The sequence below is a fragment of the Rutidosis leptorrhynchoides genome, chromosome 4 (genome assembly GCF_046630445.1).
Source record: "Rutidosis leptorrhynchoides isolate AG116_Rl617_1_P2 chromosome 4, CSIRO_AGI_Rlap_v1, whole genome shotgun sequence".
Classification (NCBI taxonomy): domain Eukaryota; kingdom Viridiplantae; phylum Streptophyta; class Magnoliopsida; order Asterales; family Asteraceae; genus Rutidosis; species Rutidosis leptorrhynchoides.
In genome coordinates, this window is record NC_092336.1 from 75,290,366 (window position 1) to 75,362,454 (window position 72,089).

The 72,089-nt window shown below is 34.0% G+C and overlaps 1 protein-coding gene across 3 annotated transcripts; it reads left to right on the forward strand.

Annotated features, from left to right (window-relative positions):
• The first annotated feature begins 24,403 nt into the window (after nucleotides 1-24,403).
• LOC139839770 (eIF-2-alpha kinase GCN2) lies at nucleotides 24,404-37,992 on the forward strand. 3 transcript variants are annotated; one of them, XM_071829920.1, is made up of 29 exons: nucleotides 24,404-24,646; nucleotides 25,302-25,370; nucleotides 25,458-25,517; nucleotides 25,614-25,719; nucleotides 25,925-26,023; nucleotides 26,822-27,166; nucleotides 27,925-28,059; nucleotides 28,140-28,226; nucleotides 28,638-28,724; nucleotides 29,471-29,585; nucleotides 29,754-29,871; nucleotides 30,169-30,223; nucleotides 31,007-31,173; nucleotides 31,333-31,517; nucleotides 32,030-32,175; nucleotides 32,519-32,768; nucleotides 33,468-33,750; nucleotides 33,942-34,035; nucleotides 34,132-34,212; nucleotides 34,308-34,364; nucleotides 34,488-34,619; nucleotides 34,711-34,794; nucleotides 35,303-35,411; nucleotides 35,510-35,646; nucleotides 36,218-36,325; nucleotides 36,484-36,572; nucleotides 36,653-36,755; nucleotides 37,080-37,202; nucleotides 37,416-37,992. In XM_071829920.1, exons 1-29 carry the CDS (start codon nucleotides 24,525-24,527, stop codon nucleotides 37,524-37,526), a joined length of 3,657 nt encoding a protein of 1,218 aa, XP_071686021.1. In that variant the 5' UTR covers nucleotides 24,404-24,524; the 3' UTR covers nucleotides 37,527-37,992. The 3 variants fall into 3 exon arrangements, with proteins under 3 accessions (XP_071686021.1, XP_071686023.1, XP_071686022.1); XM_071829921.1 differs by having other exon boundaries at nucleotides 24,411-24,646; nucleotides 25,235-25,370; XM_071829922.1 differs by lacking the exon at nucleotides 37,416-37,992 and having other exon boundaries at nucleotides 35,505-35,646; nucleotides 37,080-37,197.
• Nucleotides 37,993-72,089: the final 34,097 nt, after the last annotated feature.

A 72,089-nucleotide genomic window follows, 5' to 3' on the forward strand; every position in this document is an offset into this window, starting at 1 on the left:
TCATAAAAATCAAGAATACTTCCAAGTTTGCAAGTCTACTTCCAAGCTTTCTAATCCATTCCAAGTAATCATCTAAGATCAAGGAACCTTTGTTATTTATAGTAGGTTATCTTTCTAATTCCAGGTAATATTCATATTCAAACTTTGATTTAATTTCTACAACTATAACAATCGTATTTCGAGTAAAAATCTTACTTGAACTGTTTTCGTGTCATGATTCTGTTTCAAGAACTTTCAAGCCATCCAAGGATCCTTTGAAGCTAGATCCATATTTCTCATTTCCAATAGTTTTATCCAGAAAACTTGAGGTAGTAATGATGTTCATAACATCATTCGATTCATACATATAAAGCTATCTTATTCGAAGATTTAAACTTGTAATCACTAGAACATAGTTTAGTTAATTCTAAACTTGTTCGCAAACAAAAGTTAATCCTTCTAACTTGACTTTTAAAATCAACTAAACACATGTTCTATATCTATATGATATGATAACTTAATGATTTAAAACCTGGAAACACGATGAACACCATAAAATCGGATATACGCCGTCATAGTGAAACCGGGGGCTGTTTTGGTTTGGATAATTAAAATCTATGATAAACTTTGATTTAAAAGTTGTTCTTCTGGAAAAATTATTTTTCATATGAACATGAAACTATATCCAAAAATCAAGGTTAAACTCAAAGTGGAAGTATGTTTTCTAAAATGGTCATCTAGACGTCGTTCTTTCGACTGAAATGACTACCTTTACAAAAACGACTTGTAACTTATATTTTCGACTATAAACCTATAATTTTTATGTTTAGATTCATAAAATAGAGTTCAATATGAAACCATAGCAATTTGATTCACTCAAAACGGATTTAAAATGAAGAAGTTATGGGTAAAACAAGATTGGATATTTTTGATCTTTTTAGCTACGGGAAATGTTTAACAAATCTATACAAATCATATCCTAGCTAACTTATATTGTATTATACATGTATTCTAATATATTATGTAATATTGGGATACCATAGACACGTATGCAAATATTTTGACATATCATATCGACCCATGTATATATATTATTTGGAACAACCATAGACACTCTATATGCAGTAATGTTGGAGTTAGCTATACAGGGTTGAGGTTGATTCCAAAAATATATATAATTTGAGTTGTGATCTAGCCTGAGACGTGTATACACTGGGTCGTGGATTTATTCAAGATAATATATATCGATTTATTTCTGTACATCTAACTGTGGACAACTAGTTGTAGGTTACTAACGAGGACAGCTGACTTAATACACTCAAATCTTTAAAACATAATAAAAATGGTTGTAATTATATTTTGATCATACTTTGATATATATGTACATATTTGTATAGGTTCATGAATCGATCCGTAGCCAAGTCTTATTTCCAAGGAAGGAAATATCTGTGAAAGTGAGTTATAGTCCCACTTTTAAAATCTAATATTTCTGGGATGAGAATACATGCAGGTTTTATAAATGATTTAAAAAATAGACACAAGTACGTGAAACTACATTCTATGGTTGAATTATCGAAATCGAATATGCCCCTTTTATAAAGTCTGGTAATCTAAGAATTAGGGAACAGACACCCTAATTGACGCGAATCCTAAAGATAGATCTATTGGGCCTAACAAACCCCATCCAAAGTACATGATGCTTTAATACTTCGAAATTTATATCATATCCGAAGGGTGTCCCGGAATGATGGGGATATTCTTATATATGCATCTTGTTAATGTCGGTTACCAGGTGTTCACCGTATGAATGTTTTTTATCTCTATGTATGGGATGTGTATTGAAATATGAAATCTTGTGGTCTATTGTTACGATTTGATATATATAGGTTAAACCTATAACTCACCAACATTTTTGTTGACGTTTAAAGCATGTTTATTCTCAGGTGAATACTAAGAGCTTCCGCTGTTGCATACTAAAATAAGGATAAGATTTGGAGTCCATGTTTGTATGATATTGTGTAAAAACTGCATTCAAGAAACATATGTCGATGTAATATATTTCTATTGTAAACCATTATGTAATGGTCGTGTGTAAACAGTATATTTTAGATTATCATTATTTGATAATCTACGTAATGTTTTTAAAACCTTTATTGATAAAATAAAGGTTATCGTTGTTTTAAAAATGAATGCAGTCTTTGAAAAACGTCTCATATAGAGGTCACCCTAATTGACGCGAATCCTAAAGATAGATCTATTGGGCCTAATGTGACAACCCGGAAATTTTTGACCAAATTTAAAATTTATCTTTAAATGATTTAACGTTTTCGACACGATAAGCAAAGTCTGTAAAACTAAATCTCAAAATTTTTGAACTACTTTCATATATTAAAATACCTTTCGATTATTCTTGACGATTCGCGAACAATTATATGTATATATATACATATATATATATATATATACTATAACTTGAAAACATAACAATGTATTAATTGTTTGATACCGTACATTAAACTTATTGGTTTAAATATTTATTTGAATATATATGATAAGTTGGAATATTAATTATCTGAATAACTTGCGACGTATATTTAAAACGTGTTTATGAATGTTGAAAATATATATTAACTTGGTCATAAAACGATTTGTTATTATATATATATTAACAAATAGCGAGACAATGATTTATAGAAGTAAATGACCAAAACACTCGAAAGTTTAAGATACACTTTGAATGATATAGTTTATTGATAATTTAAAACTATATTTTGACAAAGGTACGAGTCACAAAATGTAAATTGCGAGTTTTCTAAGCGTACGAAAATGCGTTCGAGAAACCGGAACCGGGACATAAGTCGAGTGACAACGTACGAGTCATTGGAACGAAAATTACAAGTCAACTATGCACGAGAATATAATATAATATATAATTAATTAATATAAATTATATATTATATATTAATAAATAAATATGTCGACAAACAAGAAAACAAAAGTTTGTGAGCTGGATCAGAGGGCCATGCGATAGCATGGCCTTGAAGCATAAATCCCATGCGATCGCATGGGGTACTTTTTCAGAAAAGGTTCTATAAATTCAAACGATTTCATTTCAATCACACACATATATTTATCTATACTCCGTTTATTATTATTATTATTATTATTATTATTATTATTATTATTATTATTATTATTATTATTATTATTATTATTATTATTATTATTATTATAATTATAATTATTAAGATTAATATTATTATTATTAATTTTATTATTTTTATTAGTAGTATTATACATAAAATACTACGACGAAGTCATGAGCGTGTCACTTTCAATATGGGTTTTCAAGCGGGATAGAGCTAAGGAAAATATGGGTATTGTTTGAGGGTTTTGCTCGTGAGTCAAACTAGTGTTTATCATCTCCGTTACGTCTACGTACTTTTCTGAAATATTGAATCACAATATTGATACGTAAGCATTTATATTTTATCTTTTATATACTAATAGTGTATCCATGTCTAGTGCTCGAGTATATATATTTATACAAGCTTGTATGCTAAATTTCATCGTTAAACAGTTTATGATGAATCACGAATTAAATACATATATTACTGGTAAAAGGTATATGATATACATGTTTTTGGAAAGCTGGCGAAAAATCAATAACTTTTCATTTAGACACCGAATAGTTTCGATGAACGGATTAAAAGATATGATCAACTGAATTATGATTGACGTTAATTGAAATTGCTTTTGAATCTGCAATTAAGATTTAAACAACTTGTTTACGAGATTGATAAAATGGATTTTTTGAATATTACCAACCGAGTAAATGAATCCTTATATAAGGTACATCTCGTTTTGTTGAACTTTTGTCAAAATTGACTTTTTGAAATGACTTTTGATAACTTTTGTATGTCGATCTCGAGCATTAGGATTATGATACACTATGACCAGACCTAGCTTGATAAACATTTATTGACCAGCATATGTTCTCTAGGTTAAGATCTATGATTAATTGGTAATCCGAGTTTCGGTCACATTTTGGTGAACAACTTTATATGCTGCTAAGGTGAGTTTCATTGCTCCCTTTTTAATTGCTTTTGCAATATAAATTTTTGGGCTAAGAATACATGCAATTTATTTTAAACGCAATGGATACAAGTACATACTTAATTCTACACTGAGTTTGAACCGAAAATCCCTTAGCTTTAGTAACTAGTAGCTGCCAGTACATAGGATATGGACTGGTGGGTGCGAATAACAGTATATGGATCCATAGGGCTTGACTTCCCCGTCCGAACTAGAGCGCTAGCCTTTTAACGGACGTGTGTTATTTGAGTTTAGGACACGTTGGTTTGCGTGTATTAAAACGAATGGGGTATTTATCATTATAACGTTAAAGCTTAGTTACCAGGGTACTCTGTTACGTAGAATCTATTGACAAACTTTTGATAAACGTTTCTGGATGAAACAACTGAAATCTTGTGATCCACCTTTATATACAGATTATGCGAAACACTAAAACTATGAACTCACCAACCTTTGTGTTGACACTTGTTAGCATGTTTATTCTCAGGTTCCCTAGAAGTCTTCCGCTGTTTGCTTATATGTTAGACAAGCTATGTGCATGGAGTCTTACATGGCATATTTATCAAGGAAACGTTGCATTCACCAAATCATCACCAAGTATCTTATTTTGACTGCATTGTCAACGGAATTACTATTATAAACTATTATTTACGTTGATTGTCTATATGTAGAAATTATCAGATGTCGAAAACCTTTGATTTAAATATTCATTTATGGTGTGCCTTTTCAAAAGAATGCAATGTTTACAAAACATATCATATAGAGGTCAAATACCTCGCAATGAAATCGATGAATGACATGTTCGTCCATATGGATTTGGAGCGATCGTCACAGTTAGTATCAGAGCATTAGTTCTAGCGAACCAGGTCTTGCATTAGTGTGTCTAACTGATAGTTGTTAGGATGCATTAGTAAGTCTGGACTTCGACTGTGTCTGCATGTCAAAAGTTTTGCTTATCATTTCTTGTCAGAAATTACCTGTCTATCATCTTAAGTCTAAAAGCGTCTTATTGTATTGATTGCATAGATAGTGTATAGACAAAATTCATATCTTGGCATATCTATTACAGTAAACTTTGACTGCCATCTTCCGAAAATTTATCCGTAATTTACGGGATTTTGGTATTATATATACATATGTAAATTATGTATTGAAGAGTACCAATCTAAATTCTATAATCTATTTCATATCAAAAATCATCTCTCTAATTATACAAGATGGATCCCGTATCTAGTTCAAATTCCTTAAATTCCGACAGCTATTCCGATATGGATATTCACCTGAACTCTGAAGAAAGTGTAACCGGAATGGATCAACCAATCAGCCATCACCTATTCTGGATGAATTGGGGATGAGTTCGTAGCCTACTTAATCATTGGAGACATGAAGAAGGTTATCCCTTCCATCCACCACATTCACCTCTTGGCGAAGAACCTGAAGCACTTACCGGCGAACCTATTCGTAATACTATTTTCTCTCTCATTTCCAGAGTATCTCATCATGATTATATACTATCCCATATTATAAATCTTATTTATCCGATCGTCCGAACCACCGATCATCCCGGTATAATAGAAGAAGTCAACGAGCTTCGTGCTCGGGTAGTGGCTTTGGAGAATATGGTGCAAGGGTTACGAACACCAGCAGCAGCACCCGCAGCATAACCGGTACCACCATCATCCACACCAACAGGATCATTACCGCCACCAACAACCACATCTGCATCACACGCCTCAACATCACAATCTGTACCTCGAATATCAACATCATACGCACCATAGGTACCAAGAAGTACCAGCAACGACAAACGATGAAGTATGGATTCATAACTTCAATGGAGAAACATTCTACGGCGATTATGTAATTTCTAAAGTTTAGAGATTATCTATTCTAGCCTTAACCCTAAATCAGATAGAGTAGAAACCCTTATCCGAATGGTGTAAGATACAAGCTAGACTTGTTTTACCAACAACATCAACAGTACCCTTAGCCTCACCAGCACAGTCAGTGCTGTCAACATCGTCAGAATCAGCAGCACCTCTAACATCACAAGCTCCGTCAGTTCAAGAAAGCACCGTGGACATCATTACGAGTCAACAACGAGTATATTGTATCAATGAGTTATGAAGTAATAACTCTATTCATCTAAAGAATTTATATGTATATCTTATATATATAAATTTTAAAACCATCATGAATCTTTTCATACTAAGCTATTACGTATGAATTTTAAGGGGTAGATACTACTCGGTTAATTCATATTACTAATATGCTATGATGTACATCCTTCGTTAACAACTTAACCATCGTTAACTACAAATATCCGTTTCAACTCAATGAATTCCATTTCATAATGAACTTAGTGTATTAATCAATTACATGTTTGATTTTACACTTTTATCTTCGATGTACTCGAAACTTTCTAGAAAACATCATTTATATCTTATGAAGTTCATAAGAATTCCACGAGCATCAACATCCTTCACCGAGGAATAAGAATAAATAATGAAGTATTGATTTCATTAGTGAAATACTCCGCGAAGATTATGTAATCCTTAATGTTTTAGAGATTATTCATTCAATTCAAAAATCAAATGAGCTTAATATGATATTAACTCATCAAATCTGTATTACATCTGAAGAAAATATACATACATATATTTTCATAAAGACGGTAATAAAAAAAAAAATTCTTTTGTACAACGTATTAATTGTGAAATCTTTAACGGGTAGGTAATACTCGAGAAATATATAAGTTCACAATAAATATGTTATACTGTACATTCTTCAATTTTGATTCAAAAATCATTAACTATACTCACTATCTTCACAATGATACACAATCATTTCATACAAATTTAATCACATATTCTGATATCGACGTATCAGAATCCAAGCCATAACTCTGAACCGGTGACATCATTCTTAGATCTCTACATCTTTCAAAGCTATACTTTAACTTTAAAACTGTGAAAGATCCTTTAGCATTGTTATTACTGAAAATAATCTTGCAATCCCTGTTCAAAGTATCCAGTTTTACCACACTTCTAACCAGTAAACTTCGACTTTTCAGATTAGCCTTATTATAACCTTGATATATACGTTTTTGTTACTGGGGAACCTTTCATGTTCCACCACATTAGCAGTAAATTTACAAACAACTTCATTGATCTTTGACCTTCCGAAAAATCCTTATACTCATTGAAACCGTATCATGTATTCATCCACATCTTGTAACGGCAATTGACATTCCAACTATCGGGAATTAGCAATCAGTATTTTGAAATCTTGTAGCACGTCTATGCCAACAGTTATATGTGTACATATAACGTCTACCTCCTGGACTTACATACTTCGAATGTGAAGTTTCCGAAAAACACCCCAAACTACGAAACTAGTTCTCCGAATTTTGGAAAAATGTTGATGAAGCAGCAAAAACTGTAAACGACCTTAACAGTCAAAAGTTTGATGATAAAGAATAGTATGGTGGTAAAGCTGAGAAAAAGAGAAGGTTTGGAACTGGAAAACGGATTGAGCAGACCATGAAGGAGGCTGTAGACAAATCACAAAGACGAAATCTACCTTCAAAGAATTCAAATGATTCAGTGTCTGCTGAAACTATTAGTAAGAACCTTACTTCTTATTCTAAACCTTCACAGACAGATTTTCCTCATCATCCTCTGATATTAGAAATTCTAAGATATCATCGTATCTTCCATTATAAATATCCTCCATATTTCTGAAGATATTTTCATAACTATTCTTATCTGAAATCATTTATCTCTTCATGCTATCTTTGTTACATCATAAAAGAAACTATTTTAGTTTCTAAAATCTGAAAAATTCGAAAAATGGATGTTTTGAAGTAATGTTGGAAACTGAAGCATGAATTTGTATAATATAATGACACTTGATCAATGTGATTATATTACAGTAAGTCATGCAGAGTTTCTAATGGAACGTGATAAAGGTTCACAGATCATACCCTCATCATGAACCATGTTACATAACTCTTTCATTCTATTTAACCTCTAAACATATCAAGAAAATATTTTTCTTGATGATTCGATCTTTTTCGGATATTCTGGTAATTTGACAAGTCAGATTGTGCCATTACCGTTTCTTTCTTAGAACATTAACTATGTTCATTTCAAAATCCATACCTACGAATTTTGGACTATTATTCGCTTGACTTAAAGTCGGGAAGAGAAAACGAAATCATGAAGCTCCGAAATATAATGGAAAATATAAAGCCCAAAAACAATCCCGAAATTACAAATCGTGTATATCGATGCGTATAGCAATATAAAGACACGGGAGAATGAAAAACACTATAACCCCAAGGTAATAGTAGAAGAAAATAACCTCCTCTGGTGGTAGATGAAAAAGAAGAATGAAGGATACGATAGCCAAGAAAATATCAAGAATCAGAACTGGATTAAGCATTTTCACAATCTATTAAGAAGTATGAAATAAGAAAGAAGATTATAGGAGTGGTGAAAATAAATGAAACGGAAGAGGTCAATTTATAGCAAAATATCAGACATAGCAATCGAGGCAGATTACGCATTTAATCAAAGGAAATTCCTAATTTCCTTAAATTCCGAAGAATCAAATCTTATTTAAATTATGAAGATTTGCTATTCCTTAAATTCTGGAAATCAATCGTTACTACGTCAACAATTAAGGCGAATCTCTATTCCTTCAATTCACTATTTTACGATAACTTCTCTCATACGCTTCGAATAATCGAATTGTTTTATCCATATTATTCAACGGTGATAAAATTCTATTTACCAACTCATATTCGTCATGAAAACATTTTTATTGTTAGCCATGACGACCTCACTCAAATTTCGGGACGAAATTTCTTTAACGGGTAGGTACTGTGACAACCCGAAATTTTTTGACCAAATTTAAACTTTATCTTTAAATGATTTAACATTTCCGACACGATAAGCAAAGTCTGTAAAACTAAATCTCAAAATTTTTGAACTACTTTCATATATTAAAATACCTTTCGATTGTTCTTGACGATTCGCGAACAGTTATATATATATAGATACATATATATATACTATAACTTGAAAACATAACAATGTATTAATTGTTTGATACCGTACATTAAACTTATTGGTTTAAATATTTATTTGAATATATATGATAAGTTGGAATATTAATTATATGAATAACTTGTGACGTATATTTAAAACGTGTTTATGAATGTTGAAAATATATATTAACTTGGTCATAAAACGATTTGTTATTATATATATATATATATTAACAAATAGCGAGACAATGATTTATAGAAGTAAATGACCAAAACACTCGAAAGTTTAAGATACACTTTGAATGATATAGTTTATTGATAATTTAAAACTATATTTTGACAAAGGTACGAGTCACAAAACGTAAATTGCGAGTTTTCTAAGCGTACAAAAATGCGTTCGAGAAACCGGAACCGGGACATAAGTCAAGTGACAACGTACGAGTCATTGGAACGAAAATTACAAGTCAACTATGCACGAGAATATAATATAATATATAATTAATTAATATAAATTATATATTAATAAATAAATATGTCGACAAACAAGAAAACAAAAGTTTGTCGACAAACAAGAAAACAAAAGTTTGTGAGCTGGATCAGAGGGCCATGCGATCGCATGGCCTTGAAGCACAAATCCCATGCGATCGCATGGGGTACTTTTTCAGAAAAGGTTCTATAAATTCAAACGATTTCATTTCAATCACACACATATATTTATCTACACTCCATTTATTATTATTATTATTATTATTATTATTATTATTATTATTATTATTATTATTATTATTATTATTATTATTATTATTATTATTATAATTATTATTATTATTATTATTATTATTATTATTATTATTATTAATTTTATTATTTTTATTAGTAGTATTATACATAAAATACTACGACGAAGTCATGAGCGTGTCACTTTAAAAATGAGTTTTCAAGCGGGATAGAGCTAAGGAAAATATGGGTATTGTTTGAGGGTTTTGCTCGTGAGTCAAACTAGTGTTTATCATCTCCGTTACGTCTACGTACTTTTCTGAAATATTGAATCACAATATTGATACGTAAGCATTTATATTTTATCCTTTATATACTAATAGTGTATCCATATCTAGTGCTCGAGTATATATATTTATACAAGCTTGTATGCTAAATTTCGTCGTTAAATAGTTTATGATGAATCACAAATTAAATACATATATTAATGGTAAAAGGTATATGATATACATGTTTTTGGAAAGCTGGCGAAAAATCAATAACTTTTCATTTAGACACCGAATAGTTTCGATGAACGGATTAAAAGATATGATCAACTGAATTATGATTGACGTTAATTGAAATTGCTTTTGAATCTGCAATTAAGATTTAAACAACTTGTTTACGAGATTGATAAAATGGATTTTTTGAATATTACCAACCGAGTAAATGAATCCTTATTTAAGGTACATCTCGTTTTGTTGAACTTTTGTCAAAATTGACTTTTTGAAATGACTTTTGATAACTTTTGTATGTCGATCTCGAGCATTAGGATTATGATACACTATGACCAGACCTATCTTGATAAACATTTATTGACCAACATATGTTCTCTAGGTTGAGATCTAAGATTAATTGGTAATCCGAGTTTCGGTCACATTTTGGTGAACAACTTTATATGCTGCTAAGGTGTGTTTCATTGCTCCCTTTTTAATTGCTTTTGCAATATAAATTTTTGGGCTGAGAATACATGCAATTTATTTTAAACGCAATGGATACAAGTACATACTTAATTCTACACTGAGTTTGAACCGAAAATCCCTTAGCTTTGGTAACTAGTAGCTGCCAGTACATAGGATATGGACTGGTGGGCGCGAATAACAGTATATGGATCCATAGGGCTTGACATCCCAGTCCGAGCTAGAGCGCTAGCCTTTTAACGGACGTGTGTTATTTGAGTTTAGGACACGTTGGTTTGCGTGTATTAAAATGAATGGGGTATTTATCATTATAACGTTAAAGCTTAGTTACCAGGGTGCTCTGTTACGTAGAATCTATTGACAAACTTTTGATAAACGTTTCTGGATGAAACAACTGAAATCTTGTTATCCACCTTTATATATACAGATTATGCGAAACACTAAAACTATGAACTCACCAACCTTTGTGTTGATACTTGTTAGCATGTTTATTCTCAGGTTCCCTAGAAGTCTTCCGCTGTTTGCTTATATGTTAGACAAGCTATGTGTATGGAGTCTTACATGGCATATTTATTAAGGAAACGTTGCATTCACCAAATCATCACCAAGTATCTTATTTTGACAGCATTGTCAACGGAATTACTATTGTAAACTATTATTTACGGTGATTGTCTATACGTAGAAATTATCAGATGTCGAAAACCTTTGATTTAAATATTCATTTATGGTGTGCCTTTTCAAAAGAATGCAATGTTTACAAAACGTATCATATAGAGGTCAAATACCTCGCAATGAAATCGATGAATGACGTGTTCGTCCATATGGATTTGGAGCGATCGTCACACCTAACAAACCCCATCCAAAGTACCGGATGCTTTAGTACTTCAAAATTTATATCATATCCGAAGGGTGTCCCGGAATGATGGGGATATTCTTATATATGCATCTTGTTAATGTCGGTTACCAGGTGTTCACCATATTAATGATTTTTATCTCTATGTATGGGATGTGTATTGAAATATGAAATCTTGTGGTCTATTGTTACGATTTGATATATATTGTAACATCCCGCCTTTTTCCATTTACTTTTACGTTATACTAATTTAAACTCCGTTATATGTTTATAACATCTCCCGTTGATACGCGTTTTAAATTATCTCGTTTAGGTAATTTACGCACCCGAACGAAAGTTGAGGGACTAAACTTGACAAGGGATCAAACCCTTGACTAGGTCAAAGGGTCAAACCCCTTTCACTCATTCATTATCACCTCCATCTCTCTCTCTTTCTCTCTAGCAAGAACACACACACCATTTCCAAATTCATTCAATCATCATCTAAATCCGATCTAGGAGGCTTACAACAAAATAAATTACATATTCGTAATCCTCTCTTCATCCTCTTCATTTTGGTACCAACTTCATCTCGTTTGGGTAACATTTCTAAAACTCTAGATTTCTCTAAATTCGTGTTTTTGACTTGAAATGGTGTTAGTTAGTGTCTATGGCTCATTGTGATGTCGTGTATGTAATTTGTATGCTTGATCTCGTTGTTTTAGTATAACTAGCATGAACTTGAATTTTGGTGTGTTGTTCTTGAATTTTGGATGATCATATGTTGTTAGATGTTAAAGGTTCATGTTCTAATTGTGTTCCTAGTATCACTAGCTTCAATTTGATGTGTAGGTTGATTAAGAAAACTTCAAAAGCATGATTATTGATTTTAAGATGTTTGACTAGGGTTTGATGGTTCTTGACATGAATTTTTGGATGCTTGAATGCCATGGAATGTTAATTGTTAGTGTTTAGTTGTAATGTATGCCTCATTACCTTCAAAACGGCATATCATATGTGAGAATTGGATTCCCGTAACTCAAAATGCATTTGATGAACTTGAAAATTTGAAAATAGACTTTTATTGATCACTTGACGAGAAATCGGTTGTTGAAAATGATGTTTTTGATTGATGATACATGTTTAGTTATGTTCTTTGTCAAAAGAGCTTTCCAACGATATAAGGTGCGAGTTCTAAATGTTTACGGTTTGCATTTTGTGCTAAAACGAATTTTGGATCAAGACTTGAACATTTGAAACTGGCCAGGTACCAGCTCCCGTGTATTGTCGCAGCGCGACAATTGTGGGCCGCGGCGCGGCATAAGCCGTGTCCAGGCTCTGACCTCCATGTCCAAAATACGAAAAATGTTTGGCATACTACGGACCCCCGATTCACATGAAACTTGTTCTAACATGCTCATATATGATTAAAAACCTCAGAAAAATAGTTCGGGACCCGACCCGAACATGTTGACTTTTTCGTTGACTTTGACCCGACCAAGTTGACTTTTAATCAAACTTAACCAAATATTTGTGCAATCGTTCTAACATGTTTTTATACTTGTACCTTGCATGAAACATGACAATTTGATTCACATGCTATTATGATCGAGTCTTAACGAGCCATAGGACTAATTGAACATCTTTGACCTATCGTGTTTACCGTTATTGATACAACCTATTGTTTAGGTCAAGACTAGCATTGTTCTTTGCACACGTTTACTTGTTGAAGTACTTTACTACTCGTGCACTCAAGGTGAGATCATAGTCCCACTTTTACTCTTTTTGAACTTACATTTGGGATGAGAAAACATAAACATTTCTTTACTAAGTGAACACAAGTACAGGAAAACAAACATTCTACATACGAGTTTAGAACAAAATCCTCAATTAGATTATCATTAGTTACACTTGCCGGGTGTAAGCGAGAACTTATGTTGTATGGATCCATATGGGTTTGACAAACCCTCATTCAAACGGTTCGCTACCGTTTACGAATGAAATATATTTTCGAGAAACAGTGTATGTTCTAGCACTAAGTGATGAGGTTCTATGGAAGGAATGTTAAGCATTGATAATTGGGTGCTCGTGAAACAAACTTTTGGAATGTATTACTATTATTTCATTGATGCAAATCTTGTGGTTCACTTGTACTTACTTACTTAAACCTATGATTTCACCAACGTTTTCGTTGACAGATTTCTATGTTTTTCTCAGGTCTTTGAACGCTATGTGAAACATGCTTCCGCTCATTATTTTGATACTTGCATTGGATGTCGAGTATACATGCATTTCATGGAGCGTCTTTTGACTTTCTTTAAAACTGTGTCGCATAGGTTTCACATGTAACTATAACTTTGTAACGTAACTTTTGGATGAACAATTCTTGTAAACTTTGAAACAATCTTTATTTTTGAAAGGAATGCGACATATCTTTGGTCAAATGTCACGTTAAAGACCTATGACCACGCAACGGGACCTCAGTAGACGGCGCCGTCAAACATGATTTGGTCGGGTCGCTACAGATGGTATCAGAGCGTTGGTTGTAGGGATTTAGAGTTCATTGGTGTCGACCCCGAGTCATAGGGTACATTGGTGAGTCTAGACTACAACCGGCATATAGACTTGAAGTAGGAATTACTTGACTACTTGTGCATTTATACTCGAACGCTTCTACTCATATCTACTCTTAGTTTATCTTAATCTCACGTTGTTTAATTAGATTGACACGCCACCTTGACTATATGAAATGATGTCGAATGCACATATGAATCAGGGTAATATAATTTCCGGGATTATATTACGGTGACTCATATGAACGTTCCGACATTATGACATAAAGAATTTAAGGCGAGTCGAGGAAAAACTTCTCTTTATCTTTATTCTATATCACGGTTAGTATTATTGAGAATACTAATCAATGATATTCTTGTGTCTTGAAGGAACAATGGCTCCTCGTCGTGTACGCCGCAATGAAACTCCCGAACAAGCTCTCGAACGGATGATAGCTACCGCCGTAGATGCGGCCATGGCCGGTCACTCATCCAACAACAATAATAATAACAACCACAACAACAACAACAACAACAACAATGGAGCCGGTAACTCAAACGAAGGATGCTCCTATAAAGCTTTCATGGGGTGCAAAACTCACACTTTTGATGGAACCAGGGGACCGGTCGTGTTCACCCGATGGTTTGAGCAAACGGAAGCCGTCTTTAGCATAAGCGGTTGTCGGGACCAAGACAAGGTCAAATACTCCACTCACACCTTCGCCGGTGTCGCTCTTACATGGTGGAATACTTATGTACAATCGGTGGGTACCGATGAAGCTCACGCCCTCTCTTGGGCCGACTTGAGGGAAAAGATGATTGTCGAATATTTCCCTCGTGAAGAAACCCGAAGGCTCGAACAAGAGCTAAGAACTTTAAAGGCGATCGGAAATGATCTCAAGGCTTACAATCAACGATTTTCCGAACTAGCCTTGATGTGCCCAAATCTTGTGAACCCCGAAGCTTTAAGGGTTGAACTTTACATGGATGGTCTTCCAAAGAGCATCAAACACGGAGTAATGTCATCCAAACCCCCTAATCATCAAGAAGCTTTGAACATGGCCCGCAAATTGATAGAGACAGTGGACGAAATCGTAGTACCGGCACCTAAAGCCGAGGACAAGTCGGGTAACAACAAAAGAAAATGGGAAGCTCCCCAATCAAGCAACAACAACTTTGCCAAGAAATCTTTCACCTCCGACGGCAAGAAGGGTTATGCCGGAATTCTACCTCTTTGCAACAAATGCAACAAACATCACTTTGGCGAATGTAGTAAGCTAATTTGCCATCGGTGCCAAGGAATTGGTCATAAGGCCAACGATTGTAAAAGTGCCACTCCCGTCGCTCGAAAGTGGCCCAATGCACCCAAGACGGGCACTTGTTACGAATGTGGCCAAACGGGCCATTATAGAAATGCATGCCCGAAGAGGAAAGATAACCCCAATACGCGCGGCCGAGCTTTCCACATCAACACCGAGGAAGCCCGGGATGACACTGAACTAGTCACGGGTATGTTTCTTCTCAACAATTCTTATGTCTCTTGCCTATTCGATTCGGGTGCCGATAAATGCTTTGTATCCAAGACTTTGACTCATTCTTTTAGCACTCCACATCTTCCATTAGATACCACTTATACCATTGAAGTGGCTAACGGGAAACTATTAAGTGCCGACACATATTACCGGGGGTGTACGATAAACATTTTGGGTAAAGAATTTGAAATTGACTTGATACCCATAGAACTAGGAAGCTTTGATGTAATAATCGGTATGAATTGGTTAGTCAAAACGAAATCTCACATCCTTTGTGATCTTAACGCAATCCGAATTCCTATCGAGAATGGTGAACCTTTGATTATTTATGGCGATAAGAGTTGCACCAGACTCAACCTCGTTTCGTGCCTTAAAGTTAGAAAACTACTCCGTAAGGGTTGTTTTGCGATCCTTGCCCACGTTAAGAAAGTCGAGTCCGATGAGAAGCATATCGATGATGTGCCAATTGTTAGTGAATTTTCCGATGTATTTCCCGACGAATTGCCGGGTCTTCCACCTCATCGACCGGTTGAATTCCAAATCGATCTTATTCCGAGAGCCGCACCCGTAGCACGTGCACCGTATAGACTTGCTCCATCCGAAATGCAAGAATTGCAAAGTCAAATCCAAGAACTACTTGACCGTGGTTTTATCCAACCTAGCCATTCACCTTGGGGCGCTCCGATTTTGTTTGTTAAAAAGAAAGACGGATCCCTACGAATGTGCATTGATTATCGTGAACTAAATAAATTGACGGTTAAGAACCGATATCCTCTTCCTCGTATCGATGACCTCTTTGGTCAACTACAAGGGTCTTGTGTATATTCGAAAATCGATCTCCGCTCGGGTTATCATCAATTAAGGGTTAAGGGGGGAGATGTCTCCAAAACCGCTTTCCGAACTCGTTATGGTAGTTATGAATTTCTTGTAATGCCATTTGGTCTCACTAACGCACCGGCGGTGTTCATGGATCTTATGAACCGCGTGTGCAAACCGTATCTTGACAAATTCGTTATCGTGTTCATCGATGATATTTTAGTCTATTCAAAAAGCGAAGAAGAACACGAGGAACACCTCCGACTTGTGCTTGAACTTTTAAGACAAGAACAACTCTATGCCAAATTCTCCACGTGTGAATTTTGGTTAAAGGAAGTTCAATTTCTTGGTCATGTTGTAAGTGACCAAGGTATTAAAGTCGATCCAACGAAAATCGAAGCCATTAGTAAATGGGAGACTCCTACTACTCCTACTCACATTCGTTAATTCTTGGGTCTCGCCGGGTACTATCGTAGATTCATCGAAAACTTCTCTTTGGTTGCACGTCCTCTAACCGCTTTAACTCACAAGGGAAAGAAATTCATTTGGGCGACCGAGCAAGAATCCGCGTTTCAAATCTTGATGACAAAGCTAACCACCGCTCCTATTTTGTCACTTCCCGAAGGCAATGATGATTTTGTTGTATATTGCGATGCCTCGAAACATGGTTTTGGGTGTGTATTGATGCAACGGAAGAAAGTCATTGCTTATGCCTCTCAACAACTAAAAATTCATGAACGGAATTACACGACTCATGATCTCGAACTCGGAGCCGTTGTCTTTGCACTTAAAATGTGGAGACACTATCTTTATGGAACCAAGAGTACTATCTTTACCGACCACAAAAGTCTCCAACACATTTTCGATCAAAAGCAACTAAACATGAGACAACGACGGTGGATTGAAACTTTGAACGATTATGATTGCGAGCTTCGTTACCATCCCGGGAAGGCAAACGTAGTAGCCGATGCCTTAAGTCGAAAAGAAAGAGCGGTGCCTCTTCGTGTCCGAGCTTTAAACATCACCATTCACAGCAACCTCAATAGTCAAATTCATGTAGCCCAAGATGAAGCCCTCAAGGATGAAAACCTTTCACACGAGCTCTTGAACATTCTCGTCTCTCAATTCGAAATTAGGGAGACCGGACTCCGATATTACGCTGGAAGGATTTGGGTGCCTAGTTATGGGGACCTACGAAGCCTTATTTTAGATGAAGCCCATAAGTCACGATACTCGATTCACCCCGGTGCCAATAAGATGTACCACGACCTTAAACAACTATATTGGTGGCCGAACATCAAGAGGGACGTAGCTACTTATGTTTCCAAGTGTTTGACATGTTCCAAAGTCAAAGCCGAACACCAAAGACCGTCCGGATTACTTCAACAACCCGAGATCCCGCAATGGAAGTGGGAAAGGATCACGATGGATTTTATCACCAAACTACCAAAAACGTCGGGCGGTTATGATACCATTTGGGTTATTGTTGACCGTCTCACCAAATCCGCACACTTCCTTGCCATGAGAGAAACGGACAAAATGGAGAAACTTGCACAACTTTACATTAAGGAGATCGTAGCCCGACACGGTGTACCTTTATCGATTTTCTCCGACCGAGATGGCCGTTTCGTTTCTAGATTTTGGCGTACATTGCAAGAAGCGTTGGGAACGCGTTTAGACATGAGCACCGTATATCATCCTCAAACCGATGGACAAAGCGAACGTACAATTCAAACTTTGGAAGACATGTTACGAGCTTGCGTGGTTGATTTCGGAAAAGCTTGGGACAAGCACTTACCTCTCGCCGAGTTCTCTTATAACAATAGTTATCACGCGAGTATTAAAGCCGCACCTTTTGAAGCGCTATATGGCCGCAAATGTCGTTCACCTCTTTGTTGGGCCGAGGTAGGCGACGTGTAAATCACTGGACCCGAACTCATTCACGAAACCACCGAGAAAATCGTTCAAATCCGAGATAGGCTTAGGACGGCCCGAAGTCGTCAAAAGAGCTATACCGACAAACGATGCAACGATCTTGAATTTCAAGTCGGTGACCGAGTAATGTTAAAAGTCGCACCTTGGAAGGGTGTAATCCATTTTGGGAAACGCGGGAAGCTAAATCCTCGGTATATTGGTCCTTTCGAAATCTTGGAGCGTATTGGAACCGTTGCTTATCGTTTAGATCTTCCGCCTCAACTGAGTTCCGTTCATCCTACCTTCCATGTATCTAACTTGAAAAAGTGTCTTGCCGAACCCGATATCGTCATCCCTCTCGAGGAACTTACTATTGATGACAAACTTCATTTTGTGGAGGAACCGGTTGAAATTGTGGACACCTCCTTCAAGACATTGAAACAAAGCCGAATCCCGATTGTTAAAGTCCGTTGGAACGCCAAAAGGGGACCCGAGTTTACTTGGGAAAGACAAGATCAAATGCAAAGGAAGTATCCTCATCTATTCGTGAATCCGGAAACGCAAGATCTCGAGGAAGAAACAACGACTACTACGCCTACTTAAATTTCGGGACGAAATTTCTTTTAAGGAGTAGGTAATGTAACATCCCGCCTTTTTCCATTTACTTTTACGTTATACTAATTTAAACTCCGTTATATGTTTATAACATCTCCCGTTGATACGCGTTTTAAATTATCTCGTTTAGGTAATTCAAGCACCCGAACGAAAGTTGAGGGACTAAACTTGACAAGGGATCAAACCCTTGACTAGGTCAAAGGGTCAAACCCCTTTCACTCATTCATTATCACCTCCATCTCTCTCTCTTTCTCTCTAGCAAGAACACACACACCATTTCCAAATTCATTCAATCATCATCTAAATCCGATCTAGGAGGCTTACAACAAAATAAATTACATATTCGTAATCCTCTCTTCATCCTCTTCATTTTGGTACCAACTTCATCTCGTTTGGGTAACATTTCTAAAACTCTAGATTTCTCTAAATTCGTGTTTTTGACTTGAAATGATGTTAGTTAGTGTCTATGGCTCATTGTGATGTCGTGTATGTAATTTGTATGCTCGATCTCGTTGTTTTAGTATAACTAGCATGAACTTGAATTTTGGTGTGTTGTTCTTGAATTTTGGATGATCATATGCTGTTAGATGTTAAAGGTTCATGTTCTAATTGTGTTCCTAGTATCACTAGCTTCAATTTGATGTGTAGGTTGATTAAGAAAACTTCAAAAGCATGATTATTGATTTTAAGATGTTTGACTAGGGTTTGATGGTTCTTGACATGAATTTTTGGATGCTTGAATGCCATGGAATGTTAATTGTTAGTGTTTAGTTGTAATGTATGCCTCATTACCTTCAAAACGGCATATCATATGTGAGAATTGGATTCCCGAAACTCAAAATGCATTTGATGAACTTGAAAATTTGAAAATAGACTTTTATTGATCACTTGACGAGAAATCGGTTGTTGAAAATGATGTTTTTGATTGATGATACATGTTTAGTTATGTTCTTTGTCAAAAGAGCTTTCCAACGATATAAGGTGCGAGTTCTAAATGTTTACGGTTTGCATTTTGTGCTAAAACGAATTTTGGATCAAGACTTGAACATTTGAAACTGGCCAGGTACCAGCTCCCGTGTATTGTCGCGGCGCGACAATTGTGGGCCGCGGCGCGGCATAAGCCGTGTCCAGGCTCTGACCTCCATGTCCAAAATACGAAAAATGTTTGGCATACTACGGACCTCCGATTCACATGAAACTTGTTCTAACATGCTCATATATGATTAAAAACCTCAGAAAAATAGTTCGGGACCCGACCCGAACATGTTGACTTTTTCGTTGACTTTGACCCGACCAAGTTGACTTTTAATCAAACTTAACCAAATATTTGTGCAATCGTTCTAACATGTTTTTATACTTGTACCTTGCATGAAACATGACAATTTGATTCACATGCTATTATGATCGAGTCTTAACGAGCCATAGGACTAATTGAACATCTTTGACCTATCGTATTTACCGTTATTGATACAACCTATTGTTTAGGTCAAGACTAGCATTGTTCTTTGCACACGTTTACTTGTTGAAGTACTTTACTACTCGTGCACTCAAGGTGAGATCATAGTCCCACTTTTACTCTTTTTGAACTTACATTTGGGATGAGAAAACATAAACATTTCTTTACTAAGTGAACACAAGTACAGGAAAACAAACATTCTACATACGAGTTTAGAACAAAATCCTCAATTCGATTATCATTAGTTACACTTACCGGGTGTAAGCGAGAACTTATGTTGTATGGATCCATATGGGTTTGACAAACCCTCATTCAAACGGTTCGCTACCGTTTACGAATGAAATATATTTTCGAGAAACAGTGTATGTTCTAGCACTAAGTGATGGGGTTCTATGGAAGGAATGTTAAGCATTGATAATTGGGTGCTCGTGAAACAAACTTTTGGAATGTATTACTATTATTTCATTGATGCAAATCTTGTGGTTCACTTGTACTTACTTACTTAAACCTATGATTTCACCAACGTTTTCGTTGACAAATTTCTATGTTTTTCTCAGGTCTTTGAATGCTATGTGAAACATGCTTCCGCTCATTATTTTGATACTTGCATTGGATGTCGAGTATACATGCATTTCATGGAGCGTCTTTTGACTTTCTTTAAAACTGTGTCGCATAGGTTTCACATGTAACTATAACTTTGTAACGTAACTTTTGGATGAACAATTCTTGTAAACTTTGAAACAATCTTTATTTTTGAAAGGAATGCGACATATCTTTGGTCAAATGTCACGTTAAAGACCTATGACCACGCAACGGGACCTCAGTAGACGGCGCCGTCAAACATGATTTGGTCGGGTCGCTACATATATAGGTTAAACCTATAACTCACCAACATTTTTGTTGACGTTTAAAGCATGTTTATTCTCAGGTGAATACTAAGAGCTTCCGCTGTTGCATACTAAAATAAGGACAAGATTTGGAGTCCATGTTTGTATGATATTGTGTAAAAACTGCATTCAAGAAACATATGTCGATGTAATATATTTCTATTGTAAACCATTATGTAATGGTCGTGTGTAAACAGTATATTTTAGATTATCATTATTTGATAATCTACGTAATGTTTTTAAAACCTTTATTGATAAAATAAAGGTTATGGTTGTTTTAAAAATGAATGCAGTCTTTGAAAAACGTCTCATATAGAGGTCAAAACCTTTCAACGAAATCAATTAATATGAAACGTTTATAATCAATATGAACGGGACATTTCAATAGAGGTCAAGTACCTCGCGATGTAACCAAATGCAATGTATTCGTCCAGATGGATTAGGACGGGTCATGAAACAAAGATCCCCACCGTTTGACTGATTTTGCACTCCAGTAGTGTACATCATGAACTTCAAAATATGAGAAACAAATAATGAGTATATAATTCATCAATATATTACATTCAAAATATGTTATAAACGAAAGTACATAATAAGGAAACATATAGTAAAGTAGATATGGTATAGATCGTAAATCTACATCCTTTTATTTGATATGGACATATAATAGAAAATTTATTCATTAAAGTAGTCACTTGTTGGCTCAGTGATTTTTGTATCAAGGTCATCGACAAGGTTTGCCTCTTTTACTTTTCCCTTTAGGGATTCTTGATATTGATTAACAGAATATTGATTTGTTTGACAGTTCTTAGACCAGTGTCCAATTTTACCACATCGATAACAAGAATCTTCAATATTCTTTGAAGAGCTTCCTTCAACATTATGATTTGTGGGATTGTATGGTAGCTTATAATTTTGTGGATTATTATTTCTTTGTCCACGACCACGACCACCGTAACCATTACGACAACGACCACCACCACGACCATTACCATAAGGGTGATTTCGAACATAGTTATGATTTTTATTATTGTTATGGTAGTTTCCATGATGATTGTTTTGGCTAATATGACCACGTCCTCGTCCAGGTGCATTTCTTTTTCTATTATTATTATTGTTAATAGCATTAGCTTCAGGGAATGCTAGCGCACCCGTAGGACGAGATTCTTGATTCTTCATCAGTAATTCTTTATTCACTTCTGCAACTAAGAGATAAGTTTGAAGTTTGGAAAAAGTTTTGTAATTCTGCAATCTTAAATTTGCTTGTATAGTTATGTTTGCAGAATGCATTGTGGAGAAAGTTTTCTCCATCATATCAGCTCACTTATTTCTTGACCACAGAATTGTAGCTTTGAACGGATCTTGAACATGGCCGAGCTGTATTCACTTACCTTTTTAAAATCTTGGAACCTTAGATTTCTCCATTCTTCCCTCGCAGCTGAGAGTAATATTTCCTTTTGATTATCGAATCTACTCTTGATACTTTTCCATAAAACATGTGGATCTTTGATAGTGAGATACATATGTTTTAAGGTGATATCAATATGTTTGCGAATAAAAGCAATTGATTTTAATTTATCTTGATCAGAACAAGTATTGTTTTCTTTTAAAATTTCTAGAATACCCAATGATCCAAGATTTATTTCTACATCCATGACCCATGATGTGTAGTTTGTTCCCGATACGTCTAGGGCATCAAACTCAAGCTTTGATAAGTTTGACATTTTCTATTTTCAGAAAGATGAACAATATAAATTATAATCATAATCAATTTCTAACAACATGAAATTAGAATTATTTTAAATTTATAAGTAACAAATAACAGAATAATGGTATGATTACAAATAATAAAACCACAAGGGCAGGATAGAATACAAGTTCACCCGGTGGTATATTAGCAACAATGATGATAGTTAATATGACCAATACAATAGGAAAAATCATCTTTGTGTGAATCATCTTTACAACAACTTTTTGAGAGTGGTAATATGAGAAAATGAAGATTGATTTGTGAAAATGTGAAAAACGAAGTTGTTTATTTTATATTTGAAAAATATAGTCGTTGTAACGTCGTCAGTTGACGTTAACGACTGTTATGTACTCGTTATATTAATAATAATTTTAATAAAAAAATTTATTAGTATAAATATGATTACTATAAAATACATTTAGTATAAATACGTTCAGTATAAATACGAAGATTAAGAGAATAAACATATTATGCATAAATAATAAATTTAAGAATAAACGTTAGTATGCATGAAATAAATAATGATTAATTGCATAAGTAATCATAAATGTTAGATAACATAGATATAAATGTTAGTGAAGTTAATAAGAGTTAGATTACAGAAATATAATTCAGGCGGTATAACCGACCATATATAACATAAATATAAATGTTAGTGAAGTTAATAATAGTTAGATTACAGAAATATAATTCAGGCGGTATAACCGACCATATAGAACATAAATATAAATGTTAGTGAAGTTAATAATAGTTAGATTACAGAAATATAATTCAGGCGGTATAACCGACCATATATAACATAAATATAAATGTTAGTTATGATGATAATAATATTTACCTTACTAATAAATAATAGAAGATATCGTTAAAGAATTTTCTACCTTGATTAGTGACTTGTGCTTGCTTAGATAAACCTTGATTATACGGAGCACTTCGTGCTGATAACTTGTTATAATTCAATAGGCTTATAACTACTTTTATGACTGATCTTAGTAACAAGCCTTCTTATAAATATATATGAGCAGAGATAAAAGAGAGAAGAATAAAATTTTCTATATCATTGTCTCTTACAAGACTAACACAAATGATGTATTTATATTACAAATTTTACTATGCAAAGTTCTATTCATATGTATGCGTATGAATTATTAAATTGTACTCCACATGTTTTTTTAACTTTTAGTATGGTAACAATTTTTATTTTATTTTTTATTTTATTGTTTAAACCCTATTTTTTACTCATCAAAATCCAAACAAGCTCACCTCCCTCCCTCTCTCTTTGCTGCTTTGGTTGTTGTAGTGACTTGCTTCAATTGGTATGAATCAGTGTCTAATTGTATTCATTCACAGCTGAAAATCGACGTGATATGGGTCACAGATCCAAAAAGAAGAAGCGTGGTGGTTCAGGGAGACGTAGGACACCTCACGACGATCACACTTCTATTGATGACGTCGGCGGCGAGCTTCTATCAGAAGAGCTTACCGCACTGTAACTAATTTCTGTTACAATATTGTATCGATCCATATTTATTACTATTATTATAGTTTTAACTTCTAAATTCACTAATTCAGTTCAGTTTGTGTAAATCATCAACTCTAAGTGCACGATTGTTTAGTACATTAACTACTAGTTATGTTAACCTAGAATAGTCAACGTTTGATTTTGACTCGAGTGTTATCGTTGTTTGTGGTTATGGAGAGGAATAGTTATAATGCTAATGCTTATAATGTGATTGGATTGTTATATTGGCTTGTTAGGGAGTAGATTTGTTAAAATGATAATATAGGATACTAACTGAATTATTTTTGAATTAATATAGTGTTAATGTTAAATTCTTCATGCTTAACTGAATGGTGGTCTATTTTATTTAATGCGAATAGACATTCATTTGTTCATGAGTTTATACCATTCATATTGATCATTTGAGAGTTTCGTCTGGTGGTGTTTAATGTGTGTTAGGAAAAAAGGAGACGTGGTTATGTCTATTTACTTATGATAGCGAATTGTACAACTTACAAGTGAATAAAATGCATTTAATAGATATAGAACAACATAGTTGACTAATAGTTTTTATAGATGTAGGGAGGAAAAATCACAACATGCTTGTGAATCTGTCAGTCTTAATAGTTTATTTTCAATCTAGGAGCTCTATATTTCAAGAAGATTGTGACGTTGTTTCGGATTCTCCACCCCGAATTAAGATCAAGCTAAGGTTTGTAAACTTTAATATATAGTTAGCTACCTCCATGCTTATCTTTTCATCTTTTATGTTATCACAACATTGAACATTCATATACAGGCCATACTCACGAGATTCGTGTTACGAGGATTCAGATGTTTCAGCTATTCTTTCAATAAGGTTAATAAGCTATGATTGTTTTCATTATCCTTTGGTAGTAAATCCTTGTTAAACCCTTTTTGTTATTCATGATCACTCAAAACTGATTGTCATTAGGTTTTTACCTGGATATCCTTACAAGTGTCCCAAGCTGCTGATAATTTCAGAAAAAGGATTATCAAAATCTGATGCAGACAAGTTATTGTCATTGGTTCAAGATCAAGTAAGATTTGATCAGTAGAGTGTAAAATATGTTATATTTCTTAGTTAAAGTTACCTTACATGAATGTATTTCTTGATGCTATCATCTTTCATCCTTTCAATAATATTACTTTTGACATTTTAACTGATGTGCACTATATGGATGAAGAAGCAAGTCATTTCTTTTTATTTATGGTTTGTAAGAAGTCAATTGACTACCTACGCAGGCCAATTTAAATGCCCGAGAAGGACGTGTGATGATTTATAACTTGGTTGAGGCTGCACAAGAATTTTTGTCTGAAGTTGTCTCATCAGAGCAACCACCTGTAAGTGTAATTACCGATCATTTTATGTTTGTGTATTGCCTACTGTAGCAAACTCATACACAGGTTTCGAAGTCTACATTAATGTTAGTAATATAAATAGTAGTAAAGGCACTGAAGTTCTTAAGTGTCATGTGCGGCTAATATTTTTTACTGACTATAGAAAACAACATGCGATTTCTCATATTGCTAATGTATATGATTGGTATAAGGCATGTGGTTGATGATAGATTGTTGTGAAAAATGGTTTTGGGTCAACAATTAAATCATTTTCTTAAAATGTCACATCACCATTTTAACTGGGGCATACAAGTGAGATGGTTCATGACATCACCCTTTTTACTGGGGCATACAAGTTTGATAGCTCATGAGAAGTTTATGAAAATAACCTTAATGTTCGAGTAATCATATGTGAAAGTTCGTGACCCCTGTAACAGTTATGCGATATTGTGCTTTATTCTAAGCATATAAAAGAAACTTTAGATGATGGGATATCATTAGGAAAAGGCCCGTGCCTCGTTATTTTTACATAAAAGAGAATACTATCTGTTACCACAAAGCACATAAGACTGTTGCAGCTAATTCAAGTTAAATACTAGCTTTTAAAGCTTAAGCATACGTTGAAGTCTCCACAATTGTGTTTACATGTTCATTAGCGCAATCAGGGGCGGATCTTTAATGGGGTGGATGGCTCACTTTTGTTCTACGAGAGCATGATGTTGGTTGTTTATGCAAACTAGATTGATTCAACTGTTCAAACTTGGTGTAACGTTGATTATCACTTTTCTTATATTTTGACAGTTATCTCAAAAGACTGTTGCAGTTTCAAGTGAAAGGTCTTCCAAAGGGCCTTTTGTATACGGTTTCATAGATCTTTTCATAGGCTCTGGGGAGTCATGGCATTGGGGAATTTCAGTTGAAGAAAACAGCAATACAAACATTACTGTAGATAATCTGCAAAATGGTAGTCAACCATTGTTGGAAAAAGTCAATCAAAATATGAAGACGGGGGTGGTTGAGGAGGCTAAACTGGATAAAGTAATAAGCTCTACAGGAAAAGTTGTCATTTTGGAAGAATCTAGTAAGAGTAGTGATTCTCGTACATCACCATCTGAGGAATCAATGGAGGATGTAAGCATCGGTGAGGTAAGATCATATCAATTTTTTTTTAATTATTGGCATAAACTTATTGTTTTGTCGGTGTTTCACATGTTGCTACTCTACTTTGCTCACTATTTTTTGAATAATGTTCCATTTTCCTTATTTTTATGACATAATTGAGGTCGGAATGAAACTCTTTTACTATGTTTAGTGACTAACTGGTACATATTCTAAGTCTTATGATCAATGTGGAATGTTGATATAAGTACGTCGTTTTTTGTGGCATTGTTACTTATAATAATGGGTAAGTTTTATTATGACACTTCTATAATTTATAGTGGTGGCAAGATAGATGGGTCAGGCAGAGTGAGTTGTGGGTCATTGCCCTTAAGTAAAAAATGGTTACAAACTTGCGTGTATTGACGCTAAGTTTTTACTTTTAATAATAATTTGACCTGTTAATGATATGCTCAAATCTATATTTTTGTACTCATCAAAATTGGGTCAAATTGCCACCTCTAATTAATTTCTTCGTTCTGAAAGATGATAGCATTATCTCGTGAAGTGTCAGTGTGTCACTCATGAAAAGTTTTACTTCCAAAGTCTATAAGTGACATCAACTATGTTCATCCAGTGTTTACTATTGTATTCATTATAGCTTTTACTAATGCTATTACGCTCATGGATAGTCTATTTTAAAGTTATATATTCAAATTGGAAGAACATAATCATGTGTAATCTGTTAAGTAATATTTTATTTGCAATGATCATTACAAGTACACCACTAATACAAAATGAAACAGGATTATCCTCTGGCAGAGGATACTGAAGAAGAAACTGATTATGATCAGATTAGAAGTGATTATTCAGAATCAGAATCATCCACATCAACGAATCATAATCAGATTTCACAAACTGTTGAGAGAGATTTGGTTTTGGTATTAGCTAACCTTTTTTTCTTACCATTTCTACTACGAGTATTTAAAAATTGCAGTAACTAACAGTAAAGAAATTTCAGGCTCATTTGCTACGACTTGCATGTGCTCCTAAAGGTCCACTTGGTGATGCCTTGACTGATGTGGCATCAGAGCTGGTTAATCTAGGGGTATGTTACTTACATTTTGTTTGGTTAGTAGAGTGGGCAAACTGGTTATGTCAAAATGGGTCAGGTTGACCTGCATACACTTGTTTGTCTATGTTTTTTCATGATTAGTATCATAAATTGTTGAAGTATTCGATATAGTTACAAAATCGTTCTGTTTATTAATAATACTTCAACTTGATTGAATTAAGCTATTTAGGATGTTATAAACTTTATAATGCACTTGAGGCATTTCTGGACCTGTTCTACCCATGCTAACTTTTTAAGTTTTACCCAACTGAACCCAGTATGGATTAATTATTAAGTAAATTGACCCAATTTACATGAACGGGCCAGAATTGCCACATAAAAAGTTGATTCATATTCTTTTGGTCTTTGTGCATTCCTGAATAGTAGAGATTTGTGGTATTTTAGATTGTTTCAGAGCGGGTGGCAGATTTAGCAACAGAATCATCATCACTATTTGATAAAAGCTTCAATCAATCCTTTAAACATCGTACGGTGAGTACTTCGTAATTATTTTGTAGTATTTCACTAGAGGTGGCAGTTTTGACCTTATATAGGGTTTGATTCGGGACGGGATATGTTTTAGGGCTTATATTTTGGTAATGTATCGAACTTTACACTTTTTACCGTTGTATGCATCCAACTTCGAAACATGGTATGTATACAACTGTCTAATGTATGTTTTTATTGATTATTGATATTTTTGGCTACATAAATTGACGTGTATTTTGTAAGTTCCATAAATACAATAGTAAGCTATTTTCATACAAAAGTAGGCGTGATAGTTAAATACGTACAATAGAATGTTTGAAAGTTGAATGTGTGTAGTAATAGGTGTAAAGTTGCATACACTCGCAAAATTTAAACCCTAAGATTATTTGTAACAGGTAAAATGATGTAAGTTGTAAGATTTAACATAAAAGGTAACCGCTAAATGGATTATGTTGAAAGTCGCCTAAAGGGTATTAATAACAAATGGAAACTCCTAAATCATACGGTTTGATGAATCAGAGTACTATTGAAGCAAGATAATTTATATGGTTCTATTTGATACACAGTTTGTTAATAAAAGAGTTGAATATTGGACTAAATTCTTGCCGGCCCAGCCGACCTGTAAAAAAAATGTTTTATGTTGAATTGTTACACAACCCACCCATTTTGTCACCTATACTTCTGTAGCTTTCACACTAGTTTCTGTTGTGTAATGGAAAGAAAATACTTCTTTTAATGTGATTCAATAGGTAGCCTCAAAGGTTTCTCAGTTTTGGAAATTTTCTTCTGATTTCGAAGGGCAGCATACCTCACCTATGTTAAATTCTCGTTATTTGAATGACTTTGAGGAGCTAAAACCGCTTGGTGAGTGAGCAGTCTTATCTCAACTATATAGAATCATTATTTAATATTTAATTCTGATGCCTTTTGCTGAAATATATTCCATTAAAATATATATATTGCCTGCACTATTTTGAATCAAGCACCATATATACGTATGACTCGGATTTCATGCCTTTGTTTATGTGTTAGGTCATGGTGGGTTCGGCCATGTTGTGCTATGCAAGAATAAGCTAGATGGAAGACAGTATGCTGTTAAGAAAATTCGACTAAAGGACAATAGTCAACCATTAGATGACAGGATTTTAAGGTAGTGATATCTTATTCCCTTTTGACGGGACATTTTAAATTACTTAAATCCCTTTTTATAAGTATAGTTTTAATTCATAGCTCCAAATTATTCTCAAAAGTTCTATGGAAACATTCGATGAAGAATTAGCATAATTGATTATTCCAAAGGTAAACCTTGGTCCTACAAGTGGTAAAGTGTCACCTTTATGTGATGCAAATTGTAACTTTTAATTTTACATTAAAGTTCACTATATTAGGATGTTATTGACTATTAATCAAATATTCTTTGTGTCTTTTTATTTCTTTGTGTCTATAGAGAAGTAGCCACTCTTTCCCGATTGCAGCACCAACATGTTGTACGTTACTATCAGGTAAGGTTCAATGCTGTGTCTTTTTTTAGTTTCACATATAGTGTGAGATGTGTAACAATTTTGAAGACTTTTTTGGGTGTGGGTAGCTTGGAAACACATTTTTTTTTTTTTCATTATAAATTCAAATAAAAAAATTACGTGCAATTATGATTGCAACAATTTTATTCTTTCAACAATGTAATGCTTATCATGTAAATAATTATTCACAATATCGACTAAAAAATTTAGGCATTCACCTGTTCCTTTAAAGCTATTTTTAGCTGCTCAAGATAAGACATAACCTGAATCGATCAATTCATAGTAAACGAGTTTAAATTGCCATTTTACGTGTAATCTAGTTGTTTAGGAACTCTAAATTTTTCACGTGATCTTGTTTTATACTACATCATGATTCATCCACCAATGCATCTTCATATGACAATAGAAAATGTAGTTTTATAGATCTTGTGTTGTGCCAATTTGAGGTAACAGTTTAGACATGAGTTTGTTGGAATTCAACTTTTGATATGCTCACATGCTTGAATGATCTTCTTTATATATCAGAAGCATACCACATGGAGCAACTATCGAAGTGTAGGGTGCATCTAACTCACTATAGGTTAGACAATGCATGATACAAACACATAAAAATACATTTTAAAGGTAGTAGATTTTAAGTGGCTAAGTTGTTATTATATACATTTTTATATTACCCTTTTTAGCTTGAAAGCATCTTGTGAACTACGATCATGGTAGTAGATTTTAAAGGTAATTTGATGTAGTTATATGATGAAAAACTTTCAGGCATGGTTTGAAACAGGAGAAACCGGGTCCTATGGTGATGCTAACTTGGGTTCCAGGACTGCAGCTAGCTCCAGTTTTAGTTACCTAGACCAGAGTTCAACAGATGTGGTGGGACAGGACAACAAAGTTAGAACGTACCTCTACATTCAAATGGAATATTGCCCAAGGTTAATTCCAAATCTTTATTATGTTTCAATTAACTATTGTTCAATACTTTTGGAGGATAAATTAGATCGTTTTGTTACTGATTATATCATGTATCTGTATTTTCTTCTGATGATTTGGAGCAATCTTTTGATATAATCTTTTTGCTTTGTGTATATAAGGACTCTCCGACAGATGTTTGAATCTTATGATCACTTTGACAAGAAGTTGACCTGGCACTGGTTTCGTCAAATAGTTGAAGGCCTGGCACACATACATGGTCAAGGAATTATCCATCGTGATCTGACTCCAAATAATATTTTCTTTGATGCTCGCAATGATATTAAAATAGGGGACTTTGGTCTCGGTAAGTTACAGTTTATCAAATTTTAAATTGTTAATGCCCAACTTTGTTTTATTGAATACTATTTTATCATGACGTGTTACACTTACATATCATCATTTAAGCCCCGTAAAGTTTCGTGAAAGTTCTTTTGCGTATGATATGCTTAAGTCTAGATTAGCGAATGGGGTGGGGTGGTCAGTTTTGGTAACTTATCAAAACATATAAGTTTTGGAAGGGACAAGTCAGGTTGATCCGAAGTAGTTTTGGTCCAAAACAGTAACAAAAATTTAATAATTGGTGTATCAAATATGATCACCAAACTAGTATTATATCTATATTAATCAATATATCATTTTCTCTAAATGGTATAGGTGGGTTTATGCTTTAAGATACGCATTGGGTGATGACCTCTGATGATTCAACTCATTGACCCATTTTCTTTAAAGTTTTGTTGTTTTACCCATTTGACACCTATAAATAAACATGACCCAGATGACCTATTCTTCTAATTTGTCTTCATTTTTCTTTATCAGCTAAGTTTCTGAAGTTGGAGCAGTTGGAACAAGACGTAGATCCTGCAGAAACAACTGGAGTGTCGGTTGATGGTACTGGTCAGGTTGGAACCTATTTTTATACTGCACCAGAAATCGAGCAGCGTTGGCCAAAAATTAACGAGAAAGTAAGTCTTTTTAACTTAAAGCATGAGTCTTAGGTTGACGAAAGTACTTCAGCAATTGTCATTTTCATAATCCATTATCTCTAACAGGGAACATGTCAAATGAGTTGAAAGTCACCCAAAGTATATTTGTAATTCATGAAGTCTTCGTAACTTATTTTATTCAAAAGTTTGGATTATTTTGAAATACCATAGGTTTGTGATAACTTGTTTGATTATCAATATTTTTGGGACAACAAGTGTTTCAGGTCATTCTAATCTGATACACACCAAAATTGTTCTCGAATCGTTGACCAACCTACCCATTTTGCCACTCTGCTGATTTATGTATATATTTGTTCTTCAGGCTGATATGTATAGTTTGGGAATTGTATTCTTTGAGCTGTGGCATCCCTTTAGCACTGGAATGGAACGACACATTGTTCTTTCTGAGTTAAAAAAGATGGGGGAGCTTCCTTCGGATTGGGTTGCTGAGTTTCCCGAACAGGCTTCGTTATTGCGTAAGATGATGTCACCAAGCCCATCAGACCGTCCATCTACCACAGATCTCCTCAAACATGCTTTTCCTCCAAGAATGGAGTCTGAATTGGTAGACAGTAAGTACCTATCTTTCACTTCGTTCATATGTACATATATAGTGATACGTTTAATGCCTTAGAACAAAGGAACCAACAAATTTCCTTTGTTCGTAAGTGTTTTGTGATTCTCAAATGGACTTCTGTGTAACAAAAACTCGTTCTTCAATTCTCAAGGTTTTTGCAGTAATCTCACAACAAACATGTATGATATATACTTCCACATATATAATTGTGAGAAACTTTGAAACTGGTTTGAATCTAAACAACATCATGTTAGAAGACTCAACGGTAAATACAGAGAAATACATATATGCTAGTACCTCGATTACTAAATTCTAAAGATGATAAAAACATGCTCATATACATGGGCGATTGTTTATGTTAAATTGTTACTTTGGAAGGTGTCTCGAAGGTTATTACTCACGAAATTTTGGAACGTGCAATTATTTGAGAGGAACAGAAAATTTACCAGAGTAAAGTGAAACCCAACTTGAAATATTATAATACATCAAACACATTATTCTTTGTAAGCGTTATCTTATAAAATAAACGTACTAAATATAATTAACTTAAAGAAACCACAACCAGTAACGTACAATGCCGTCATAAGATAGAGTGAAACACTGATTTTATGAATGTTTTGATACCTTTTTTATACAATTGTGCTTTCTAGACCCTACCATGTATGATACTAATAAGCTTGCTTCTATTTTGCAGATATCTTACGAACAATGCACAACTCTGAGGACCCCACCATCTATAATAAAGTTGTGGATGCTATCTTCAACGAGGAGATATTAAGTAGTAAAAACCAAGATGGCGTACTTGAAATACCAAAATTAGTTGGAAATAACTCCTCATCTATACAACATACAAGTTTGGATACTGAAATTCGTGACCTAGTTTGGGAGGCATCTGCTGCAGTCTTTAGGTTGCATTGTGCAAAACGTTTGGAAATAATTCCAATGCGTTTGCTAGGAGATCTTCAACAGTTTAATAGGTATTATCACATAGATATATTTTCTCTTCTTTATTTATTTGAAACTATTTCCAGTTCCCATTTTTGAAACTATTTCCAGTTCCCAATTGCTTATGCATACATTTGTGGATCAACTTTTTGCCTGTTATTCTATTTTATGCATATTTGTATTATGTACTGTTTATACTTTGTAATTAATTTTGTATTTGAAGGAACTCGGTTAAGCTTTTGACAGATGGTGGAGACTTGATAGAACTCTGCCACGAGCTGCGTTTACCCTTTATTAATTGGGTAGTTCTACAACAGGTGCAAATCTGCACTTAATAAACCCTAGGATTAGGAGGATTAGGTAGGAGGAAAAATCATTTTTTGTATTAAAATTGTCTCGTTTGTTTGTTGCAGAAATCTTCTTTCAAACGATTTGAAATATGCTATGTATATCGTAGACCAATTGGTCATTCCCCTCCAAATCGGTATCTTCAGGTTGGGTTTGCTAATTTATATTTATATTAGTTTGATGATAAACACTTAAAATCTTAAAGTGACACTTTGCAGTAACACGCCTATCTCATATGCAGGGAGACTTTGATGTAATTGGAGGTGCTTCTATACTGACAGAGGCTGAGGTTATCAAGGTGGTGAAAATTAGTTGACTTGGTCAATGAACTTATCTTGTCCTCTTTCATTTCTCTATAACCTCATTTTTATCATGTTTAATCTTGTAAATATGGATTCAACTCCCCTTGTTTGAAATACAGGCTGCCATGGATATCATAAGTCAATTTTCCCATCTAGAATCATGTGACATACATCTGAATCATGCTGATTTGTTAGAAGCAATTTGGTCATGGATTGGAATTAAGGCTGACCATAGACAAAAAGTAGCAGAAGTATGTATTTTTTTCCTTCCCCTTTTCTGTAATTGACTAGATTTGTGGTCTTATATAAACAGCTGAAAGTTTTATGCTTTTGTCCGTGAAGCTTCTGTCTCTTTTGGGTTCCTTGCGTCCCCAGTCCTCCGAGAGAAAAACAAAGTGGGTGGTGATAAGACGGCAGCTTAGACAGGTTCGATTTTAATTTTGTTGTTAAGTTAATTTTACTTGTTTATATGTACTGTGTACCTAGCTATTGCTTATGGCAAGATTTACGATTCACTGGGAAGGAGATTTTTAGGCAATATAATTCATTCACTCATTAATTCTTAAAGTTTCATTAGAAAGCTAAAGTGTCGGCCGAGTTGGCCTAAAAGGTTTGGATCAAAGTTGGGCTGTGTCAGTCTGAGTATGTCAAAGTCAAAGTTGGTCAATTTTTTTTTGTTTGAAGTTAGATTATGTGCCCAATATCTTGAAATATTTATGTTTTATGTTTGAAATATTTATGTGTAATATATATATGTTCAATATATCTATTACTAAAAGTCAACGCTGGTCAATGCCCGAGACGTCCCCGACCCTCCAAGGTCCTGACTGGCTCGTCCCCGACTCGTGTCTTTTACAACAATGGTTGAACTCCATTTTGCATGTTTCTCTTTGAAATTAATTTCTTTAAGAAAGCAATTATCCTACTTTTTCAGGAACTTAATATCAGTGAAGGGGCCGTTAATAAATTGCAGACTGTGGGTTTAAGGTTTTGCGGAACTGCAGATCAGGCTCTTCCCAGATTACGAGGTGCCCTCCCTGCTGGTACGTTTGTCATCAACAACAATTTTTTTTTTTATTTTTTTAATTAATTCTTATGAATTATTGGGAAGTTTGATTTTGATTTTGTGATGACAGTGCAGATACACCTATACGAAAGGCACTTGATGAACTATCTGAGATTTTTAATTATTTACGTATCTGGAAGATTGATAAGCAAGTTTTCATCGATCCACTTATGCCACCCGCTGAGGGTTATCACAGAGATTCATTTTTCCAGGTACATGTATTTTAAGTGGCATCCGTGTTCTTGTAGAGATGTCAGAATGTGCGGGCTGGGTAAGTAGTTAATATGGGTAATCATGGGTTGAAATTTTGTCGTGCTGGGTTGATGTGTATTGGTTTCTGTTCAATTTTTATTCTTTTTAACAAATATTTGTATTATCAATATGTTTACAAAAAATTGTTATTGCAATAAAATTTATATCTTTGAGTAAAGCAATAGGTTGTAGCCTTTCGAGGTGTATTTTGGGTTACTTGTCACCTGTTTGACCCATTCTTCTTTTTTTGGGTGCTAAATTTGTTGGTGTTATCTAAATGACCTGCTGCTAAAGATATAACATTACCAGAACATAATCACTTTTTTGTATGTCATACACTTTAATTGATTAAGTTAATGTACTTCTAAAAACCCACTTATTTTAATTCCCGTGCTGCTAACAATATACATTATAGGTGTTTTAACAATTCAGACGTGACCGCTCTTTTGAGTAGACTGATTATTTTAATCGGTCAAAACAAATCGGATCACCTTCGAAACTTATGTAAGTGTTGATGTGGTTATGGAGCAGATTTATTCGAGGAAGGATAATAGTCTTGGATCGCTTACAGAAGGAATCTTGCTTGCCGTTGGTGGTCGCTACGATTACCTCCTTCACAATATGTGGCAATCTGAATACGTAGGTTACGATTATATGTATTTCATGATAATCTATAACAACATATAGAAGCTTTCAACTTGGCAGTTTTTGATGTGAAATGCATAAAAATCATAATATATTTATTATTTTTCATTAGTAAATCATCTTGATGAAGCCTCATACTTTGATTCTATCAGAAATCAAATCCTCCGGGAGCAGTTGGGACTAGTCTTGCTTTGGAAACCATCATTCAACATTCTGCTGTTGATATTTACAAACCTTTTAGGTATGTTTATATTTTTTTTTCTTGAATCTGTAGATTAATTACCACTGCTTTCGTATATTAATCAACATAAGTTTATGCAGAAGTGATTCCAGTAAAAGTGTTCTTGTTTGTTCAAGAGGTGGAGGTGGTTTACTGGAGAAGCGTATGGAGTTAGTTTCCGAATTGTGGAATGAAGATATCAAGGTTTGTAGTAGAATTATTAAACGTGAATTAACAAATTAAAACGGATAATGTGCGAGTGTAGAGAAAAATGTGTGGATTAGGACAGGTTGGGTGGATCCACATGCTACAAATACATTTTTTTTAATCGAGTATGCATATGCATTTATAATAGTACAAGTGCTAAATTTGAATTTGAATTCAAAAATATTTTCTAATAAAATGATAAATATGATTAAAGAAACGATATCATCACAAAGCTATAATATTGTTCAATGAAGTAGATAGTCCGGTATTTCTTACTGTACATTCAAATGATGCATGCTTGTAATAATGTATATCTATCAGGCGGAGTTTGTGCCGACTTTGGATCCTAGCCTTACAGAACAGTACGAGTATGCCAACGAACATGACATTAAATGTCTTATTATCATATCAGATTCCGATGTTTCTCAAAAAGGATCTGTTAAGGTAATAAATTCTTAGTTGAGAAAGTTACTTTTTGTTTAATCTTTACTTTTGCAACTTGAAATCACAACCCATCTAGTAATATATTGAGATGTTTGAAGAGGCATATATAAATGAAAATATTTACCATGGATCATTTGTCCGTAATACAGTAGTCTTTAACAGTTGACTTTAAGACAATAAATTGCTAAAATGACGAGTGTCTGATGCAATCAGGTTCGTCATCTTGAGCTTAAAAGGGAGAAGGAAATAAGTCGAGAATCACTCATCAAATTCTTGTCGGAAGCAATGAACTCTCAGTTTAGAAACCCATCAATATGGAATTAAACAATGAACTTAGATACCACGATTCACCGAGTTTACTTTTTTGGTAATCGTCTTTACATGCTTCTGATCGAAGTTCAAAATTTTGTTAGTTCGGTGAACTCAATTTCAATGGTGAATACAGAGGTTCAAGCTTGTTTTTCTATACATGCACATAATAGGAGGCTATTAATTTGAGTTATTTTGGTAAGTCGTCAACATTTGCTCAAAACTAAAGGAAAAATTAATCCTCTATGATTGAATTTTCCTGCCAAAACTTGTGTTGAAATTTCCTCTATACTTGAATGCAAAATGATAGTCAAGAGTATGAATGTATGATTGTCTAAAAATTTGATTACAATTATCTTTATTACATCCTGATGTACATAAATAATATTCCTCGGGCCTATATCCTATTCATGGTTTTATTACGGATGCGAGCCCTGATATGTTCACGTTATGATATCCGGAAGTGTAAAAGAGTAATATATTGACTGATTATAATTGTTATTACATAGGTTGGGTTGTATGTTTATTTATAATGGAACATAGCTTAGATAATAAGCAATATAAACGTTAAATTATTAGACCCTAAACTCACAAATGAGACTATCTAATACTTCTCCGCATTTTAATAGGGAGGCTTCCGAACATACAAACTTGAACGAATGTTGAAACAAGTGTAGGATAAATTGTAAGCTTGCTGGACTCATTTGTTAAGATAGTATACAAAGAACTAGGGTGCACACCCGGAACCGGACCCGAAAATGGAAACTGGTTTTGAGAACCGGTTTTGCTATAACCGGATCCGGTCCCAAAGAATTGAACCGGTTTGTCCGGTTCCTAACGTTCAAAAATACCGGATTTTTTTCCTGGTTCTAAACCGGATAAAAACCGGTTCAGAATCGGTTTTTATACCCGATCGAAAATTGCAAAAATATAGCCGTTTGAGCTAATTTTTTGATTGTTTTGAACCTTTTTTTTTTGTTATTTTTGGACCATTTTACCTCACAAGTGTAGTATAAATAGAAGGTATTAGTTTTGGTTGAAAACACACCAACAAACACTCAAAAATTTCTCTAATCTCTCTAATTACTCTCTAATAATCTACTCCGTATTTCTTGTTCGGCTATTTACCAATTTCTATAATGGATCACTCACAATTACAAGCTTCCGGTTCCACTTCTGTTTGAACGTCTACACAAACACGTTACACCAACAATGTTACTCAAACATTATAAAAATATCGAACCGATAAAAATATAACCAGTAAAAAATCGAATTCGGAGAAAACCGAAGTCGCCGGAAAAAACCTATAAATCGAACCAGAACAAAAAATAACGTTTACGAATAAAACGGCCTTGAAAACCGGAACTGGAAAAAACCGTTTTTCTAACCATTTTTTCCTAATCCGGAACCGATAAATTCAGAGTTTATTAATGTGCTTATGGTCATCATGCTCTTTAGCGGATTTACAAGTGCACTGTGGAAGTTTTACCATAGCATCATATTGTTTCCGGTATAAATTAAGTTTGTGATAATAGTCGGACATGACCCATATTGTTGTATAGAATTAATTTTCTTATGCACATTAAAAACAATAGATCCATCAACTTTATCATATGTTTCTTTTAATTCAGACCAAACTTTAAAACCTACTTTTAGAAAGAAAAAAAAAATTGACCCATATATAATCCCTTAGAAATTGACCCCAAAATTCAAGAAATAACAATAGAGTTACACATATCCCATTGTTTAGCCAAAATTTCATCAGTATTGTTATAATAATAATAATAATATAGATATGGATAGTCAATTTTGGTGTATACATATAGTCAATTTTGGTACACAAAGTATGTATTTTTATATTGAGATTTTAGGCTATAAATACTCATGAATGCAAGCATTAAAATGGCACCATTTCTCACACTTACAAAGTGTTTCTTTCTTTCTCTCCATTATCATCTTTGTTCTTACACTTCATTATTAGTATTCTAAATCAAGAATCAAACCACTAAAGGTAGTTATAAGCCTACTGAATTATAACATCAAGAATCAAACCACTAAAGGTAGTTATAAGCCTACTGAATTATAACACGTTATCAGCACGATAATCTTAATACTAAATATGGTTGGCTCTGCCACCAAAATGATATATGGTCGGTTATACCACCAAAATGATATATGGTCGGTTATACCACCAAAATGATATATGGTCGGTTATACCACCAGAATGATATAGGTCGGTTATACCACCTGAAAAAATATATGGTCGACACTGTCGCCAAATTTTCATTTATGTTTACTAATATTTATATTTTTGTTATATAACATTTATTTATGATTGCTTACACATGGTCGACACTGTCACCTACTTATCATTTATGTTATATTAAATTTATGTTTAATGTTTATATACTTATGAATATAAATTGACTCTAATTTATCATGATGTTTGTTTTAATTTTTGATAATAGAAAATGTCGAATCTGGAAAAGCTTAAATTTACTCCTTTAGAATCAACTGGAAACAACTACATGCCATGGGTTATAAAAGTAAAAATGCATCTTAAATCAATGGGCATTCTTGAAACCATAAATGAAAACAACACTTGTTCTGAAAAAGAACAAGCTACGGCATGTTGCTTTATTCATCAACATATTGATGAATGCTTACAAAATAATTATGTGACTGTAGAAGATCCCCATGTTTTATGGGAAGGTCTCAAAAGCAGATTCAATAATCAAAGAGAAATTTTACTTCCAGCTGCAATGGAACAATGGAGAACATTAAGGTTCCAAGACTTTAAGAAAGTAAATGAATACAGCTCAGCTCTGTATAATACATGTTCACAACTTAAATTCTGTGGACATGAAATTAGTGATGCAGACATGATGGAGAAAACTTTCTCCACAATGAATGCTGCAAACATCACAGTGCAAAGAAATTTGAGAATGCTAAAGTTCAAAACATATCCTGAACTTAATTCATATCTCTTAGTTGCAGAGCAAAATGATGAGCTATTAATGAAAAATCAGCAATCCCGTCCTACTGGTACACTTGCAATCCCTGAAGCAAATACTGCAAATAATTATAAACAGGGACAAGGACGCGGGCAAGGTCGTGGTTATAATAACCATCACCATCATCATGCCAAAAGCCATAACTATGGTAGAAACCATCCTTATGGTAATGGTAATGGGCGTGGACGTGGTCGTGGTCGTGGCCGTGGTGGTCAAAGAAATAGTAATCCACGAAAATATAAATATCAACCACAAAACAAGCCCATTAAACAAGATGTTGAAGAAAATTCTTCTAAAAATTCTGAAGAATCTTGCTACAGATGTGGTAGAATGGGCCACTGGGCTAATACTTGCCGAACATCTAAACATCTTGTTAAGATGTATCAGGATTCGCTGAAAGATAAAGAAAAGGAAGTAAACTTTGTGGATAACGTCGATCCAACAGTCACTGAGAAACCATCTGATTTATATGAAGATTTCTTGAATGTTTAAGTTGTGTGTCTTTCGAAAAATAAACGATTTAATATCGTCTGTCTTTGTCATTATGTTTGCTAAATGTTTCAGTACTATCTATTTGCGTTTAAAATATTGTGTAATATTAATGTACTCACTATTTATTTCTTATAGTTCAATATGAATTTTGCTGGAATACAACATCAATCAAGTGGTGGAGATCTCTGTATAGCAGACAGTGGAACTACACACACTATACTTAAATCCGAGAAATATTTTATTGATCTAAAACCAACGGAAGGAACTATACATACAATATCAGGACTGTAACACCGGCCATTTTTTTTTTTTTTTAAACACAGCGGAAGACTTTATTAATAAACACAACATAAGGCACGTCATTACCTTTATCCGAGTAATTAAGTTTAAGTTTACACAACGGTGTTACGTTATTACAAAACATGATTTATACAAAAGTCCACATCAGAGTTGGGTTGTCAAACATGTCTCCTGCAACAACACCCATCCCGACTAGCAGTACCTAAACCTGCAAGGGGAGAATATGTGGGGGATTAGCGCACCGCTAAGTGAATGGAATCTATCTAACAGATACAGCTTAAGTCACACACAAGCTATATACTAACAACAACACATGCTAACTACCAACTAGCATACAATAAGGCAATACGAGGATCGGCGGCTTGTACGAGCACACGACTCCCAGCTGATCGGGCCTGAGTCTACCGATAGTTCCTGCTACTCAATCACAGTATAGATATCCAGATGCAGGGGGTGCATCGTTCACACTATACTCACAATCAGTAGCCTATGGACCCAACCTCACCTAAGCACGGTTGACCTCATACGAACTCTGACCTCTCCTAAGCACGGTCTAGAGTCCCCAGTCTCCCTAAGCACGACTGGTGCCATTCACACAGTGTACACATAATTCACAAACAGCAATAGGCATACAATATAATCTAACATGGCAACTTTATACTATGCATGGTAAAAGAGTATAACACAGTAGCATGATATGCTACTTAAACTCTATCCGGAGATAGTCCCACTCACCGATTACCAGCTACAGCTCAGTTATCTTACTTCTGAGCTTCTTCCTTGTTCTTATCACCTGAGAACAACACAACGAAGTCAATATACATATCTCAATCAATAGTATAATCAAATCATACTATAAACTAGGTCATAACACCATATATTCATAATTTTATGAGTCTACATCATGACTCCATTCAATAATGGCATACAGGTGCGTGCAAAACACGACATACACACTAAAACTCCTTTTTTGACCCAAAAACAGTTTAATCTATGTTCTTAAAAGTTCACCATTGAAAAGTATTCTTTATTACGATTCTAACGATAGTTTATTCATCAAAAACGGAGTTACGTTTTGAAAGTTACGCCCGTTTCAATTTCATAAAAGTACTGTAGCAAATAGTGACACTGTAGCAACTCGGTACTGTAGCAACTCGGGTACTGTAGCAACTCGGGTACTGTAGCAACTCGGGTACTGTAGCAAACTGGGTTTCGAACCAATTTCGCTGATTTTGATGATTTTTTGCCCAAAACTCAATTTTTAAGCGATTTTGAACAAATTTTAAGCATAAGGAAGCTACCAAACATATATATAAGCTATTTCTAACATCAATTAAGCATAACAAACACCAAATATGAAGATTCAAGCTTAAAATCACACTTTTATTCAAGAACACAAAAAAACCCATTTATTCAAAAATCAAAGCAAGGATTCAAGTAAACAAACCTGATTAGATGATCACAAGGATGATATGAATCAATCCTTAAAGCCTTACAATCAAATTTCTAGCTTGGAATAATTTAGGATTTGAGAGGAAATAAGTTAGGTACGTACTAGTTTTTGGGAAATAATGTGAAATGGATGGAAATATCTAGATATTACACTTTTATGTGTTAAAAAAATAATACCCCATCACACACGGGTATTTACCAGTTATCTAAAATCTTTCGCACAAGATTAGGTAGCCCAAACGAGGTCCAAATAAAATAAACAAACCTGTTCTGGGACCCTTGTCACAAACTGGTCTTAACCAATTAATAAAATAACACCAATAAAATAATTAAAATAAAAGCACTTAAAACTAAGCATAACCCTAAGGGCAAGATAGACAACTTACAACTAGCTCGGGTTTCAGTCTGTTACAAATCCACCCCCCTTAAGAAGATTCCGTCCTCGGAATCTGGTCTTGGTCAAACAAATGAGGGTAACGGGCCTTCATCAACTCTTCTGTCTCCCACGTAAGATTCGAACCTAAACTGTGTTTCCACTCGATCAACACCATCGGTATCTCTTTATTTCTCAACTTAGTCACCTTTCGGTCAACTACACGGACCGGCTCTTCCACCAATTTCTTATTTAAATCGACCCTTAAATCTTCTAAAGGAAGAAGTTGCGTTTCATCGTCGACTTTACACTTACGAAGATAACATACGTTAAATGTATTATGAATACCGGCTAACTCTGGCGGAAGATCTAACACCACAGTCTGATCATTTAACACTTCACTGATCGGAAACGGACCAATAAATCTAGGTGCTAACTTACCACGTTTACCGAATCTGATAACCCCTTTCCACGGCGAAACTTTTAGATACACTCGTTCACCCACATTAAAGGTTACCGGACGTCTACGCGGATCAGCATACATTTTCTGCCTATCTCTAGCGGCTTTCAACTTTTCTCTCGCAATTGCAACTTTTTCGGCTGTCATTTGAACAATTTCGGGACCTGAAAACTGTTTCTCCCCAGCTTCTAACCAACAAGTCGGAGTTCTGCAACGACGACCGTACAACATTTCATAGGGCGGCATTCCTATGCTCGAATGATATGAATTATTATACGCGAATTCAACCAATGGCAAATGTGTATCCCACGAACCACCATATTCTAACACACAAGCCCTTAACATATCCTCCAAAGTCTGTATCGTTCTTTCACTCTGTCCGTCTGTCTGTGGATGATATGCTGTACTTAAATTCACACGTGTACCCAGATTCTGTTGAAGACTATTCCAAAAATTGGACACAAATCTGGAATCTCTGTCGGAAACGATCGATAACGGCACACCATGACGACTAACTATTTCTTTCACATACAATTCGGCTAACTCACTTAACGAAGCTGTTTCACGAGTAGCAAGAAAATGAGCACTTTTAGTTAGACGATCCACTATTACCCAAATCATATCATGTCTTTTCTGAGTTCGAGGTAATTTGGTCACAAAATCCATCGTTATATGTTCCCATTTCCACTCTGGAATCTGTAACTGACGTAACGAACCATAAGGTTTCTGATGTTCTGCCTTCACTTGAGCACATATATGACACTTTTCGACATAACGGGCAATATCCGATTTCATTGTTGGCCACCAATACACTGTTTTCAAATCATGATACATCTTATTACTACCCGGATGTACTGTCAATCTGGATTTGTGAGCTTCCGTCATGATTAAATCCCTCAAATCTCCAAGCTTAGGCACCCAAACACGATTGTTTAAGGTCTTTAGTCCACGTGAGTCATCAATTAAGTCCACTTTTCGTTTGGTCATTTGTTCAGATTTAATATGTTCGTCCTCTAAAGCACGGGCCTGAATGGTTCTTAAACTGTTAATCAAATCTGAAGTTATATTCAAACGAAGAAATTTCACATTTTCACTTGACTTTTTACGACTTAGCGCATCTGCAACCACATTTGCCTTACCCGGATGGTATTTAATTTCACAATCGTAATCTTTGATCAACTCTTGCCATCGTCTCTGACGCATATTCAATTCTTTCTGTGAGAAGATATACTGCAAACTCTTGTGATCTGTACATATAACACAATGGGTTCCATACAAATAGTGTCTCCACAGTTTCAAAGCAAACACTACTGCAGCCATTTCAAGATCATGCACTGGATAATTCTTCTCATGAACTTTCAACTGTCGCGAGGCGTAGGCGATTACTTTATCTCTTTGCATTAATACACAACCCAACCCAGCATATGATGCATCACAGTATACCACGAAGTTGTCTGAACCTTCTGGTAAAGCTAACACTGGTGCCTGACACAGTAGCTGTTTCAAAATCTGAAAAGCCTTTTCCTGTTCATCAGTCCATCGAAAGGCTACATCTTTACGAGTCAACTTAGTCAACGGACCCGCTATTTTCGAGAAATCCTTGATAAATCTGCGATAATAACCGGCTAATCCCAGAAAACTCTTAATCTCAGTCGGAGTCTTCGGAGAATTCCAATTCATTACCGCTTCTATCTTTGTCGGATCAACTTTTATACCCTCGGCACAAATCACATGACCCAAAAACTGCACTTCACGTAACCAAAATTCACACTTTGAAAATTTTGCAAATAGTTGTTCACGTTTCAACAAGTTCAAAACCTGTCTCAGATGTTCAGCATGTTCACTTTCGGTCTTTGAATACACTAGTATATCGTCTATAAACACAATCACAAACTTATCTAAGAACGGACGACACACTCTATTCATTAGATCCATGAAGATTGCTGGCGCATTCGTCAACCCAAACGGCATGACAAGAAATTCATAATGACCATACCTTGTTCTGAACGCTGTTTTCGGTATATCTGATTCAGCAACACGAACCTGATGATATCCGGATCGTAAGTCTATCTTAGAAAAGAATGAAGCACCCTGTAACTGATCGAACAAATCGTCTATTCGAGGTAACGGATACTTATTCTTCACTGTTCTTTTGTTCAATTCACGATAATCAATACACATACGCATTGACCCATCTTTCTTTTTAACAAACAATACCGGAGCACCCCACGGTGAAGAACTCGGTCGGATAAACCCACGATCTAATAGTTCTTGAATCTGTGACATCATTTCACGGACTTCAGATGGCGCTAATCGGTATGGAGCTTTTGCAACTGGAGTTGTTCCAGGAACCAACTCAATCTTATATTCGACTTCCCTTACCGGCGGCAGACCTGGTAACTCATCTGGGAACACTTCGGGAAATTCTGATACTATCGGAATATCGGCCACTGTTTTCTTTTCTTTCTTCACATCAATCACATATGCAAGAAATGATTCACAACCCTTTGTCATCGACTTTTTCGCTTTCATCATGGTTATCAACGGAAAATTATACCCTCCCCGCTCCCCTCGGGCCACAACACGGGTTCCATCGGTCGAACGAAAGGTAATCATTTTCCTATCACACTTAATATTAGCCCTAAGCGAGCTCAACCAATCCATTCCTAATACTACATCAAAGCTAGGAATAGGCAACACTAAGCAAGTCACCGGGAAAGACTTCCCTTCAATCTCTATACAAACCCCAGACACATATGTTGTGACGGGTGTGATCTTACCATCGGCTACTTCTACACTAACCGGCTTGGGTAATACAGTAGCTGGTAAATTCAACTTAGCACAGAAATCTAAGGACATAAAACACCTATTGGCACCACAATCAAACAATACGCGAGCAGGTATTGAGTTGATTAGAAACATACCGGTGATCACTTCTTCGGTTGCCACAGCATTCTCAACCGACATCTGAAAAGCTCTGGCCTCTGCTGTTGGAGGGTTCTTCCTCTTCTGCCCACTTGAGGCAGTTGACCCTACAGCTGATGCTGAACGCGCTCCTGACCCTGCCCCGGAACTACCACTCTTGGACGGACAACTAACAGCACGATGCCCTGGTTTGTGACAACTCCAACACACACTATTCGGGTACTGACATGCTGAAGACTCATGCCCAACAACACCACACTTTAAACATCTTCTTGTAGCCTCAGAACACTGACCACTGTGAGAAGCTCGGCACGAGTGACACCAATTGCCTTTACCTATTCCAGACCCAGAACCACTCTGGCCACTTTTACTTTTCGATTTAAACCCACTAAACTTCTTGGATTTGGATCCTGATTGACCAGATACTTGCCCACCTTGTTGTTGCACATTACCAAACATTCTGTTTCTGGCGGCTTGAACATCACTTTCTACCATTTTAGCCATCACAACAGCTTGAGACAACGATGTAGCTGTTCTAACAAAAGTTCGGTACTCTGGCAGAATGACATTAACAAAATGCTGGATACGAAATGCTTCATCCGGCACCCACTGTTGCACAAACCTCAGTTTATCCATATACTTCTCTACCACTTCATCGATAGTCATATGAGGTGTCATCTTCATTTCAAGAAACTCAGTCTTGATTCGATTCATATCAAACGGATTACAATACTGTTCACACACCTTTCCATAAAACTGCTCCCACGTGATCATACTCACTTGCTCCTTTGGTATACTGGAAATCACAGAATCCCACCAAATCATAGCCCTACCTTTCAACATTCGACTAGCATATGTTACTTTCAGCTCAGGTTCACACTGACACGCTTCAAATACCCTTTCAATTTCTCGCAACCAATTGAGAGTTACTGTTGGATCAGTACTTCCAGAAAACTCAGAGGGTTTGCAATCACGGAAGTTCTTATAAGTACATCTTTTGGGTGGTTGCAAGTAAGGTTGATGGAACATTTGCATTTGGTATGGATTCATCATCATGGGATTTTGGTAAGTAAAGGTGTTTTGTGGTGGCGTATAATATTGGTTAGGTATTTGATTCTGAAGCTGGTTCTGGGGCACATTAGGTATCGTTTGGGATTGCACAGTTGGAAATCCAGGTGGTGTATCATCATTTCCAGAATGTCTCGCCAATTCAAGCTCATTAATTTTGTCTTCAGCCTCCTTTAGTTTGCTCTCTAACTGAAGAATGTAACTATTCTGATCATCATCAGACTCAATACCCTCTTCTGGTGCTCTGAATGTTCCGGGGTTGGATGGGCCAGTTGCGTTTCTATCAGCCATACCTGTGCTACAAAACAGCTCACACAAAAGCTTAGTGGATAACAGTTAGTTCAATCACAACTAACACACGTATATCCTGTATTCACTTAGCCCCCCACTCCCACAGACATGTTTGACTTGCCACAGGGTTTGGGAACAAAATACGCGCACGTATTTGCTGCCAAACCATGCTCTGATACCAACTTGTAACACCGGCCATTTTTTTTTTTTTTTAAACACAGCGGAAGACTTTATTAATAAACACAACATAAGGCACGTCATTACCTTTATCCGAGTAATTAAGTTTAAGTTTACACAACGGTGTTACGTTATTACAAAACATGATTTATACAAAAGTCCACATCAGAGTTGGGTTGTCAAACATGTCTCCTGCAACAACACCCATCCCGACTAGCAGTACCTAAACCTGCAAGGGGAGAATATGTGGGGGATTAGCGCACCGCTAAGTGAATGGAATCTATCTAACAGATACAGCTTAAGTCACACACAAGCTATATACTAACAACAACACATGCTAACTACCAACTAGCATACAATAAGGCAATACGAGGATCGGCGGCTTGTACGAGCACACGACTCCCAGCTGATCGGGCCTGAGTCTACCGATAGTTCCTGCTACTCAATCACAGTATAGATATCCAGATGCAGGGGGTGCATCGTTCACACTATACTCACAATCAGTAGCCTATGGACCCAACCTCACCTAAGCACGGTTGACCTCATACGAACTCTGACCTCTCCTAAGCACGGTCTAGAGTCCCCAGTCTCCCTAAGCACGACTGGTGCCATTCACACAGTGTACACATAATTCACAAACAGCAATAGGCATACAATATAATCTAACATGGCAACTTTATACTATGCATGGTAAAAGAGTATAACACAGTAGCATGATATGCTACTTAAACTCTATCCGGAGATAGTCCCACTCACCGATTACCAGCTACAGCTCAGTTATCTTACTTCTGAGCTTCTTCCTTGTTCTTATCACCTGAGAACAACACAACGAAGTCAATATACATATCTCAATCAATAGTATAATCAAATCATACTATAAACTAGGTCATAACACCATATATTCATAATTTTATGAGTCTACATCATGACTCCATTCAATAATGGCATACAGGTGCGTGCAAAACACGACATACACACTAAAACTCCTTTTTTGACCCAAAAACAGTTTAATCTATGTTCTTAAAAGTTCACCATTGAAAAGTATTCTTTATTACGATTCTAACGATAGTTTATTCATCAAAAACGGAGTTACGTTTTGAAAGTTACGCCCGTTTCAATTTCATAAAAGTACTGTAGCAAATAGTGACACTGTAGCAACTCGGTACTGTAGCAACTCGGGTACTGTAGCAACTCGGGTACTGTAGCAACTCGGGTACTGTAGCAAACTGGGTTTCGAACCAATTTCGCTGATTTTGATGATTTTTTGCCCAAAACTCAATTTTTAAGCGATTTTGAACAAATTTTAAGCATAAGGAAGCTACCAAACATATATATAAGCTATTTCTAACATCAATTAAGCATAACAAACACCAAATATGAAGATTCAAGCTTAAAATCACACTTTTATTCAAGAACACAAAAAAACCCATTTATTCAAAAATCAAAGCAAGGATTCAAGTAAACAAACCTGATTAGATGATCACAAGGATGATATGAATCAATCCTTAAAGCCTTACAATCAAATTTCTAGCTTGGAATAATTTAGGATTTGAGAGGAAATAAGTTAGGTACGTACTAGTTTTTGGGAAATAATGTGAAATGGATGGAAATATCTAGATATTACACTTTTATGTGTTAAAAAAATAATACCCCATCACACACGGGTATTTACCAGTTATCTAAAATCTTTCGCACAAGATTAGGTAGCCCAAACGAGGTCCAAATAAAATAAACAAACCTGTTCTGGGACCCTTGTCACAAACTGGTCTTAACCAATTAATAAAATAACACCAATAAAATAATTAAAATAAAAGCACTTAAAACTAAGCATAACCCTAAGGGCAAGATAGACAACTTACAACTAGCTCGGGTTTCAGTCTGTTACAAGGACCTGCTAACTTGATAAAAGGGATAGGAAAGGCAAATTTCATACTACCAAATGGTACAAAATTTTTAATAAATGATGCCTTATTTTCTCCCAAGTCAAGCAGAAATTTATTGAGTTTCTCCGACATATACCTTAACGGGTATGATTATCAGTCAGTGACAACAGAAAATGAGAAATATTTAAGTATCACTGACAAGAGTCATGTGGTTGAAAAACTGCCAAGACTTAGTTCTGGATTACATTATACACATATAAATGTACCAGAAATACATATGGTAGTTAACGAAAAATATATTGATCCTGGTGTATTCAGTTTATGGCATAACAGATTAGGCCATCCAGGATCAACAATGATGAAAAGGATTATTGAATGTACTCATGGACATCCACTAAAGGATAGAAAAATCCATCATGATACAATGGTTCCATGTACATCTTGCTCTCTTGGAAAATTGATAACTAGACCCTCACCACTTAAGGTTGAGAAAGAATCACCAATGTTTCTTGAAAGAATTCAAGGTGATATATGTGGACCAATTCATCCACCATGTGGACCATTTAGATATTTCATGGTTCTAATAGACGCATCTAGCAGATGGTCTCATGTTTGTCTGTTATCAAGCCGTAATGTGGCATTTGCAAAATTTCTTGCCCAAATTATTAAATTGAGAGCTCATTTTCCTGATTACACTATTAAAAGGGTGAGACTTGATAATGCTGGTGAATTTACATCTCAAGCATTTAATGACTATTGCATGTCTATAGGAATTGTTGTTGAACATTCTGTTGCTCATGTGCATACACAAAATGGTTTAGCCGAGTCATTGATTAAACGTTTACAGTTAATCGCTAGACCATTGATAATGAGAACAAAACTCCCTGTATCTATATGGGGTCATGCAATTTTACATGCTGCTGCATTGATTCGCATCAGACCAAGTGCAAGTCATAAATATTCCCCCCTACAACTTGCTTTTGGTCAAGAGCCAAATATTTCCCATCTTAGAACATTTGGTTGTGCAGTGTATGTTCCAATTGCGACACCACAACGTACAAAAATGGGTCCTCAAAGGAGGTTGGGAATATATGTTGGATATGAAACATCTTCAATATTAAGGTATATTGAACCTATGACAGGTGACGTTTTTACAGCACGTTTTGCTGATTGTCATTTTAATGAAACATTGTTCCCTAGATTAGGGGGAGAAATGAAAAATAAAGAAAATGATGTTTCATGGTGTGAACCTCAATTAAAGTATCTTGATCCTCGCACAAAAGAATGCGAGACAGAAGTTCAAAAGATAATGCATATACAAGAACTTGCAAATCAATTGCCTGATGCATTTACAGATACAAAAACGGTGACAAAATCATATATACCAGCAGTAAATACTCCAGCTCGAATTGAAATTCCAAAAGTTGGCAATAACGTCACTCATGAATCTTTGCCACGTCAGAAACGTGGAAGACCAATTGGTTCAAAGGATAAAAATCCTCGAAAAAGAAAATCAGCTGATAATGAAGTAAAAGAAAGTGTTCAAGAAGAACCACAAATCAGTACTCCTACTGCAGAGGAGATTGATGATGTCAATACAGAAATTGCAATCAATTATGCATATTCAAAAATATTATGGAACCGAAATGAAATGAAAAATCTTGATGAGAAATTTTCATTTAATGTTGCGTATGACATCATGAATAATGATGATGATCCAGAACCAACATCTATGGTTGAATGTCAAAATAGACATGATTGGGCTCAATGGAAAGAAGCAATACGAGCTGAATTAGAATCACTCAATAAAAGAAAGGTTTTCGGATCCATCATTCTCACTCCTAAAGATGTGAAACCTGTAGGATACAGATGGATTTTTGTCCGAAAAAGAAATGAGAAAAATGAAGTTACAAGGTATAAAGCTAGACTTGTAGCTCAAGGTTTTTCTCAAAGACCAGGAATTGATTATGAAGAAACTTATTCCCCTGTTATGGATGCAATTACTTTTAGATACTTAATCAGCCTGGCAGTTTCTAAAAATTTAGAAATGCATCTCATGGATGTTGTGACTGCTTATCTATATGGATCACTTGATAGTGATATATATATGAAGATACCTGAAGGATTTAAGGTACCAGAAGCATCAAATGCAAAACCCAAAGAAATGTATTCGATTAAATTACAAAGATCTTTATATGGGTTAAAACAATCGGGACGTATGTGGTATAACCGATTAAGTGATTACTTGATAAGCAAAGGGTATACAAATAATCTTACTTGCCCTTGTGTTTTCATTAAGAAAACAACATCCGGATATGTGATCATAGCTGTTTATGTTGATGATCTTAACATCATAGGTACAAATAAAGAGATCCATGAAGCCATTCAACTTCTAAAGAAAGAATTTGAAATGAAAGATCTCGGAAAAACCAAGTATTGCCTTGGTTTACAAATTGAGCATATGCCTAATGGTTTACTTGTACATCAAACAACATATACTGAAAAGATTTTGAAACGTTTCAATATGGACAAGGCAAAACCATTAAGTACTCCTATGGTTGTTAGATCACTCAATGTTGAAGCTGATCCATTTCGTCCATGTGAAGATCAAGAAGACATTCTTGGACCAGAAGTACCATATCTTAGTGCAATTGGAGCTCTTATGTATCTTACAAATTGTACAAGACCTGACATTTCTTTTGCAGTTAATTTGTTGGCAAGGTTCAGCTCTGCTCCTACCAAAAGACACTGGAATGGGATCAAACACATATTTCGATACCTTCGAGGAACTACTGATTTAGGATTATTTTATTCTAACGAATCAAAACAAGATTTGGTTGGTTATGCAGATGCAGGTTATTTATCTGATCCACATAAAGCTAAATCTCAAACTGGATATGTATTCCTAAATGGAGGTACTGCAATATCATGGCGTTCTCAAAAACAAACACTTGTTGCTACATCGTCAAATCATGCCGAAGTGATTGCATTACATGAAGCTACTCGAGAATGTTTTTGGTTGAGATCAATGACACAACTCATTACTGATTCTTGTGGACTAGAACGCGATAAAAGTCCAACAACTATCTATGAAGATAATGCAGCTTGCATAGCACAGATGAAAGAAGGGTATATCAAAAGTGACCGAACAAAACACATACCACCTAGATTATTCTCATACACTCAAAATCTCATTAAGGACAACCAGATTGAAATGAGATATGTGCAATCTAGCAAAAACTCTGCTGATCTTTTCACGAAAGCACTTCCAACTGCTATTTTCAGAACACACGTTCATAACATTGGCATGAGACATGTTCAAAAGATGTAACAGCTGAAGCGATGTCTACTTGAGGGGGAGTCAACTCCATGCTGCACTCTTTTTCCCTTAGCTAAAGTTTTTTCCCACTGGGTTTTCTTTAGCAAGGTTTTTAACGAGGCAGTAATTTATAGTTGATCTTCAACAAAATAAAATTGCTATCCAAGGGGGAGTGTTATAATAATAATAATAATATAGATATGGATAGTCAATTTTGGTGTATACATATAGTCAATTTTGGTACACAAAGTATGTATTTTTATATTGAGATTTTAGGCTATAAATACTCATGAATGCAAGCATTAAAATGGCACCATTTCTCACACTTACAAAGTGTTTCTTTCTTTCTCTCCATTATCATCTTTGTTCTTACACTTCATTATTAGTATTCTAAATCAAGAATCAAACCACTAAAGGTAGTTATAAGCCTACTGAATTATAACATCAAGAATCAAACCACTAAAGGTAGTTATAAGCCTACTGAATTATAACAAGTATCAGATTTTATGCAAGTATCATCAATAAAGTGCAATTTATATTTAGTTTCAAGAGCAGCAGTCATAACACAAGACCAAACTTTGTGGCACCCAGTGGCGAAGCCAACAATTTTTATCGTTGGTGTCATAAAATAGCAATAGTTTTTTTATACTAAAAAATCTAAACGTCATCAATTGTAAGTTTTGATTTTCATATATAGTAGTAATTTATTATTACTAACTATTAATAGATCATAATAAAAAATTAGGTAAAAGAAAATAAGAATGAAATTGATATTAAATTCTGAAAGAACAATATACTAATTTAATTGTTATACAATATTGAATGATATGAAAATATTAGTACTACGTAAAAACACGGCATATAAAATACGAAGTAAATCAGTTTTATTGGGCTTGTTAAAAAATTAATTGGCCCAAAAAGTTAAGTGCACTGAAACATGAAACAGATACACTTCGGCGGAAATTTTCGTTGGGGTCATTTGACCCCGGTATGCATAACGTGGCTACGCCACTGGTGGCACCAACCCTCTTAATGTCTAGTTTTATGCATCCAAGATCCTTTTCCATCCAAAATACTTATTATCTCTGATCCTGAAAATAGTGAAACCAGGCTAACATTACAAGTAATAAACATAAAGCTAAGATTGCATTGCATTAAACTTCATTATTTAACAATAATCAAATTCTAGGTGAATCAAGGTAGTGTTCATTGACTGTTATTGACCTAACTTTCCACACCGGTTACCACTACTTTTATTTTAAAACCAACTTACAATTAAACCATTAATTTTTATATATACGACTTTCAACATTGAGTCCTAGAAGTATTTATGATTTTTTTTACTAACCGTGAATAGTAAATGATGGTAGAAATAAAAGTATTTATAATTGTTAAACTAATAGTAAATGGTAAATGATAGTAGAAAAGAAGTTAATCCAGTATAGTACATCGGTTCATTATGATTGATGATTTGTTACATAAAGTATATACTAATTAAAGGGTGGTGATATTTCCAACCATGTTTTTGATAAATACAAACATATTTGTTATCACTTTCCAGTAATACCCTTAAATAATTTTGAAATGGAAAATTTATATAACATATCATTAAGGGTAAATTAGTCAATTTAGGTGGATCTATCAAATAAGTGTTTAGAAATATCAACAGAATTAAATTAATTGTTTGGAGACACGTCAATTAGATAAAGTATAAAGAATCAAGAATCAACATTTAGTTTGGAGACGTTATGAATGAATACGATAATAATTAATTTGTTGAATCACAATAGTGTTTATTGACTGTTGTCGAACTTCCCACATCAGTTGCCACTACTTTTATTGTAAAAACAATCTCACCATTAACCCATCAATAACTCTATCTGTAGAATTAATAGTTCAATCCAGTATCTACTATTACCGTTTCTTCTACAGCCAAACTTGAAATCCATTTAAATGTATCTGATATTTTTTGATGACATCAGATAGGCGATACCCAACTCAGAAAACACGTCATAAGACACCACCAAATAAGTCTAGCATTATTATCAAAAGTAACCCGATTGGGTTCAAAAAAACTTGAGCGGATTTACGGTATATACAAGAGATTAGATACATACTAATTTAAGAACGTTAATTTCAATAAGTTGTAAGCTAGAGATTGAACATTCTCTAAAATTACTTTGCGGCTTGTAATTGAACTGGGGGCGAAAAAGGAGAGTGGGTATGGCTGTGGGTGGAGCAGATATGAATTGTAATTGAAACGTACATTTGATTTTGTATAGCGTGAAACTTGACAAAATTATTGATATAAGGGTATTAATGTAATGTCAACACTTCATTAGCTAATCTTTTAGGGTATTAGCTAAGAAATTAAATCAGATTATAATAGGTTATGGAGATCTAATGGTCAGAATCAATTATTCGAAAGTGATATTAGTTGATTTTTGCTTTCTTTTAACACTAAAAAGGTTGAAGGTAGATAGATAGTTATAATGCGTCAAAACCACTTTTAGCTATCTCGGTTATGCATATGCCGTATTCCATAAAGCTTTGTGGATGAACATTTAACAATGCTAACAACACGGATCAAGGGGTTAAAACATGTCGAAGATGTAGGGAGGACTTTAGAAAAAATCTAGCATACTAGTTTTTATAAAACTACCATTATATTTTTGACTTAATTACGCATTTAGTCCTTAAAGTTTTACAGTTTTTTTTCCTTGGCCTTAAAGTTTTTTTTTGTTTCATCCTAACCCTTAAAGTTATTATTTTGTTTCATTTTGGTCCCCAGGGTCGCCATCCGTTAACTCAAATCAGTTACGGACTTATCACGTGATTAATAACCACTGCTATATCGGTCTTTTTCCTATCAAACAATAATAAACCCTAGTATTGCCGCCAATTCTAAACACATACACGTATGTTGGTTGTAAAGCAATGTGGTTACCTCGAGTTTGGCAAGAAGCGTTCCTGGCGGCGTACGAGTATCTCACCAACGATGTGGCTGGATGGAAAGACGTTGGGGTTTCAGAGATTGCTAAGATGTTGTTAGTATCTATGGTTGTTGAACCATTACTTGTTAATAAGGTTCGGTTTTGTTTACATGTAGATCAACAATGATTCAGAAAATATTCTTTTTGGCGGTGTTTGTTGAACCCAAACTTTTGCTATGCAGGGCATGGGAGGAAAAAGAAGCTTAAGGCTTGGGTTCAGTTGAAAGAGCAGTGTTTACACATGCACGTCAAATGTTCGATAAAATGTTCTAATGTAATAAAGTGTTATAATTTTATTAAATAGATTGTTAACGAGTGAGATCGTGTGTTATGTAGTTATCTTATGCATAATTGTCGAAGATGTTGTCACGTTGAGCTTCAAATGGAGCATTTGTACAAAAAAAAAAGGCAACAACATTTATATAATCATATATCGATATATTGTTATAGTAGTGATTCTTGTTCCCAGTTGGAATCATAGGTGAATTTACTAAACACGTCGCTTGATGAATAATGGATAAACAATATATTGGTAAAGTGCGAAACAAAGTGTTAGCATGAAGATTACCATCTAACACTGATGATCTCAAAAATTCTTGTGCTTATTTGAGGCAAGAATTTCGGTAGCTTTAGAGTGTACTATGTACTTTTAGAATGGATGGAGCATTAGATGATTGACACCCGTAATGTTGAAACGCCAACGCTCGCATGAAAAGTGTGTGTGTGGTGTGTATATATATATATATATATATATATATATATATATATATATATATATATATATATATATATATATATATATATATAATAGCTCTCATTTATTAAAGCTACATCGGGTGCTCATAAGCTCAAAGATAACGTCGACGACTTGAATTACGGAGACGCAATTCAAAACTTGTTTATGGGCCTTCATGATGGAAGAGATGGTAGCTCATCAACATTTGGGAGAGGAAATATGTCCGCGGAGGCTTATGCGGCATTCGATGTTATAATGACACGGTTGACCGGGGAGAGCGCACCGGGCGATGGATCCAATAAAGTGTTCTCGTACAAGATTGAGAATCGGTCCGAAAAACATTCTTTGAAAGAGACGTTCAATGGAAAATTAAAAAGGGCGGGTCCTCGAGGTTGATTGTTATGATTCACCTCGTGTTTCTTCAGTTGGTTTTGTTCCTTGTACTTTCGTTTATTATTTGATTCTTGTTTGGTTAATATGTATGTAATATTTTTTATCGGGATGTTAGGGAGACTCGCTTAGAGAATAGTTTTTTGTTTAGTTGATTGCTTTATAGGCGCGAGCTTTCCCGTTTTCCTCTTATCCTTTTGTTTTCTCTGTTGAGGGCGTTTTCCTTTGGAAAACGAACTCGTTTCTATATGAGTATTCATTTTTTCGCCAAAAAAAAAATAAAAAAAAAATAGACATTAACGTAAATTTTATTTCAGCCTTGGTTATTAATTACGTGACAAGTCTCTAACGGATTGGAGTTAACTAATGTTAACTCTGTGGATCAAAATGAAACGAAATAATAACTTTAAGGGTTAGGATGCAATAAGAAAACTTTTTGGGTTCAGGATGAATAAAATTTAAAACATTAAGGACTAATGGAGTAATTAAATTTGTATTTTAGATCTATTTTAATTTTTAATTTTGATTTGTTGAAACATAAGTGTAACACAAGTAAAACTTCTAATATATTTTAATTCTCATATTTTCTTTTTGTCAAAAACAAAACAAAAAAACAGTGAACCAATAATATTAAGGGATATTTTGTAAACATGATAAAAGTATAATATTGCATTTTGTTGCAGTGGGTAGGATTGTTTTAGTTATTTTGTTCCGAAGCTTATAAAATGCACCATAATTGAAACTCACAAAATTTTTATAAAACTAATAGACAATCAATTTCGTTCCCTTTTTCATTGATTACAAATCATGTATTTTATACCCAACTATATCTTGGGCATTAAGTTAATTTAACTAGCAAATAGACTCCTACCATAACAATGACTCCTACTTCAACTATGACTCTTATTTTCCAATATCTAACAAATATGTTTCTTATATACAATATGACTAATAGACCCCCGCAGTCGAAACGGGAGGTTCACGGATGTTGAGACTGGAATGAAAATCATCAAATAATACACGAGGGAGTCCTTTTGTAAAAATATCCGCAACTTGGTATTGTGAAGGAACGTGTAACACCCGAACTTCACCACGAGCAACTTTTTCGCGAACAAAATGAATGTCGAGTTCAATATGCTTAGTGCGCTGATGTTGTATAGGATTACTCGACATAAAAATAGCACTAACATTATCACAGTAAACAATGGTGGCCTTGTGAATAGGTCGTCGTAGTTCAAGAAGTAAATTCCGCAACCAACAAGACTCTGAGACAACATTAGCAACTCCACGATATTCTGCCTCAGCACTGGAGCGGGATAGTGTTGGTTGGCATTTAGACGACCATGAAATAAGGTTATTACCAAAATAGACACAATAACCAGATGTAGAACGACGTGTATCTGGACATCCATCCCAATCCGCATCAGTATAGGAAACAAGATTATGTGACGCAGATTTAGTGAGATGTAATCCGAAATCTAATGTTCCCTGGATATAGTGTAAAATGCGTTTTAGAGCACCCATGTGCCCGACGTGGGGTGCATGCATGTAAAGACACACCTGCTGAACAACATAAGAAATACCTGGACGAGTGAATGTGAGGTACTGAAGTGCACCAGCTAAGCTATGAAAAGATGTAGGATCATCATAAAGAGCTCCCGCAAAAACTCGAGTTTTGACTTTGTGTCAACAGGAGTTTTCGACGGTTTACAAGTAGTCATACCAGCTCGTTCAAGAATCTCACGAGCATATTTAGCTTGACTTAGAAACATGCCCGTACGAGTATGTGTAACAGCAATACCAAGGAAATAGTGCAACCGCCCAAGATCCTTCATGTCAAATTCACCGGAGAGTTTCTGAATAATGTTGCGGCGTAAGTCATCTGAAGACGCGGTAATGTAGATATCATCAACATATAATAGAATATAAGCCATGTCGCTACCATTATGATAGATAAACAGAGAACGGTCACACTTGCTGTGGGTAAATCCAATGCTAAAAAGAAAATCCGCAAATCGTTGGTACCACGCTCGAGGGGCTTGCTTGAGTCCGTAAAGTGATCTCTTCAAATGACAAACATAGTTCGGGTAACTGCGATCGCGGAAACCCATAGGCTGATGCATAAAAACTGTCTCCTGAAGATATCCATGTAGAAAGGCATTTTTGACATCAAGTTGATGGATAGCCCACGAGTGAGAAAGTGCTAATGTAAGATCCAATCGAATAGTTGCGGGTTTAACCACGGGACTGAATGTTTCTGTACAATCAATTCCAACCTGCTGAGACCTACCATCACAAACCAAACGAGCTTTATAGCGCTCAAAAGAACCGTCAGAACGAAACTTATGTTTAAAAATTCACATACAACGAATAATATTCATATCGGGTGTACGAGGTACGAGTTCCCAAGTCCCAGTTTTAATAAGTGCATTAAATTCGTCAGTCATGGCATGCTTCCAATTAGGGTCATTAAGAGCTTCTTTTGGGTCACGTGGTATAGGGGAGATGGTGGTGGTGTGTAGATTAAATGGAATTCTATGTTTAAAAATACCAGACATACTACGAGTGATCATGGTACGATTGGGGGGGTGAAGACGGAGTATTAGTGGAGTGTATTTCTAAAGATGGAGGATTTGTAGGTGAGGAAGGTACAGTTGGGCTACTAGTTGTTGGTGAAGAGATTTGGGCCGAAGGCGTAGGCCCATTAGTATTTCATGACCCGTCCTAATCCATCCGGATGAAGTCCATATTGATTATAAACGATTCATAATAGTTGATTACATCGCGAGGTACTTGACCTCTATATGATACATTTTACAAACATCGCATTTGTTTTTAAAAGACAAACTTTCAATACATTGAAAGTTGACGGCATGCGTACCATTTCATAATATATCTAAACTATAAATGACTTAATAATAATCTTGATGAACTCGACGACTCGAATGCAACGTCTTTTGAAATATGTCATGAATGACTCCAAATAATATGAGCAAATGCACAGCGGAAGATTTCTTTCATACCTGAGAATAAACATGCTTTAAAGTGTCAACCAAAAGGTTGGTGAGTTCATTAGTTTATCATAAATAATCATTTCAGATAGTATAATAGACCACAAGATTTCATTTTCATAAACATCATTCTCGTATCAGGCATTTCGCAAACTGCATAGAGATAAAAATCATTCATATGGATTGAACACCTGGTAACCGACGTTAACTTAATGCATAGAATATCCCCAAAATAGAACCTCTCGTCTGTATAATAATCTCGAAGTACTAAAGCATTCGTACCCCGAATGGGACTTGTCAAGGTCCATAGATCTATCTTTAGGATTCGCATCAATCAGGGGCCATTTCCCTAAATTCTTAGGTTACCAGACTTGAAGGGCGATATTCGGTTTAATAATCCAACCATATAATGTAGTTTTTGATCTCTTGTTTCTATTTCGTAAAATATTTATAAAAGCAGCGCATGTATTCTCAGTCCCAAAAATATATATTGCAAAAGCATTTAAAAAGGGAGCAAATGAAACTCACCTAATGTATTTTGTAGTAAAAATTAATATGACGACATTTAACAACTGAACAATGCAGGGTTGGCCTCAGATTCACGAACCTATATTATTTGTTTATTTATTAATACACATAATTGTAATCGAACAATATATATATATATATATATATTTATATTTATATATATTTATATATATATATATATATATATATATATAAATTTATTAGTTATATAATTTTTATATCAAAAATATATATATGTTTCATGTATTTCTTTTGTATATGAAAATATAAATTTTGTTATGTTTAATGTATAAAATATATATATCGTTTGTTTGTTAAAATTAATAGTTGTAATAATACTAAAATGATATTTGTAATGGTAATATGATAATATTGATAATACTTAATATTAGTAATAAAAATAATAATGTTAATAATTCTATTAGTGATAAATATAATGATATTAATAATAAAAGTTGTAAAGATATTAATTTTTACTATTACTGATAGTTATGATAATGGTTTTAGTAATTATATAATAATAGTCATTAACAATACTACTTATAATGGCAGTAATAGAAGTAATAATATAATTGTAGTGATAATAATAATAATAATATTAATAGAAGTAATAAATATGATAATGTTAATAATAATAATAATAATAATAATGATATTTATAATAATACTTATGTTAATAATAATGATACTAATATTAGTATTACTTATATTACCATAATCTCATTCATAACATTATAATTTCACTTAATCAATTCCTAATATAATTATTATCGTTTTATAATATCAAGTTTGTATCATAATAAAAGTTTTATTATTATCTTCATCCCTAATCCTATTTACATATTTATATTTATATTCATATTCATATCATACTTATATTCTTGTCATCAAAACATATCAATCATTATCATTTTTCATAATAACACTAATATGTATAATACCTAATAATAATAATAATAACAATAGCAATAATAATTTATAATAATAATAATAATAATAATAATAATAATAATTACAATATTGAATTTAATAAAAAAGACTACCTTTAAGAAAAACAGCAAAAAGAGTGTCCCGGCTCGGGCTCGAACCTGCGACCTCCCGCTTAACCACCCACGCCCCTAACCATTGAACTGTGTCTATTTTTCCGATTCAATTACTACTTATATCTATATGTATCCATTTAATTTGCACCTGGTTCATCTTCTTCCTCAAAACAAAATTATTATTTTTTACACGGCACCAACACCATCAATCATATCCGCTAACATAAATTGAATTAAGACTTAAAATTAAGTTGCAACTAACCTGAGTTGTGAATTGAATCAATTAGAAACGTAAAATAAATATATATATATATATATATATATATATATATATATATATATATATATATATATATATATATATACAAGAAGGCCGCTGTCGCAGCACTCTAAAAAAAAATGATTTCTGTTTTGAGAAACTTCTAAACAAAGTTTATAACATCAAAGATGTTTCAAATCACCTCTAGGAACTATAAAAATCATCAATTTAACTTGAATTGCAACCGAAAGCTCGAATTTGAATGATGAACAATGTTTGACTTTTTGTTTCGAAAACTTTGACTCCGAAATTCGGGCTTGATATAACGAATTCGAATATGGTATTTTGAAGAAAGATTGAGTAGACAATTCCTAATAGAACTGCATTTACAGATTTTTAAAATTTAAAACGAATTCAAACTTTTGATAATTGAGTCGTGAGCAGGGTCGACTCTCTTTTCCGTTTCAGTTCTTCCCTTTTCTTCTGTTTAAATTCGCGAGTACTAGCAGAAGTTTTATAGTGTAAGTGATTAATTGATGTAGTAACATGAATTATTCGATCGTGTTAGTAGTGATAGAGAAGATAAAATAAGTTCACGGGTGTAGTAGAAAAGGAAGAAATTTTTTTTTTAGCAGATAGTGATATATATAAATATCTGATGATTCGCTTAATTCCTCTGGTATATCCGTTTCTTTTTTTTTATATAAATAATATAAATTAAACTAATATTAATAATTATTAATGTATTAATGATAATAATATTGTTAATCTTTCCTAATAATAAAGATACTAATATTAATAACAAATATAATAGAAATAGTAATAGTGTTAATAATATCAAAATAATAATAATATTAATATTAAGAATAATGATAATAATAAAAATAGAAATAATATGATACTATAACAAAAAGGAAAATTTTTGGTAAGTTTAATAACAATCATAATCAAAATGATAACAATAATATTAATCATAATATTTATAATTCTTAATAATAGTATACTAACAATACTTATAATACAAATACCTAATAATAACAATTATATTGACTGATAATATTTAGATTACAATTATAATATATACATAAAACTGATACTGATATTGATATTGATATTGATATTGATATTGATATTAGTACTAATAATGGAAGTAATAGTATGGTTATTATAACGACTATATTCCTAACTTGTATTTACACTTTATATACAATCTATTAAATTTATGTAATATTTAATAATTGCATAATATATTATACAATAACATTCATTGAATATTTAATGTTTATACATTTTATATATATATATATATATATATATATATATATATATATATATATATATATAAATATATTACAATATAATCTTGATTAGAAATCATATATAGATTTATATTTATATATATGTATACTACTATATATATACAATTATGTTTTAATATCTAGTAAATAAATGTATTAATTATATATATATTGAACAAATAATCTCAGGGTATAACATTATACATTAAATACTTTGTTAACGTTGACAAATTATATTCGACTTCATTTATTTTCAATATACCCTATATATTTAAAATAACAAGTTTTAGTTGTTTTAAATTATCTTTAATCACAAAATAGTTCATTAATATATCTCATTTATTATATGTAGTTATTTACATATATAATCATTTATATATATACATTTGTATTTACAATTCAAAGGTTCGTGAATCGTCGATAATAGTCAAGGTCACTTGATTTCATAAAACAGTTCAAAAATTTCGAGACTTAATATTACAGACTTTGCTTATCGTATCGAAATCAAATAAGATTCAAGTTTTAATTTGGTCGGAAATTCCCGGGTCATCACATTACCTACCCGTTAAAGAAATTTCGTCCCGAAATTTGAGTGAGGTCATCATGGCTAACAATATATATGTTTTCCTGATGAATATGAGCTGATAAATAGAGTTTTATCATTATTGAATAATTTGGATAAAACGATTACTCGAAGCGTACGAGTGAAGCTATCACAAAAGATGGAGATAAGGTAATAGATATTCGTCTTTACTTTTGATGTAGTCATGGTTGAATTTAGAAAATAAGGCACGTCTTAAATTTTGACGGAGCCAGGGTTGAATTTAAAAAATAAGGTGTGTCTTAACTTCTGACATTGTCTTGATTGAATTCCGGAATTCAAGGGATTTAGAGAAAATCTTCGAAATCTAAAAGATTTGTTTCTTCGGCGAATAAGGAAATTAAGATCTCTATAATTAAATACGGTGATTTGCCTTGATTACTCTGTCTGATATTTCCATTATAAATTAAACTTTTTCAGTTCCATTATTTTCACCATTACTATACATTCTTTCTTAATTCTTACATCCAAAAGATTGTGAAAATGCTTAATCCAGTTCTGATCCTTGTCCTTATCCTGACTATCGCCACAATCATTCTCCTTTTCCTACTTCCACTGGAGGAATATGTTTTCTTCTACATTGCCCTTAGAGTTATAGTGTTTTTAATTCTCCTGTGTCTTTATGTTGCGATAAACATCGATATACACGGTCTGTAATTTCCGTGTTGTTTTTGGGCTTTATATCCCCCCTTATATTTCAATGTCCATAATTTTTGTTTCCTATAATCATTGTTATCCACAGTTAATACTCCCTCCTATTTGCTTCGATTTATACTCCACTTTCTATTTCGGAGCTTTGTCCCTTCGTTTCTTCTTCTTGCGATTGGGCATATCTTGTAATGGTCCAGAATTCGCGGATATAAGTTTTAGAATGAACATTGTTAATGTTCTAAGAAGGGAATGGTAATGGCACGATCTTGATTTGTTAAATTACCAGAATACCCTGGAAAAGACCGAATCATCAAGGAATATTTTCTTGATATTTTAGAGGTTTAAATAGAATACAAGAGTCGTGTAACATGGCACATGATGACGTTAGAGTCTGTGAATCATCACGTTTCATTAGAAACTCAGCATGACTTACTGTAATATAATTACGTTGATCAAGTGTCATTATATTATACTAACTCATGCATCAGTTACCAACATTACTTCAATAACATTCATATTTTAAGCTTGAAAGTTTACAGAATATATAAACTAACAGTTTCTATATGATGTAACACTGATAGCACTAATAGATTAATGATTCAGATAAGAATAGTTATGAAAATATCTTCAGAAATATGGAGGATATTTATAATGAAAGATACGATGATATCTTGAAATTTCTAATATCGAAGGATGGTGAAGAAAATTTGTCCGTAAGAGTTTGGAGTCGGAAGCAAGGTATTCACTAAAGATTTCATTAGAAACAGAATCATCAGGATTCTTAATGTACAAGTTTAGTCCTTGTGATTTGTTCAGAGACTCCTTCGTAGTTTGCTCAATCAGTTTTTCAGTTCCAACTTTTCTGAGCTTTTCCTATATACTATTCTGTATCATCAAACTTTCGACGATTAAGGTCGTTTACGGTTGCCCACAGTTTCTGCTGCTTCATTCAGCTTTTTTAAAATTCAATGTATTGATTCGTAGGTTGGGTGCTTTTCAAAATTTCAGAATTGAAGGTCGTAATTCTAGGAGATAATTGTTATATGTATACATATAACTATTGATGTAGAAATACTACAAGATTCGAAATACTGATTGCTGATTCTCGATAATTGGTATGGCAATTATTGTTACAGGGTATAGATGAATACACGATAGAGTTTCAATGAATATAATGATTTTTCGAAAAAAATCCAAATTCATTGAAGTTGCTGGTAAGTTTACTGCTAATGTGGTGGAATATAAATGGTTCCCCGGTAACGATGACGACAGGCAAACTTATATATCGAGGTTATAATAAGGCTAATTCGAATGGAAGTCGAAGTTGATTTGTTGAAGCTGTGACAAAATTGGCTAATTTGAAAAGAAATTGAAAAGTTATTTGATAATGCTAAAAACGAACATATATTTCATAGTATTATTCCTCAAGAAAGACAAGCTTTTAGTTGCAATTGTTCTATTTATAAGTGATATTCGTTTAAATAATAAAAGGTGAAGACAAAATACAGATTCGACGAATTGAAGACGCAAACGACCAAAAAGCTCAAAAGTACAAAAGACAATCAAAAAGGTTCCAATTATTGATAAGAAACGCCTCGAAATTACAAGAGTACAAGATTCAAAACGCAAAGTACAAAATATAAAATTGTACGCAAGGACGTTCAAAAATCCGGAACCGGGACCAGAGTCAACTCTTAACGCTCGACGCAACGGACTAAAAATTACAAGTTAACTATGTATATAAATATAATATAATATATAATTAATTATATATATATTATATATATATTATATATATATTATAAAACCGTCGGCAGAGAAAGACTCCAAGGGTGTGAGCTGTAAATTCATTCTTCGCGACTCGCGGAGTTTGAAGAGGATTTTGCCGCGAGTCGCGGAGCCCCAAAAATCGAAAATCCCTATAAAGCCAACCGAATTCTGATCGCAAAATAGAATCTATTTATCTCTTCTCTCATATATACGTAAAATATATATATATAATTTATATTTTAATTTTAATTATAATTCTAATAATAAGGGTATGTTAGAGAATATTGTAAGGGTGTAAGTCGAAATTCTGTCCGTGTAACGCTACGCTATTTTTAATCATTGTAAGTTATGTTCAACCTTTTTATATTAATGTCTCGTAGCTAAGTTATTATTATGCTTATTTAAAACGAAGTAATCATGATGTTGGGCTAATTACTAAAATTGGGTAATTGGGCTTTGTACCATAATTGGGGTTTGGACAAAAGAACGACACTTGTGGAAATTAGACTATGGGCTATTAATGGGCTTTATATTTGTTTAACTAAATGATAGTTTTTGTTAATGTTAATATAAAGATTTACAATTGGGCGTCCCTATAAATTACCATATACACTCGATCGGACACGATGGGCGGGGTATTTATATGTACGAATAATCGTTCATTTAACCGGACACGGGAATGGATTAATAGCCACTAGAATAATTAAAATAGGGGTGAAATTACATTCAAGGGTAATTGGTGTAATTGTTAACAAAGTAGTAAAACCTTGGTTTACACGCAGTCGATAACCTGGTGTATTCATTAAACAAAGTATTAAAACCTTGTTACAATTCGAATCCCCAATTAGTTGGAATATTCAACTTCGGGTATAATAATAATTTGACAAGGACACTCGCACTTTATATTTATGACTGATGGACTGTTATGGACAAAAACCAGACGGACATATTAAATAATCCAGGACAAAGGACAATTAACCCATGGGCATAAAACTAAAATCAACACGTCAAACATCATGATTACGAAAGTTTAAATAAGCATAATTCTTTTATTTCATATTTAATTTCCTTTATTTTATATTTAATTGCACTTCTAATTATCGCATTTTTTATTGTTATTATATTTAATTGCATTTTTAATTATCGTACTTTTTAATTATCGCAAGTTTATTTTATCGCACTTTTATTATTCGCAATTTCATTATCGTTATTTACTTTACACTTTAAATTAAGTCTTTTATTTATTTAATATTTTACATTAGGTTTTAACTGCGACTAAAGTTTTAAAATCGACAAACCGGTCATTAAATGGTAAAAACCCCCCTTTATAATAATAATATTACTTATATATATGTTTGTATTTTTATAAAAGTAAACTAATATAGCGTTACGCTTTGTTTAAAGATTTTCCTGTGGAACGAACCGGACTTACTAAAAACTACACTACTGTACGATTAGGTACACTGCCTATAAGTGTTGTAGCAAGGTTTAAGTATATCCATTCTATAAATAAAAAAATATCTTGTGTAAAATTGTATCGTATTTAATAGTTTTTCCTAGTAAAATATAAACTATTTCGTATACACCTCGCATAACATCAAGTATTTTTGGCGCCGCTGCCGGGGACATCTCTTAAAAGCCGGAAGCGGAACGCTAATATAAAAAAAAAAAAAAATTTAGCTTACTTCTATTAAAAATTCGTTTTTGTAAAAATACGTGTTAATTATTCAAAAATATAAAAAGAAAAACAAAAATATAAGTATTTTTTTTAAAATATTTAAGTTTTATAAGTTTCTTTATTTTTATTTAATTTATAAAAATATAAGTTTTATTAACTATCTTTTATTTATAGAAAAAAAAAGAAAACAGAAAAAAAAAATAAAGAAAAAAACGAGTTGAAATTATAAGCTGTCAGCTGAAATTTGAAACCCCGCGACTCGCGGGGTTTGATGCAATAAATACCGCGACTCGCGGAGGGTACCTGACACACGAACAGAAGCCCTAATTCAGCATTTATTACGGTAATTATTAATTAATTATTATTAAACCCTAATTATTATTATTATTATAATTAATTTTACTTTAACTTTTACTTTTTATTTAATTTATGTATTTAGTATTAATTAGTTTTATTAAATTGTAAAATTAGTAGTTTTATTAAAAAAATAATATAAAAATAATATTTTTATAAAAATTGTACTTTTTACAACTTTTTATATATTTTTATATTCTGTCCCTTTTTAATCATTGTAGCGTAATATTTGTATTTTTAGCTCATATTTAATTTTAAACTTAGTTTTTGCTATAGTTATTTTTACTCCTAGATTTTTAGGCTTTGCCGTAGAATTCCTTAAGTGCTTTTTCTTTAGACTAAGATTTAGGTACTTTAGAATTTTGCGACGCCTTTTTAAGTTTTAGTTTCTTTTTAAGTTATTTCCATTTGGGATTTAGTTTTTCCTTGTAAGCTTTAATATTTTTAGACCTTTTACTATGTATCAATTATCATTCCAATTAGTAATTTCAATTTGCGATTATAATTTTAAGTTAGTTGTAGTAATAAGGTTAGGTTAGTCAACTATTTTTAAGTTTTTATAAGTTTCTTTTATTTTTCCGTCACCTTTTATTTTTCAACCATTTTTTTTTCTTTTTCGACCTTTTTCGACGAACTCTTTTTCTCTCTTATTTCTCGCCATCCTAGTTTTTAGGACTTAGAATTTTTTCTACTTCTTATCTAAATTTCTTAAAATTACGAAAATTTATTTTGAGTGGTTAAATTGATAGACATCAAAATTTTCTGGTTCGTAGTAATAGTTGGATTTGTACGTGGACCGGGTTATTGGAGCCAAACAGTCCTCAATTATATTGAGACCAAACGAATCCTGCCCCTCTGCTGCATCTTTTGGCTATTCGAAACGTGGGCAAAATCAGAAAAGTCTATTGATTGGATAACTTATTATAATTTTTCTTTCCTTTTTAAAAACTAATAGGATATTCAGTGAATGCACCGAGCAAGACGTTCATCACCTTTTGTACGTTCACCACCTGTAACTAGATCAAGACATTTAGCAAATATAACCGCCGTTGATTTTTCTTTAGAATCGTCATCCAGTCGACCAAGTACTTCAGTTCAAATTTCCGATAATCCATTTTTTGAACCCGACATCACAATTGAGAATCCGGAGAATATTCAGGAACGGTTCGTAGATCCTGAACCATTAAACTTTCCTCCGGAGCCACCAATCATTCAAACAGAGATTGTTGAGGAATGAACCATTAAATCAGAATCATCTAGTGATACCGATTCAACAAATTTAATTATGGAGAATCTGGAACCTTTAAGTATGGAAGACCGAATGAGAGCTAAACGCACTGGCCAAGGTCACGCAATTACTCATCCAGACATTAATGCGCCAGATTATGAAATCAAAGGACAAATTCTACACATGGTGACTAATCAATGCCAATTTAGTGGTGCGCCGAAGGAAGATCCAAATGAACATCTACGTACCTTTAATAGGATCTGCACACTATTTAAAATCCGAGAAGTGGAGGATGAACAGATATATCTCATGTTATTTCCCTGGACTTTAAAGGGAGAAGCCAAAGATTGGTTGGAATCGTTACCTGAAGGGGCGATCGATACATGGGATGTTTTAGTTGACAAATTTCTTAAACAATTCTTTCCTGCATCTAAAGCCGTAAGACTTCAAGCAGAAATTGTTACGTTTACACAGAAACCAAATGAAACTCTATATGAGGCGTGGACAAGATATGGAAAGTTGTTAAGAGGATGTCCGCAACATGGTTTAGACACCTGTCAAATAGTACAAATATTCTACCAAGGATGCGACATCACTACAAGGAAAGACATAGATATAGCAGCTGGTGGTTCTATTATGAAGAAAACCGAAACTGATGCTTACAAAATTATTGATAACACTGCTTCCCACTCACATGAGTGGCACCAAGAAAAAGATATCATTAGATCATCTAAAGCAGCTAGAGCCGATTCTAGTCATGACTTAGATTCCATTTCCGCAAAGATAGATGCTGTGGAGAGACGAATGGAAAAGATGACTAAGGATATTCACTCAATACGAATTAGTTGTGAGCAGTGTGGAGGACCACATTTGACAAAAGATTATCTCAGTATTGAATTAACAATGGAACAAAGAGAGAATATTTCATACATAAACCAAAGGCCTGGAAATAATTATCAGAATAATTATCAACCGCCAAGACCGATTTACAATCAAAACCAGAATTATAACCGAAATATTCCATACAACAACCAACAAGGTCCTAGCAATCAACAAGTATCCAATAATACTTACAATCAGCAAAGACCTAATTTTCAAAACAAACCACCACAACAGACCGATGATAAAAAGCCGAATTTAGAAGATATGATGACGAAGCTAGTTGAAACTCAAACGCAGTTTTTCACATCTCAAAAACAAACTAATGAACAAAATGCTCAAGCATTTAGAAATCAACAAGCTTCTATTCAAAATCTGGAACAAGAAGTAAGTAACCTAGCAAGATTAATAGGTGAAAGAAAACCGGGAAGTTTACCAAGCGATACAAATGCTAACCCCCGGAATGAAACAGCTAAAGCTATTACCACAAGAAGTGGTACAACACTTAAACCACCTGAAATACCTGTAACTTCTGATGAAACTATTCCTACTCCACAAGAACCACAACCTGATCAAGATAAGGAAAAAGAACCGGTAGTTGAAAAAGTTAATGAAAATAACACAGTTAAGGATAAACCTTATGTTAAACCATACCAACCACCACTTCCTTACCCGAGTAAAATGAAGAAAGAAAAACTTGAAGCCGAGCAATCCAAATTCTTGGATATGTTTAAACAGATAAATGTAAATCTTCCTTTCATTGATGTGATTTCAGGAATGCCAAGATATGCTAAATTCTTGAAAGATCTAATCTCAAATAGAAAGAAAATGGAAGAACTCTCGGCTGTTACTATGAATGCTAATTGTTCAGCAGTGCTGTTGAATAAGATACCAGAAAAACTATCTGATCCAGGAAGTTTCACAATTCCATGTTTTCTGGGTAGTCTTAGTTCAATAGAAGCATTGGCAGACTTAGGTGCTAGTATAAATCTAATGCCGTATTCACTATACGCTAAACTAGACCTTGGAGAATTGAAACCAACCAGAATAAGCATACAACTAGCCGATAGATCAATAAAATATCCTAGAGGGATAATGGATAACATGTTAGTTAAAGTTGGTACTTTAGTATTTCCAGTAGATTTTGTTGTTCTTTACATGGAAGAAGATTCTCAAGTTCCTCTCATATTAGGAAGACCATTCTTAAACACGGCTAAAGCAATGATAGACGTGTTCGGTAAGAAACTGACCCTAAGTATAGAGGATGAGAGTGTTACCTTTTCAGTTGATAGAGCAATGCAACAACCACAATCTGCAGATGATACATGTTATTATATTCAAACTATAGATGCACATGCAGAATTATTAGAAGAATTTCCAGAATTACAAGGAACAGGAGAATGTT

Excerpts from the sequence above, each read along its gene's own strand:
- LOC139839770 (XM_071829920.1), top strand. The coding sequence starts at position 24,525 with ATGGGTCACAGATCCAAAAAGAAGAAGCGTGGTGGTTCAGGGAGACGT. Across the intron at positions 25,518-25,613 it reads TCAGCTATTCTTTCAATAAG|GTTTTTACCTGGATATCCTT; the intron begins GTTAATAAGCTA and ends GATTGTCATTAG. Across the intron at positions 31,174-31,332 it reads CAAATGGAATATTGCCCAAG|GACTCTCCGACAGATGTTTG; the intron begins GTTAATTCCAAA and ends TGTGTATATAAG.